Source organism: Bos indicus, chromosome 15, assembly GCF_029378745.1.
Source record: "Bos indicus isolate NIAB-ARS_2022 breed Sahiwal x Tharparkar chromosome 15, NIAB-ARS_B.indTharparkar_mat_pri_1.0, whole genome shotgun sequence".
Classification (NCBI taxonomy): domain Eukaryota; kingdom Metazoa; phylum Chordata; class Mammalia; order Artiodactyla; family Bovidae; genus Bos; species Bos indicus.
The window spans coordinates 48,106,758-48,178,846 of NC_091774.1; the positions used below are offsets into that span (position 1 = coordinate 48,106,758).

The 72,089-nt window shown below is 36.0% G+C and overlaps 5 protein-coding genes across 5 annotated transcripts in view; all 5 read right to left on the bottom strand.

Moving 5' to 3' along the window:
- Positions 1-1,037, bottom strand: part of LOC109568884 (putative olfactory receptor 56B2) — a 9,320-nt gene extending 8,283 nt beyond the window's left edge. Inside the window, exon 1 of the mRNA XM_070803234.1 lies at positions 1,008-1,037. Within this exon, the coding sequence (XP_070659335.1) occupies positions 1,008-1,037 (30 nt within the window). The remainder of the gene's footprint in view (positions 1-1,007) is intronic.
- A 4,118-nt stretch (positions 1,038-5,155) lies between these two features.
- LOC109569394 (olfactory receptor 52N4-like) lies at positions 5,156-6,146 on the bottom strand. Its single transcript, XM_019974741.2, has one exon. The coding sequence runs from the start codon at positions 6,144-6,146 to the stop codon at positions 5,181-5,183; it is 966 nt and encodes a 321-aa protein (XP_019830300.2). The 3' UTR covers positions 5,156-5,180.
- Positions 6,147-16,571: 10,425 nt separating this feature from the next.
- On the bottom strand, positions 16,572-44,332 carry LOC109568885 (putative olfactory receptor 56B2). The gene is made up of 4 exons (XM_019974252.2): positions 44,249-44,332; positions 36,077-36,264; positions 19,849-19,864; positions 16,572-17,525 (listed from the first exon to the last, which is right to left on the bottom strand). The coding sequence occupies exons 1-4, from the start codon at positions 44,330-44,332 to the stop codon at positions 16,572-16,574; spliced, it is 1,242 nt and encodes a 413-aa protein (XP_019829811.2).
- A 4,097-nt stretch (positions 44,333-48,429) lies between these two features.
- On the bottom strand, positions 48,430-49,413 carry LOC109568886 (olfactory receptor 52N4-like). Its single transcript, XM_019974253.2, has one exon. It carries the CDS (start codon positions 49,411-49,413, stop codon positions 48,430-48,432), a length of 984 nt encoding a protein of 327 aa, XP_019829812.2.
- A 14,653-nt stretch (positions 49,414-64,066) lies between these two features.
- LOC109569342 (olfactory receptor 52N4) lies at positions 64,067-65,032 on the bottom strand. The gene has a single exon (XM_019974679.2). The coding sequence runs from the start codon at positions 65,030-65,032 to the stop codon at positions 64,067-64,069; it is 966 nt and encodes a 321-aa protein (XP_019830238.1).
- Positions 65,033-72,089: the final 7,057 nt, after the last annotated feature.

Here is a 72,089-nt window from a genome sequence, read left to right on the forward strand (position 1 = left end):
AAGTCAAAAAGGTAAGAAAAACAAGTGCATGATTATCCACAGAAACTCAGTGGAATTGGAGCATGATGGCTTCAGATACAGCCAGCTAAAATGTGGGCTTGGAAATTTCATGAAATATTTTACAGATAAAAAGTAATAAAATTAAGAAAACACCAGATATGACTCTAAAGAATATTGATATTAATACACTTTACCATAATTTTTTTATATATCAGGACATAGTGATTATGGAAAATTCTAATATTTTGATATGTCAAGGTCAATAACATATTTCAATATTTAGGTTAATTTCACACAGAGTGCACCTCATAATTTCTATAGAGACATTGAAGGATTATTATGCAGCTACTCCCATCACAAATGAATCCTTCTATAAGACAACCCCAAATTGCTGCAAAAGATGAAAAGACTGGCTCTGGCCCCAACAATGTACTTACAGTGGGGGTACTGTACTTGACTCATCTTAAGTAGAGAGTATTGTACTCAACTTGTATCGGGTATAGTCGAATTTCAGTATACTAGCAACTGGCTTACAACTAATGCAGATGGATTCTAGATTTTAAGACAGATGGAGATAAACTCAAGGGGCCTACTGTAATGGAAAGAAAGCCAATTCCCTGGAGTTGTAAACGCCAAGTCAGACTGACATAGTCAAATCCAGGTGAATGTGGTAATTAGGGATAAGTATTAATGTCTTGCCATTTAGCTAACTTCCTAATTTGAGTTTGATGCACTTTTATTAAAACAAGCACAAATGTGTTGAAATATCTATGTTTTAGAATAGCTTTCTTTTTATAGAAAGCCTTTTGGAAAAAAATTTTGAAGGAAAAGTGGAATGTGACATCTCTTCCTCCTTGTGTATGTACTTTAAGTTTTATATATACAGAAATTGCAGAGGGATTCTCTCTCAATTTGTCTCTCTAGAACTGGTCCAATTTTAAATGAAAGAAGAGCATTCAAAAGTAATTGGCTTGGTGAGCTCTCAGTATAAGTAAATGAGAAACTACCTGAAAACAGACTTGACATTCTTGCACCATGTTGCACGTAACTCAGATTGTCTGATCTCCATTGAGTAATGAGAAAAAAGAGTGTACCCTAACTCTCTGATAGGCTGCAGAGTAGCTTGTTTCTCTCTGGGTAACTCTAGGAATAGTCTTCAAGAAGAGTTCAATCATTCACCTCAGTCCTACCCCAACCAGCCCTACACAAACATACACAAATCAGCAAAGCCTGACGTCACTCAGTATGAGGTAGAACTGAACTTGGAATTCATGTGTTTATCATTTTCCATTCATCTTATCTCTGCAAAGGACAATGCCAAGACTAGATCAGAATCACTATTAATCAAACATAATCCTATTTTGAGGCCTATTCCAAATTCCTACATAAACTGACCCAGTAGTTACTCTGAACAAGAAGGAAACATTTTCTGCTCTGAGGAACACTCATTACATTTTGCTCACACTTTGTCCGAGCAAAGAGTCAGACATGTCTGACTCTTGCTACGCCATGGACTGTAGCCCACCAGGCTCCTCCATCCATGGTATTTCCCAAGCAAGAATTCTGGAATGGATTGCCATTTTCTTCTTCAGGGGATCTTCCCGATCCAGGAATTAAACCCAGGTCTCCTACATTGCAAGTGGCCTCCTGCACTACAGGCAGATTCTTTACCAACTGAGTCACCAGGGAAGCCCTACATGTTAGTTGGAGAGAAAAACATATAATTAAAAATGCTTAAAGAAATAATGATTTTAATGATATAGTAATTGGAGAAACTTTTTACAGAATTTAGAACTTAGACTTGAAAGATTCAAATAAAAAAAAGCCACGAATAACATGATTAGCAAGTATAAACAGTGAACAGATATGAAATCCCACAGCAAGCAAAGAGAAAACATACATCTATTAACAAGATCGGAAGATGTGTAATAAATGTGTAATTTACAAGTAAATGTATATTGGGTTCCAAATAACGTCTGAATCCCTCAAAAAACCTTCCCAATAAAATATATTATCTAACTATAATAAAGCTGAAACTTAATAACAAAGGAAGAATTAGAGGAGAGTCTAAAATATAATGCAACTAACTAACTTTTGAGAAAAAAATTTATAAAAATTAATAATATTTAAAGAACTTCATGATAAAATATCATGATATGTCTAAAGCATATATCCAAAGAAGTTTTTTCTATTTTTAGCTTTATAACCTCTATCAAAAGAGAAGACAAATTAGCAATAATAAAGAAAATATTTGATCCAAAAGTCCAGACAAAGAGCAAGTGAGTAAATTCAAAACAAGAAAATAAACAAGAGCAGAAATTCATGCAATTAAAATAAGAAAAACTATGAAATATACATTAAGGAAAACAAAAAATTACTTAAAATATGCAAATAGATATATTTCTTGTAAAAAAATCGATCAAGGGAAATTAGAAATGAGATACAATTAAACCAAATTCAGACCTTCAAAGATTATTAGAAATGAGTAGCATGCACTCAACCTAAAATAATGTTTACATTACAAATACTATATGCTAATGAATTTGAAAACAAAAAATAACACAAAAGGATTAAAACATAAGCAAGGAAAACTTATTAAAGAAATCAACCTCCTATTCAAATCTCTCCAATCCACTGCATTCCCCTAACAAGCAAGTATGCTGTCAAAAACAATGGATCTATATTGTTTCTCTGTACTGAAGAACAAGTTTCTTTATTCTTGAATTATACAAAGTATGACCAGATATATTAAAATAGGAAAGACATACAATTTATTTGCAAGGCACTTATAAGGTCAAAAGTGCAGACTGTACAAGTAACATATATCAATAGAAACAAGTTATAGATGTAGTTTCTTCATAAATTTATATTAAAATTTATAAATAAAAGTTAACCAGTAATAGTGCTCTAAAACCAAATAAATAATCAAAGAATGTTTATTCCAATGATATACTTTTGATTTAATTTAGCAAAGTTATATATTTCTTTTCAGTATTTAAAAAGGATCAAAATCATATAATTATCCAATATTTGTAGAAATTATGGAAAATCATTTTATAAATTTCTATGTCAATTTATAATAAAAACAAATTTAAAGAGAGGAAAACTTTTTGATTAAATAAAAGTTATGTACTGAAAAGCCCAAGTTGTATCATACTTAACAAGGAGTTTCAGACTTCAGCTTATTAACATCAAAAGCAAGGCAAAGAGGGACTTCCCTGACAGCCAGTGGTTAAGACTTTACCTTCCAGCATGGAGGGGGGTGGGGGGGGCGGTGCAGATTCGATCCCTAATCAGGAAGCTATGATTCCACATACATTGGAGACAAGAAAAAAAAATAAAAGATAAATAAATAGTGTAACACATTCAATGAAGACTTTAAAATGGTCCACATTAAAAAAACAAACAAACAAAAAAAGACCCATGAGAAAAAAGAGCAAGGCCAAGATATCCAAAGCTACTCTGTATACTGGTGATTGTGAAAGTTGAAGAAAACAATAAATTTGTAATGTTTCTGAAGTAAAAAAATGTATTTGTAGGCATCAGGAATGAATGAATTATGTTCAATATTTCTGAGAGGTAATATTGGATGAGAATGGAGAATAACCTGTTCAATTCAAGCTGGAAGGCAATGGTGAAGTCACTAAAGTAATTCCAGGTGATGGGTAGGAAAGAAGATACCTAAGCTGGCTTTGTTTTGAAAGAGGAAAAAGTGAATGTTGACAATTCATTACAGAAGTCTTATTCTTAAAAGTGGAAAAGATTCTATTTTAGGACTTGGGGTGGTTTTTTGGCATAATTTTAAAATGGAAGTAGCAGGGGAAAACTGGGCAAAATTAAATAAAATGTAATGAGTTCACATAAATTGAATCAAAGGAAGAAATGTGTTTTCTTGTTAGTTGGTTAGAGAGGGATCAGAGTAAAAATTGAATTTCTCTTTATTCTATTTAATTTATATTACTTCTGTAATATTAATGTAAATTAATATTTTATTTTGTCTCTCCTCTAATTATTAATTTGTGAAAAATTTAAAGTGAATGTAGATTTCATTCTCAGATGGAAATAAGACTGTAAATAAGTACTTTTCCCCTCTTTTATCCTGTGCTTATAAAATAACATTTATCATTGCTGTTGCTGCTAAGTCGCTTCAGTCGTATCTGACTCTGTGCCACCCCATAGACGGCAGCCCACCAGGCTCCCCCGTCCCTGGGATTCTCAAGGCAAGAACACTGGAGTGGGCTGCCATTTCCTTCTCCAATGCATGAAAGTGAAAAGTCAAAGTGAAGTAGCTCAGTCGTGTCTGACTCCTAGCGACCCCATGGACTGCAGCCTACCAGACTCCTCCGTCCATAGGATTTTCCAGGCAAGAGTACTGGAGTGGGGTGTCATTGCTTTCTCCGACATTTATCATTATGTTTCTTAACTTGCTTAACAGATTATATTGTCTCTCCAGACTATGTAGTTTTGAAGGCCATCTTGAATAGACCTGCAGATCCCACCAGTCTGTGGGGAAGCAGTTTTATTTGAGATCCACAGAAGAAGAATGCTGTCAGGTGAATAATGTATTTCTAAATTAGAAATCCAGAGACTTTGACCTCATTAAATTAACAACCTCATGTATACTTCCTAGTTCTTCCTCAGAAAGACAACTTTGAAAATAGAGGAATTTTGATAATGATGAGCAAAATACAGAATTTATTTTCCAGAGGAAAATAACAATAGCCTTCAAATTGGAAATTCCAGTCCCTATTTGGATATAGGATAAAGTGGCTTCTGGCTGCAGATGATCTCTTTCCATCAGACAATCACTGATGCTGATTTTCTATCCCTCAATTGTCTCAACATTCTTTGATGTTTTTGTTCATGGAGATATTGGTTAATGATGAGACGAGCCCTTCCCAGGGTGAGGAGATGAAAACATTTAGAAAGTATGGTGGCCATGCCAGTAATGTTGAGATTCTGGAGACACTGGGAATGCAGTAGTCAACACTCTTCTTCTATGTCATGGCCAAAATGGTGCTCTCAGGAAGGGATTATTAGACCCTGACTATATTGCCAACAGAAGTATCCCTTTCCTTCTATTTTGTCCCCTGCATTCTCTTCCCTCTCCTCCTCCTTTCTCTTTCCCTTGCTCCTCTTTCCCTTCATTTTTCTTCCCTTAGCTGATATATATAGCCCTTTCATATGCTGTGGGATTTAGTATCCTTAGAACCTAAAAGGATCCTTATGACACAGTCTCGTATCTGCTTGGTTTTCACTCCATAGATGATAGGGTTCATAGTGGGAGGCAAGAGCAAATAAATATTGGCCACAATGATGTGGCATGATGGAGGAATTCTGTGACCCCGAAAGCGGTGGGAAAAGAAACAAAAGAAGGCTGGGCTGTAGGAGAAAACTATAGCACAGATGTGGGCAGTGCAGGTACTGAAGGCCTTCCACTGAGCTTCTGCTGAGGAGAGGCTGACCACCGCCCAGAGGATCATTGTGTAGGAGACTGAGATGCACAAGATGTCAAAACCCCCAATCAGGAGGGCAACCATCTGACCATAGTTGACATTGATCTTGATATTTCCACAAGATAACTTGGCTACAGCCATGTGGTCACAGTAGGTATGGTGTATTATATTGCCTCTGCAATAGGGTAGTCTTTTGATGATGAAAGTCAAGGGAATGACAAGCAACACACCTCTCAGGAAAGTGATGAGCCCTGCCTTTGCAATAATAGTATTGGTGAGGATAGTTGAGTAACGCAGAGGGTAGCAGATGGCCACATAGCGGTCGAAGGCCATAAGCATAAGCACCCCAGACTCCATCCCTGTGAAGGCATAGATGAAGAACATCTGGACCAGGCATTCATCAAAGCTGATTTCCTTCAGGTGGAACCAGAAGATGCAGAGGGCTTTAGGAATTGTAGTAGTGCACATGACAAGGTCAGTTAGAGAAAGCATGGCCAAAAAGTAATACATGGACCTGTGCAAGGAATCCTCATATCGAATGAGGTAGAGGAGTCCACAATTACCAACCACAGCCACAACATACATTGTGCAGAATGGCAAAGAAATCCAGAAATGCCTGTCCTCCAGTCCTGGGATTCCAGTAAGAACGAATGAAGCTGGTGTCAAGTCTGTTTGGTTCAGAATTATCATGATCAAGTTGGTATAATCATTAAACAGCTAGTAGGATTTTCGTGGGTTTCTTTGTTTTCTGTTTTCCATCCTTCAGGGTTAGAGGTGGAAAAGGAGAAAAATCTTAGTTGTACTCTCTCTTTCACTCTTGACTTCTTTCAGCGAAATGTGCATTTTAATATCAAATGATCAAATTTTTAAATGCAGTAGAATACTTAAATAAGTTAAAACCAAGTATGTGTTCTATGTTAGTTCAGTATATCAATTCATCCAACAAACAGTTATTTAGCAGTCACTATGTCCCAAGTTCTGTCACATATATTGTTTCCACATTATTTTGAAACAAAAAATGACATAGATTAAATCCTCATAAATTTATAATTAAAAGCAATTGGATTGAGATCTTTCTAATGATCTTTTGTTAGAATATCTTATTTAAATGTTAATTGTGATACACATATTCTGATGAGTGTTTTCTTAAGGCAAACTTTGTTGATCACTTCTCGCATGACCTGACACAAGATAAGGTTGTTTTTATTGTTATTGATTCTAAAGGGTTATATTTCTGCTGTACTAAACTTTACAAATAGTAACTCAATCCTCACAAGTCCAGGAAGTATTTTTAAATTAATCTGCACTTTATAATTGATTAAGTGGAGGCACTATGTAGATGAGACTCCTACATGTCTGAGTTGCTGTATGTTCAATTCCAAAACTGAGCCCTCTCTGACCTTGACAGAGAAAAGTGTGTTAGAAAAAATAGTGCCATATAATAATAATGAAAATAAAAATATTCAGCTCCATCATTTTGATTGCTGAAGTTCACTTTCCTATATTTCAAACCTCCACAGAATTGACTTTTGCATTTCTAAATAGTTTGTTCAGCTTGCTTTTTCTTCCTTTTTCCTTTATGATTATTGCTGTTGAAGTTATTCATTTTTATAGGATTATTGTTAATTAAGTCTCATCATATGATAATTATATTTTCTTCCTCTGTTCACTATTTTTCCTTTTGATGACAATTTTCTCTATTGGGCTTAGTATTTGGTATAGATATCTCAGACATTTAAACTCATTTTTAGAACTGTAGAACATTTTTACTGTTATTGTTGACAATTAAACACAATCTATCAGAGATAATTCTTTATAATTTTTCTATTTCTAGAAAGTCTCTGTACTTCTGCTTCTCTTAAATACAGCCTTTGCTAGTTTTGACGCATGATTCTCATCCAGAAATCCCCCTTCATCTCCTGTTTGTGTCATATCATTATTTGTGGACCTCATTATTCTTATTTCTATATTTCTGACTGCATGGAAAACATGTTTCTGAGAATATCCATGTCTGAATATAGCTTGTTATATTTATAATTTTGCTGGATTAAAAATTCTAGCTTTATTTTCCTTCAAGACATTTCTCTATTGTCTCCTAGCTTGCAATGTTGATTTTAAAGGAACATTCTGATTCTTGATCCTTTATATGTTAATTATTTTTCCTTTGTATTTCTTCATATGTTTTTTGGCTCTACATTAATTGAAAACATTTTACATTTTTTGAGCTTTGTAGCTTAATGGTGATAATAAGGGTGTAAGTGTGCTTGTGTATGTCTTATTGCAAAGGCACTTAATGAGTTTTTGAGAGTAGAACTCTATGACCTATTCTTTTGGAAATTTTTTTTTCACTGAATTTTATTAATTTCTTCTTAACTTATTGTTTGTTTGTATCTTTTTACAACTTCTGTTAGATATTGGTTCTTCTGAATTTATTCTCACTTTTTGCTAATTTTTTTTTTAGGTTCTATGTATTTGCTACAGTTTCCATAAAAGCTCCTTCATTATATCTTCCAAATATCTTCACATATTTTGTTGTCTAATATTATGAATTTCTATGATCTTACTTTTATCTCCTTATTGTCAATATACTATACATATGTATTTATATTTATGTGTGTGTGTGTGTGTGTGCGTGCACGGCTCAGTCGCTCAGTCATGTCTGATTCTTTGCAGCCCCATAGACTGTAGCCCACCAGGCTTTTCTGTTTGGGGATTTTCCAGACAAGAATACTGGAGTGGGTTGCCGTTTTCTCCTCCAGGGGATCTTCCTAACCCAGAGATCAAACTCATGCCCCTTGTGTTCCTCGCGTTGCCACAACTGGCAGGCAGATTCTTTAGCATAAGCACTATGCATTTATAACTTGTATTTATATGCCTGCATGCTAAGTCACTTCAGTCATGTCCGACTCATAGATATATATACAACCCTGGGTCGGGAAGATCCCCTGGAGAAGGAAATGGCAACCCAGTCCAGTACTCCTGCCTAGAAAATTCTACAGATGGAGGAGCCTGGTGGGCTACAGTCCATGGGGTCACGAAGAGTCGGCAGGACTGAGCGACTTCACTTTCTATGTATGAGTCTTCACTGATAATTCGGTAAAGAATCTGCCTGCAATGCAGCAGACCCCAGTTCAAGTCCTAGGGTGGGAAAATCTACTGGGAAGGGATAGTCTACCTACTACAGTACTCTTGGGCTTCCCCTGTGGTTCAGCTGGTAAAGAATCCGCCCACAATGGGAGGAAACATGAGTTCAATCCCTGGGTTGGGAAGGTACTATATTGCTCCCTGAATGTTATTTCAAACTTCACAGTTTTAATGATTTATTTTTATAGCTTGCTTTGTTTTTTTTTATCTTATATTTTGGAAATGTTTCTTAATTGTCAATTTTAACTACCAATTCACATTTAATAAAGAATCTTTAGAAAGGTGATTTGAAACTCCAGGTTATGAGTGAGTCTCATCAATTGATAGCACTTACTGAGTATTCTTCTAGAGACCTCTTCATTGCATCCTTAGTTATCAGTGTGTACCATATCTCAGCTTATTAGTTGATTCTTCATCTCCTAGGTATCATCACTGGTGTTGACATAAGCTAATAACTGCAAAGCTAACAGATACCTTGTAATCTGCGTTATAGACAAAAGAACAATGTATGTTGATAATAAAAGAATATGTTTCCTTGATTACCAATATTGTCAGCAATTTTTTTTTTTCTGTCAGGTGTGTGAAATTCTACTTTGTGTAAGTTATATTTTTCAGATAACTTTTACAGGCATTATGAAAAGTGGCAAAACTAACAATTCACATATACATGTACATATACATTTATATGCATAAAACACATGCCCACAAACACCATAGATATATGCATGTTTGTATGAGTGGAAAAAATTTAGACTTTGAAATACACTTTTAAAAAATATTTAGCCAGCAAAAATGAAATTGTCATAAGTGATGAAAAACAAGATTGCTGCTCATTTGTCCCTTTCAATATATTCGATCAACCAACTCAATTCTAGGAATTCATATAATATTGATAGAAGTAGAAAAGCTAGGGAAAACATAGATACACAGAAATTGAGGATATAAATATTCCAAAATTACCTGTGCCCTATTTTTAAGAATATAATTCTTAAATATGAGATGGAATATCCTATTTATGTCTCTTGTGTTTTTCTTTTTATGGTTCTAGTGTCCATTAATGAAACTAACTTTATTGTTACGTGAGAATATCTTATTTTCTATAAATTTATTAAACTCTTAAAGATGGAAGCTTATATCAAGTAATAAAATATTAACCACAAATTAGACCTTTTCCGGGATGGGGGAGCCTGGTGGGCTGCTGTCTCTGGGGTTGCACAGAGTTGGACACGACTGAAATGACATGGCAGCAGACCTTTGCCAAATTAAATTCACATTGATTTTGAATGTAAGCTAAATTGTTCTCCAAGGAAAATGGATTCATACTGTGCTGTCAGTGGGCAAGTATAATCAATATACAAGAATTAATAAATAGTAACATCAATACATGAATACCAGAACTTATCAAATATAATATTTTATAGTCTGTCAGTTATTTCACTCTCAATTTCCATAGATAATCAATTTATTTCCTTACTAGACTGTCCTCAATTTTATAACTGTTTGTTCTCTCAATATGACAGTGGATTCCTCCAACTAAATTTGCCATCTAAAATAGATTTAAAAAAAACAGTCACAAATAGTGTCTCTAGAATGTAAATCAGATTCTCATTTGAGAATAGGAGGGCAGTTAAAAGAGTTTTGTGACCATGATGAAGAATGTGACCATTGTGTAGCTATTCTCCCATTCTTCTTGTTATGGGAGTGATTTAGACTTGACTTTCACTACAACAGAACCAAAGATGCCTATTTGTTTAGGAAAATAACTAGATATTCATAGTTATGATGGAAAGTTACACTGGATTGCAGTCTGTGAGGAAATAAACATTTCCAGGAAAGCTCAGTCTTTTACAACACTTCTGCCTTCAACTGGGTAGATGGAATCAAACCCCAAGTTGTGAGAATCTAACAGTCAATTCATATACATCCCAAAACTCTCCACTTCTTTATACTGCCTACTAAGTAAAAGAATCCTGTCTGCACTCTCACTTTTATATGCCCTTTAATACCTTGTTTTCTGGTGAGGAAACAATAAGCTGAATGCAATCTGTTTCAGATGGTCAGGAGTCTGGTCAAAAAACATCACAATTCTACAAATATACATACACATGTATGCACACAATTCTCAACTTTTTAATCCTTTGTTATCTGTACTATGGAAATGAGCATTTAAGAAAAAATACGTGTTGCAAATCCCAAGGGGAGATTTCAAAATATTGGAGGCACAGGTGCTCTTGTGGGAATCAAGCTTGCTCCTATGGGAAAATTAAAAAGTAATCAAAGTTTTCGGTTCTTACTACCCATACAGTGGTATGTAAATAAGTGAATAGTTCCATGTGTGTGTATTTGTGCATTGTGTGAAAGCATGTATAAATAGAAAGGAATGAAAATAAAGAAAATAAATGCAAAATTTTAAATTAAAAATTATGACTTTAATATTTATTGCAGAGTACAGAACTTTTGCCTGGAAAATCCCATGGACGGAGAAGCCTGGTAGGCTGCAGTCCATGGGGTCGCTAGAGTCGGACACGACTGAGCAACTTCACTTTCACTTTTCACTTTCCTGCACTGGAGAAGGAAATGGCAACCCACTCCAGTGTTCTTGCCTGGAGAATCCCAGGGACGGCGGAGCCTGGTGGGCTGCCGTCTCTGGGGTCGCACAGATCGGACACGACTGAAGCGACTGAAGCGAAGTGATTGTTTCTTTCTGCGGAAGACATTATGGGAGACAAACTGAAAGCACTTGAGTTACAGAATGTTTCAATCATTCACACACCCATCTATTTTCCTTTTATTTGTTTATTTTTTCATCTCTCTAAATAACATCACTGAGGATTTGGTACTCCCAGAACCTTCACGTATAAGAAGAGGAAAATTGTGAACAAATTTTTAAATATATATTATGAACTTTTTCAATCATAGTAATGCTGAATAATCCTTGTTAGAATGGGTTAATTGCATGTCAATTGAAAATCAATCAAATCACAAAATAATGAGTGTAATATTTATTTATACTATATCTAAGATACACTTAATTTAATCATCTATCAGTATTCTAATTTGAAAACTTAAAGCATAGTTTTTATGATCTGTTTCTAACCAAAGTATGCTATTTGTTATCTTTTCTCCAAAATGTGTAGATGGAATCAAAGCTGAAGTTGTGCAAACATAATAATCAATTAATATGCATCCAAAAACCCTCTCCACCTTTTTTTATTACTTAAAGAATAAATAAAAAATTCTGCTTCTACTCCCTCTTTCGTATGTCTTTAGTACCTTAGTTTCTGGATAGCAAAGCAGAGAACTGAATGCAACTGGTTCAGGTGTGTAGGGTATTAGTCATAAGATATCACGATTCTGCAATATATGTACATGCACAATCCTCAATTCCTTAGTCTTTTGTTATTTATCCTATTGAATGTGGGATTTAAAGAAAAACGTGTGCAATTTAGCCCAAGAACATATGCACAGCGTTAAAGATACACAGGCTGTTCATGGGAATTAAACTAACTTCTATCTGAGGAGGAAAATGGAAGGTTTACATTCTTATCACCTATGAAAAGTGAAAGTGAAGTCGCTCAGTCGCCTCCGACTCTCTGCGAACCCATGGACTGTGGCCTACGAGACTCCTCCATCCATGGGATTTTCCAGGCAAGAGCACTAGAGTGGGTTGCCATTTCCTTCTCCAGGGGATCTTCCTGACCCAGGGATCGAACCCCGGTCTCCCGTGTTGTAAGCAGCTGTTTTACCATCTGAGCCACCAGGGAAGTTCTTTTCTTTAAATTCCACATTCAATAGTATAAATAACAAAAGACTAAGGAATTGAAGATTGTGCATGTACATATATTGCCTAATCACGATATCTTTTGACTAATACCCTAAACACCTGAACCAGATTGCATTCAGCTCTCTGCTTATCATCTATAAGGTAAGACATAAACAAGAGAACAATTTCATATACATGCATCTATATGCATCTGTTTGCTTTGTGTGAAAAAGCATATATAGGGGCTGTAGAATGAACACTGTAGTGTTTAATGAATATTACTAATTTTAACATTTACAGAATTATCTACTTTCTGTGTCAGGACCTTAAGGACACAAGCTGAAGATATTTACAATGTTTTGAAAGCTTTTAATTTACTCTCAAACGCATATATTCTCATGTCCCTTTATTTGTTTATTTTTCTTTCAAGTGACATTGAAGATGAATTTATGACATTGAGGAACTTCATTAGAAGATCAGACTTATTAAACATATATATTAAGTGAGGAATATTTAGATGCCCAAAGTTTGAGATTAATAATCATGATGATATAATGGCAATAACTAATAATAAAACATAACAACTGCTTCTAGTTTTATACCCTTTGCTAAGTCACTTCAGTCGTGTCCGACTCTGTGCGATCCCATAGACGGCAGCCCACCAGGCTCCCCAGTCCCTGGGATTCTCCAGGCAAGAACACTGGAGTGGGTTGCCATTTCCTTCTCCAGTGCAGGAAAGTGAAAAGTGAAAGAAGTCGCTCAGTCGTGTCCGACTTAGCGACTCCATGGACTGCAGCCTACCAGGCTCCTCCGTCCATGGGATTTTCCAAGCAAGAGTACTGGAGTGGGGTGCCATTTTAGTTGGATGATAAAATCAATGCTGCATATTTTTATTAACTGGAAAAATAAAACAAGTTTGGAAAGAGATAATTTCAACACTTAAATTTCAGAAATTACATTTACCAAATAAACTTTTTTTTTCTTTTTTTTATTCAAGGATAATTGCTTTACAATGTTGTGGTTGTCTCTGGCATACACCAATGTGAATTAATTATTATTTTATATATATAAAACATTATATTTTAATATATTATTATATTATATAATTATATATTATTTATATATTCACTATTCTTTATATATATTATATATATTATATATGTATTCTTTATATATATTTATTATCATATATATATATATACACACTTCCTCTCAAGCCTCCCTCCTCTCTATCCATTTCACCCCTGGTGGTTGTCACAGAGGGCAGGGCTGGGCTCCTTATGTTATATAGCAGTTTCCAGCTAGTTATCTATTTCACACATGATAAGGTATATATATCAAAATTTTTAATAAACATTTGTTATATGTATTTTTGAAAAAAGTTTTGACAATGTCATATTAAAACAAAAGTTCTTCAAGTTTAAATGGATATTCACAGCAGGGCTATTCAGAAAAATTATAACTAAGTGAAAGTCCATCATACATATTTATACAATTTATTTAATGATTTCCCATTCTTAGATTTATATGTTATTTTGCAGAAATATGATACAAGTTTATATGTAGAAGAAAACTTTTAGCACAGTGTTTTTTTATTTAATAAATTTTTATTGAGGTGAAATTCACATACCATTAAATTAATTATTTTACTCTTTGAAAAGTAAATTCAGGGCTGTGCAAATATCAGCACTATATAGTTCCAAAACATTTTTGTTACCTCAAAAGGAAATCAGTCACTCATTGCCCTGGTTTTCTAGCTGCTGTCAATAAATAATTTGCATTCTGATTTAATGAGCTTACCTATTCTGATTATCTTATATGAAAGAAATCATAGAATTCATAACCATTTATGTTGCGCTTTTTCACTTAAGATGATGCTTTCAAATTTCATCTCCATAACAGCATATAATTTTAATTTATTTTGATTGAAGTATAGTTGATTTATAAAGCTGTATTGATTACTGCTATATGGAAAAGGAATTCAGTTATATGTATGTATACATTTCAAAATATTCATTCCCATTATTATTTATCATAGGATACTTCATGTAATTCTCTGTGCTATACAGCAGGACCTTGTTGCTTATTCATTCCATATATAACAGTTTACATCTGCTAAACCCAGCTAAACCCAATCTCCACTCCATCTTTTCCCCCATTTGCTCTCTCCAGAAAACCATACATTTGTATTCTGTATCTATGAATCTATTTCTCTTTTGTAAATAAGTTCATTTTAACCACTTTTTTAGATTCCACATGTAAGTGATATTGTATGATTTGTCTTTCTCTGTCTGACTGACTTCACTCAGTATGACCATCTCTGGGTCCACCTGTGTTGCTGTAAGTGATATTGTTTTGCTCTTTTTATGGCTGAAGATTACTCCACTATATATATGTACCACATCTCCTTTATCCATACATCTGTTGATGGACATTTAGATTGGTTCTCTTTTGGGTGTTTCCCAGAAGTATGTAAAATAGTCTTGGCTATTGTGAATAGTGCTGCTAAGAACACATTGGTGCCTGTATCTTCTTGGATGTGAGTTTTATGTGGATATATGACCAGGCATTGGATTGCTGGATAATATGGTAATTTTATTTCTAGTTTTCTGAAGAGCATCCATACTGTTTCTCATGATGGCTGTACCAGTTTATATTCCCACCAACAATGCAGGGGAGTTCTCTTTTTCCACATCCTCTACAGCATTTACATAACCATATATATTAGTACTTCATTTTATATGAATGATTAATAACTCCTTGTATACATATATATATATATATATATATATATATATATAGTTTTAACATTCAATAGATGAAGTGTTCTTTCTAGCTTTTTTCTAGTAGTGCTGCTATGAATATGAATGTACAAGTTCTTTTTTCATACAAGCTTTCCAATATTTTAGGTAGACACTTCAGTGTTGAATTCTTGAGTTACACAGCAAATGTGTCTTTCTAATTGCCAGAACTGTTTTCCATAGCTCTTGCATGATTTTATATTTCTAATGCAATGTACTAGGATCCCGATACATTAAAATCACCAACACTTGCTAATTTCATTTTACCAAAAAACGAAAAAATCCTTTTAGGGGAAATAGTGGTCTCTTTTGCAGTTTTGATTTGAATTTGTTTAATGAAAAACAATGTTGAGCATCTTTTCATATGCTTGTAGGCCTTGTACATCTTCTTTAGAGAAATACCTATTCAAGTTATTTGTCCACTGAAGAGGATATAAAATGCATTAGGACGCAAATGCACAAATGGCTGAAGTAAATCCTGTGCTATCAGAAGCTATATAAATTGTACCTGGATTCAATTCCCTAATTAAATAGAAAGGATTGTCAGATATTTGATTTAATTGTGTCTATTCATCTTTGTCTGGAAAAATAATGCATATTCCACTTGCACATCTCTTGAATTTCTTGAAGTAATGAGAATCAATGTGTTATTCTGCTTTAAATGAAGATCTTTCTTGACAACTAAGATTACAAGTATTAGCTTTAGTACTTTTTTTGAAGTTTCATTTTTCACCACAAATTCCTTATGCTAACTGAAAAACTGCCAGTATCAGTGTCCTTATCTCTTTTGCCATTTCAAAATCTTAGAGAATAGGATGGATATATATTTGGAAAATGAGCACCTTTTCCATATTAATTGCTCTTGTTGTCCAGCTTAAGAAACTTATATAAGCCCTGACTGACCTTGTTCTTGAGTGCATATACTGAGCACTTTTCACGTGCTTGTTGGCAATAGTACATCTTCTTGAGAGAAATGTCGTTTTAAGTCCTTGATCTTTTAAAAAAATATAATGACACACCATAAATCCAATAGACAAATGGTAGGAGGAAGTGCTACCTTATCAGTAATTATATGAAATGTACATGGTTTTAAGGCTCTAATTAAAAAGAATAGAATGGTAGATATATGATTTAACCACATCGTCTGGAAGTTTTAGCCAGGGCAACTAGGTAAGAAAATAAAATATTTACTCTGCTTCTCTTTCCTTTGGATTTTTGAATCATCATCATTTTGGATAACAAAGAAATTTCTTGAAAAACATGGTTCTGAATATTAGTTTTACTGCTTTTTTGGAAGCATCATTAGTTGCAATAGACTACTTAAATCAACCAAAAAATATCAATGTTTCTTAGTTCTTCTTACATCTACAACCCTAGGAGGATATAATGGATATATATGTGGGGATATTACAAAGGTGAGCATCCTCTCAGCTTAAGGAACTTATATAAGCCATGTCTCAGGTCCTTGTTCTTGAGTGCATAGACCATGGGGTTGAGGGCAGGAGGAATGACATTTTCAAGTACACTGAGTAGAACTGGGATGAGGGGAACTGTCTTTGTTGCACCATGGGTGACAGAAAGGACAATAAGAATTGTATAGAAAAAAAGGATTAGGATAAAGTGGGAAGTGTGAGTGCTTAAGGCCTTGGATGCAGCTTCTGCTGAGTTCAGTTTCAGCACAGAGTGAAGAATTAGAACACAGGATATAATAATCAAACCCAAGTCACTTCCCATGAGTGTCCAGGCCAGAAGTAACTGATAGACACTGTTGATTCTCTTGTCATCACAGGATAGGCTAGCGACTCCAAGAGTAGAACACAGACAGTGCTTGATTTGGTTTTTTGAGCAGTAGTGTCTTTGAGCAGCCAACACAGGCACAGGGATAGAAGACAGACTGTTTCTGAGTGTCATGAACACAGTGGCTTTGACCACAAAAGATTCGTTGATTATTGATGGATAGCGTAGTGGTCGACGAATGGCTACATATCTATCTATAGCCATGCAGACAAAGATGCCTGATTCCATAAGCATAAATGTATGTATGACATACATTTGCAGAAAGCACTCAGGGAGACTGATAGACTTAGCATTGAACCACAAGATCGCCAAAATCTTGGGCATGATGTTGGTAGCCATGCCCATATCTACCACGGCCAGGATGCCTAGGAAATGGTACATGGGCTGGTGCAGTGTTGCCTCCTTGCTGATGATGATCAGGATAAGGATGTTGGCACTGAGAGCTAAGAGGTAGAGCAGAGCCAGGGGCAGGGATAGCCAGTGTTGCCAGCTGTGAATGCCTGGGAATCCCAACAGAATGAACTCAGAGACCTGGAACTTTGAGCTGTTGGAATCTCTGAGATCCTAGAACATCTACACTAAGAGGAAAAATATGCAAGGTTACAATTCTTAATAATTTCCCTGACAGTGTTTGAAAAGGAGTTACTCAGGTTCATGATATTCTTGGTGGTAGTGGTGGTACAGAGTCATTGTCTTTACTGTTCTCATCCCAGCACTAATATGTATTGGATATTTCTAGTTAAACAGGAACTTTTGTAACACTAGTTAATCAAAACACAAACTTCATACCATAAGGCAGTTCATATTGGTTTGTCCTTCTCAAGACTGAGGGGAAAAAATTAGTGAAAATTGGAACTTCGGTCACTATCTTCAGCCTGGAGACTATGGAATTTGGACAAAATGAAAGCCCTCTAATTTCACAGCCTGGCATCTTAAAGTTGGTTTTACTAAAGTGTTGGATTATTAGAGACTTAATATTAATATATAGTATGAGTATAAAGATTTTTGAGTACAGAGATATTTAGGTAACATTACATTATATGATATTGATAATAACTTTTTTCTAGGTCATGAGATTTTGTGAAATAATCATGAGTATTATTCACTTTAATTAAAATATATGAAGTAATTTATCATATACTTGTTTTAGTGAGTAAACTGATATCAATATTGCTAATGACCTATATGAAATCATGTAACAAAAGGAGAGAAAAATAATTGAGGTATCTCAGCATAATGTAAAAGCAACTGTTTCTGGTTTTCAGTAATTTTCCTCTACTTGACATAGTTTCGGTTTTTGGAGCACTCCAGATAGTCATACTATAAACAGTAAAACAGATAATTAAAACTTAGCTTCAGAAAAATTGTTTGAAATGAATTACTCGATTAAATTACTTTGTATCTATCAAATATTTTTGTTTAATCATTTGTTCATTTTAATCTAAAAACTGAGATTTGCATAATCTGTTTCTCCTAAATATTTGCTACTTATTTGTTTCCTTTCAATAGTTTAAATATTTAGCATGTATTATTAGGATATATAATTTTGAAAAACTCTGTGGTTGGTAATTGTAGTATCTACAGAAAAACAATAAGGATACACACACCTGATGAATATACTCATCTCAAAAGAAGTGATGATATTCAATTATACTTATAACAAAATAAAAAATGGTAGACTACAGAAGATACATATGTATGCAAATATACTTATTCTGCTTCATATATGTTATTTTAATAACCTCTAAATTTCAATATTTTATTTTATAGTTTTCATTGTTTTTATTATTAACATTGGAACTATTTATCAAATGTCATACATTCTTTGACTATTAATTCACACTTAATAAAGAGTCTTTGGAAAACTGATTTGAAACTGCAGATGATGAGTGGATATCATTACATGGTAGGATCTACTTTGTGTGCTCCTGTACGGTCCTCTTTGCTTCACTGTTGACCTTCCTGGTTCATAGGTCCCCCTCGTCCACCCAGGGACTTCCACATTTTTGAGAAAAGAGAGGTACAGATATAAGTAGAAATGAAACTAAGTAAAAGTTTGGAAGAGATCCAGAGAATTCTCAAAGAGGAATAGACAAATGATGTTACATCTAATGCATGGTTAGAATTCTGCTATATCAGTGTCTTTCTTTCTTCTGTAGTCCTTTGCTTTTCTACTCACTTTCACCAATATTTTTAGCTTTGTAATTTTGCAATATTATATTCTATTTTGTGCCCAACCACAACCAAATCCAACTTCAAACATCACATTCTTTAAGAATAGTCAGCTGTGAACTTTCATGGTGGCTCAGTGGTAGAGAAACCACCTGCCAATGCAGGGGACACGGGTTCAATCCCTGATCCGGGAAGATCCCCCATGCTGTGGAGCAGCTAAGCCTCTGTGCCACAACTGCTGAGCCTGTGCTCTAGAGCCCATGCTCTAAGACAACAAGAGGCAATGAGAAACCGGAGCACTGCATCTAGAGAGCAGCCCTGCTCATCGCAACTAGAGAAAAACCCTTGTAGCAATGAAGATCCAGTAGACCCAAAAATAAATAAAAATTAGAAAAAAGAATACTCAGCTCTCTGTCAGAGGAGACAGGGAGCCATCCTTTGAATTTTCTTAATATAACTGCAAAAGATGTAGGCATTGTAGGTATGGTGTATATCTGGCAGTAGATTGAAATACATTTCTCATTTCACATCATAATATTATAACTGTATCAATAACATGAATTCACCAGATTTTAGCCAATCTGAGTGCGTAGACATATGTATTTATGTTAATATTTGCATTGTCTGTGAAGACAATGTGCACATATTTGATATCAATAAATATTTTTGAGTGAATGAAGACGTTAATGAATAAATGATTCAGATTTTTTAAGACTTTAAGAACTATTACACTGTATTTTAAACATTATTTTTGGAAGGTATAAGAGGAAACATCAGAAGAAAGAACTATACTATTTCATAATTCAACAGAAAACTTAAATTCCTAAAATAAAAAAATATTCCCCACTGCAAAAGTGAAAGTGAAGTCACTCAGTCATGCCCAACTCTTTGCAACCCCATGGACAGTAGCCTGCACCAAGCTCCTCCGTCCATGGGATTTTCAAGGCAAGAATACTGGAGTGGGTTGCCATTTCCTTCTCTAGGGAATCTTCCCAACCCAGGGATTGAACCCAGGTCTCTTGCAGTGTAGACAGACTCTTTACCTTCTGAACCACCAGGGAAGTCCCCACTGCAAAGTAGATTAAAAAAAAAAAAAATCAAAGGAGCATGGAACAAAATAAGTCAACAGTCAAAACAAGTATGTTAGATTTGGAAATTAAGTTCAGTCAGTTAGACAATGCTACATGTTGACCATATTTTACATTGATTATATGCAAGTGTTTATGTAATAAAATATATATATATAAATATATATATATATATATATATATATATATATATGTATGTATATGTATGAACCTCCATGATTAGCCCCGGTGACTCAGTGATAAAGGGCCTGCCTGCTAATGCAGGAGATGTGGGTTCCATTCCTGAGTTGGGAAAAAACCTGGAGAAGGAAATGACAACCACTTCAGTATTCTGGGAGATCCTATGGGCAGAGGAGCCTGGAAGGCTAGGTCCATGAGGTCACCAAGAAGTTGGACATGACTTATGCAATAAAATATATAAATATGAATCACCAAAAGAGACTGCAAAGAAAACAGTAAACGAAAATGCACAAAATATTTGGAAGGAAAAGTTATACTAATACACCAAATGCATACTCCCAAATAAGGAAGATATAAAAGCCAAATTAGAAACTCAAACAAGTATATGGATTAAGATCACCTTCATAAAAGGAAATGGCAACCCATTGCAGTATCCTTGTCTGGAAAATTCCATGGACAGAGGAGCTTGGCAGGCTACAGTCCATGGAATCACAAGAGTCAGACATGACTGAGTGACTAACACTTTAACTTTCATAAAATAATAGATGACACATTTTACACACAGTAATTAAATCTTAGTGCACAAAATTGTTTCATTCCCATGTTCCTTGTGATTGGCCACAGGCAAAATAATAGAATATACTGAAATTATCACGTTCACTCGATCAATGTAAAAGTTGGGAATTTAAAGCAATCACAAATTATTAACTGATCGTCAATATCCTGTTTAACAGCACTCGTCTGGACTTAAGCTAACAGTTGCAAGGCTAACAAGTCTTGGAATTTTCATTATTGACAAAGATTAACATGAGTTTACCGTATAAGAATGTGTTTCCATACACACCGAAATTGTCATCAGGTTTCTTTCTCATAAGGCTTGTAAATCTGTTCCTAATTTTGTATACCATTATACTTTCCACATTTCTTTTAAATTTTTCAATAAGAAACAAAACTAATAACTCATATGTGTATAATTATATATATTTAACTAATTACTTTATAACAAGATAAACTTTGAAATGTAGTCATAAATAATTCACTTGTGTATACAGATTTTCAAAATTGCTGAAAAAATAGGATCTTTATGCATTTCTTCCTCTCAAAACATTTAAACGATTACTGTTAACTCTATGTGTAAGTGTAACAAAAGCAGGTTGAGAAATTAGCATAGAAACTGATAAATTGAGAATAGCAACTATATCTCTGAGGTTGCTTATGATCTATTCTTAAGGATATAGGTTCTAAATATGAAATAAGTATCCTATTTATATCCTTCATGGTTTTTTGTTAGGTCTAAGCTTGATTACTAAAACTGGTTTTATTTTACATTAAAGTTTAGGTACCATTTGCAATATATTTGTAAAACTCCCTAGTTAATGATCCAAGCTCACATCAAATATTGTACATCAAATATTGTAATATCAACCATACTTATATTAGATGTTTTCCAAACAAAATTTGAATTATTTCCATACATTATAGCTTAATTTTCTGCAAGTAAAATGGGCTTATATTATTCTATGGGAGACTAGTGTATCAAAGTTGTTAAATTAACACAAGAATATGACTACTTATTTATACGTACAATTATCATAGTCCTCGTGCATGCTAAGTCACTTCAGTGGTGTCCAACTCCTTGCAGCCCCATTATAGCCTGCCAGGCTCCTTTGTCTATGGGATTCTCCAAGAATGCTGAAGTGGGTTGCCAGGCCCTCCTCCAGGGGATCCTCCCCACCCAGGGATCCCCACCCACTTCAGGGTCTCCTGTGGCTCCTGAATTGAAGGTGGATTCTTTACCACTGAGCCACCCAGGAAGCTCAATTATCATAGTACATGTTGAGAATTCCCATTTCTAAACTCCATAGAAAATGTTTGTTTCTTCACTGCTGCTGCTGCTGCTGCTTCTGCTGCTGCTTCTGCTGCTGCTAAGTCGCTTCAGTCGTGTTCGACTCTGTGCGACCCCATAGACGGCAGCCCAACAGGCTCCCCTGTCCCTGGGATTCTTCAGGCAAGAACACTGGAATGGGTTGCCATTTCCTTCTCCAATGAATGAAAGTGAAAAGTGAAAAGTGAAAGTGAAGTCGCTCTGTTGTGTTCGACTCTTTGTGACCCCATGGGCTGTAGCCTACTAGGCTCCTCAGTCCATGGAATTTTTCAGGCAAGAGTACTGGAGTGGGGTGCCATTTCTTTCTCCAGGGGATATTCCCAACCCAAGGATCGAACCCTGGTCTCCTGCATTGCAGGCAGACGCTTTACTGTCTGAGCCACCAGGAAAGTGGATTGCCAGTTCCTTCTCCCCGGGATCTTCCTGACCCAGGGATCAAACTCATGTCTCTTGTTGTACTGTAGTCAGATTCTTTACCTACTGAGCTTTGGGAGAAGCCCCAGTCTGGACGAAATGCAGTCACAAATAAATGTCTCTAGAAATAAAGAAAATAAATCAGATACTTACTCTGAGAGCAGAGGGGGGATAGGTGAAGAGCAGATACGTTGTGACCATGATCAAGAACTATTCTCTTGCTATTTCCCTATCTCTTCTAGTCATGTGGATGATTAATATCTAACATCCACCACAATCGAATCAAAGGATACTATTTGCTTAGAATAAGTATTCATAATAATCATGGAAAGTTACACTGTATTGCAACCTGAGAATTGGAGAAATAAATATTTTGCCATGAAAATCCAGCATTTCATAATATTCTTCTCTTCAAATGAGTAGGTGGAATCACACCTGAAGTTATGTAGATATGATAATCAATTCGTATACATTCAAAAGCTCTTTCCACATTTTTCACTGCCTCTGTGTGTGTGTGTGTGTGTGTGTGTGTGCTCTCTGTGTGTGTGTGTGTGTGTGTGTGCTCAGTCATGTCTGACTCGTGGCAACCTGATGGACTGTAGCCCTCCAGGCTCCTCTGTCCATGGAATTTTCCAAGCAAGAAATACTGGAGTGGGTTGCCATTTCCTTCTCCAGGGGATCTTCCGTACCCAGGAGTCCAATCTGCAACTCTTGAGTCTCCTGCATTAGCAGGCAGATTCTTTACCACTTGTACCACCTGGAAAGACACTTTCACTACCTGCACAGTTTAAAAAAAAAAATCTGCCTCCACTCTCACTTTTCCATGTCCTTTATTACCTTAGCTTCTGGATAGCAAAATGATGAGCTGAATGCAATCTGGTCCAAGTGTTCAGGATTCTGCACCCCCCACCAAAAGAAATCATGGATCTACCATATATGTACATTCACAGTCCTCAAATTCTAAATCCCGTGATATTTGTACTGTTGAACTGAATATATTTAGAATGTGATATATATCCCAAGAGGGTATTGCAAAGCACTTGAAATACAGGTGCTGGTATGGGAATTCTATTGGAGAAGGAAGAGTGGGAGTTTCCACCCACAGTCTATGAGATAACGCATGAAGAACAAATTTATCTGAACATGTCTAATCTGTGTGCTTGAATGTGAGGAATGTATACAGGAGAATGAGAATGAATGTAACCTAATTTTAATAAATATTAAAGATTTACTATTTATTAAAGAGTTCTGCTTGTTTCCTTGTGTGAATGTTCAGAAGGTTTTAATCACACACACACTCCTATCCTTTTATCCTTTCAGTTTTCTTTCAAGTGAGGAAGATGATGAATATTGAAGAACTTCAATCAATAGTTCAGACTAATTATACTAGTAATATTTTGATGCCCACGTTTTGGGATAATAATGACGATGGTGATACTATAAAACATAATAATGATACACAACTGATTCTGGTTGTTTTCATTAATTAGATATTAAAATTGATTCTTATATTTCTTATTAATTGGAAAAAATGATTTTAGAAGTAGATAAATCAAACCCTTTAATTTCTATAATCTAGAGGTAACGGTTGATAGATTGTCTAATATACATTTTATATATACATATTTAATTAAAATTTGAATAATACCATACTGAAACATAAATTCTACAATTTTAAATTGCTGCTATGTGATAAATAATTTAAATGATTTTAACTATACATATATAGATATATATATAGAGAGATATATTTAGAGAGAAAGACAGAGATGGAGTAATGCTTTTATACTAAAATATAAAAATGTTAAATCATTTTTGATTGAAGTGAAATTCACATGCTATAAAATAACTACTTAAATCACTTAAAAATATGCAATTGATTACCTTTTAGTACATTTAAAATGTTGATCAAACATCAGTACTATATAATTTCAGAACATTTCCATTGTTACAAAGGAACAATGTATATCTGTAGCCATTTATCAGTCACTTCTTGGCCTGTCCATCTGGTTCTTGCCAAAACAAATTTGCCTTTTGGTTTAATGATTACCTATTTTGGAGATTTCATGTAATTTAAGTCAGACAACATGTAGCCATTTTTGTCTTACTTTTTAAATTTAGCATAGTGTTTTCAAATTTCATATATGTAATAGCATGTACCAGCATTTCATCATTTTATGAGTGCATAAAAATGCCTGATTCTGTTTATTCTGTTTATTCATTCTACTGATATTCATTGATACTTAGCTTCTTTCTACTTTTTAAATTTAATACCGACAGGATAAATGTTTGTGTATAAGTTGTTTTTACATTTGTGTCCAATTGTCTGGTTATAACCTTAAGGGTTGATTTTCTGAATCATATAGTAACTGTGTTCAAAACAAGTAACTGCTAAACTGTTTTCCACAGCTCCTGTGTGATTTTTTACATACCCTGCAGCAATGTACAATAACTCTAATGTTTCCACGCTCCTATGGACGGAGGAGCCTGGTAGGCTGAGGTCCATGGGGTTGCAGGGAATCGGACACGACTGAGCGACTTCTTTCACTTTTTACTTTCATGCATTGGAGAAGGAAATGATAACCCACTCCAGTGTTCTTGTCTGGAGAATCCCAGGGACGGGGGAGCCTGGTGGGTTGCTGTCTATGGGGTCGCACAGAGTCGGACACAACTGAAGCGACTTAGCAGCAGCATCAGCAACCAGTATCTGCACTATTTATGAAAAGAGCTTTTTAGGTTATACATTATTATCTTTGTGGTTTTGATGTGAATTTAGTTATATTGAAATCTTTTCATGTATTTGTTGGCCATCCCACATCTTCTTTAGAGAAATCTCTGTTTGAGGTCTTTTTCTATTTATAAAGATATAAAACACATTATTAAACACACAAAGGCCTGGAATAACATTTTAAGTAACACGTACCTATATATTAAAAAAAAAACACCTTTTTTGTCAAATACATGAACATTTGTGAAATACTCATGAATATCATTTAATTTTTGTTAAAATATGTGAGGTAGGTTAGTATATAATTTTTTTGTGAGAAAGCTGACTTCTGCAAATACTGATAAGCTATTTAATGCCAAGTGACAGCAGCAGCAGCAACTATGAAAGATACAAATATGGTTGGGAAATTTGTATTTTTGAATCCAGTTGATTCTGGTTTTAAGCAACTTTCCCTTATTTGGACAGAGTTTTTCTTTTTGGAGGAGCCCAGACAGTCACACTATACTCAATAAAGCAGACATCAAAATATAAAACAAGGAAGCTGAGATAAATGTTTTGACAGATGACTTGCTAAAATCACTGACACCATATCGAAGGCATACTTGATTTCATCTTTTATTAATATTTTAACTTAAAAACTGAACAAAGAATATTTTTTTATCTTTTTTCTAGCTGTTTGTTATCTTTTCTTTGAATTTTTAAAATATTAAATACAAAATAAACTCAAAATGGATTAAAGATCTAAACATAAGACCAGAAACTATAAAACTCCTAGAGGAGAACATAGGCAAAACACTCTCCGACATACATCACAGCAGGATCCTCTATGACCCACCTCCCAGAATATCAGAAATAAAAGCAAAAATAAACAAATGGGACCTAATTAACCTTAAAAGCTTCTGCACATCAAAGGAAACTATCAGCAAGGTGAAAAGACAGCCTTCAGACTGGGAGAAAATAATAGCAAATGAAGCAACTGACAAACAACTAATCTCAAAAATACACAAGCAACTCCTACAGCTCAAATCCAGAAAAATAAATGACCCAATCAAAAAATGGGCCAAAGAACTAAATAGACATTTCTCCAAAGAAGACATACAGATGGCTAACAAACACATGAAAAGATGCTCAACATCACTCATTATCAGAGAAATGCAAATCAAGACCACTATGAGGTACCATTTCACACCAGTCAGAATGGCTGCGATCCAAAAGTCTACAAATAATAAATGTTGGAGAGAGTGTGGAGAAAAGGGAACCCTCTTACACTGTTGGTGGGAATGCAAACTAGTATGGCCACTATGGAGAACAGTGTGGAGATTCCTTAAAAAATTGGAAATAGAACTGCCTTATGATCCAGCAACCCACTGCTGGGCATACACACTGAGGAAACCAGAAGGGAAAGAGACACGTGTACCCCAATGTTCATCGCAGCACTGTTTATAATAGCCAGGACATGGAAGCAACCTAGATGTCCATCAGCAGATGAATGGATAAGAAAGCAGTGGTACATATACACAATGGAGTATTACTCAGCCATTAAAAAGAATTCATTTGAATCAGTTCTAATGAGGTGGATGAAACTGGAGCCTATTACACAGAGTGAAGTAAGCCAGAAGGAAAAACACCAATACAGTATACTAACGCATATATATGGAATTTAGAAAGATGATAACAATAACCCTGTGTACGAGACAGCAAAAGAGACACTGATGTATGGAACAGTCTTATGGACTCTGTGGGAGAGGGAGAGGGTGGGAAGATTTGGGAGAATGGCATTGAAACATGTAAAATATCATGTATGAAACGAGATGCCAGTCCAGGTTCAATGCACGATACTGGATGCTTGCGGTTAGTGCGCTGGGACGACCCAGAAGGATGGTATGGGGAGGGAGGAGGGAGGAGGGTTCAGGATGGGGAGCACATGTATACCTGTGATGGATTCATTTTGATATTTGGCAAAACTAATATAATTATATAAAGTTTAAAAATAAAATAAAATTAAAAAAATATTAAATACATAATATAAAGGCATGCTATTTTAATACTAGGCAGTTCAAAATTATACTATCTACAAGAAAAAATATTAATATGGACTTGGTGGACTTAATCTTAAACCATGTAATAATATTTCATTTACTTTTAACATAACCAAGAAAGGTAAATAAAAGTTATATATTTATATACATATGTATGTTGCATCATATATTTTTATAACTTCTAAGTTTCAATCATTTATTTTAGTAGCTTGCTTTGTTTTTTAAATTTGGAACTCTTTCTTAAATGTCTTGCAATAGTTTACTATTACCTGACACTAATCAAAAGCCTTTAGAAAGCGGATTTGAAGCTATGTAATTACTGAGACTCATCTACTGGTAGTATTTACTTGGAGTGCTCTTTTCTTTATTGTGGAAATCCTTAGTTAGAAGTGATCTCTCAGGGACTTTCAGTTTTTCCTGAATATAATCCACCAATTTATTCCTGTAAGAATATGTGACTGGTTGTCAGCATTCTTGACAGTGAATGGTAGAAGGACAGTGGAAATCATACCATAATGTAAATGATGGATTAAGCCTTCTCATTTTTATGATGGCTCATATTTGGCATTATATTTACACTCTTTTGTTAAATATTCTTCCCACAGGAAACTTGTAGTCGTCATAAGATTACATTAACATTTAGCATTGTTTAAAATGATGAATAAATCTAAGATTTCAACTGTTCCTTATTGTATTTTCTAACTACATCCCATTTTACCTTTATGTTTTCACATCAAATACATGGACAGAGGAGCATGGCAGGCTACAGTCCACAGGATCTTTCAGAATTGGACACAAGTGAAGCAACTTGGCATGCACACCTTCACATCAAAGGAAGACAGTTTAGATATTGTAAAAAGTGACTTGTTTTGAAAATAGCAAAGTAATGCATGGCAAACTACTTCATAAGAGTGCTTTTCAAAGACTTATATTGTGTTACTATAAACTCAGAGTAATAAAGAAGTAGTCAGGAAATGGCAACTAAGCAAAATTCTGGAGGAGATTAGGATATTTTACAAAAAGGAAAGATGAATGGTCTTTGACCTAAAGCTTGATTTGTTTGTTGCTGTTGTTTAGTTGCTAAGTTGTGTCTGACTGTTAGAGATCCCATGGACTATACCCCGCCAGGCTCCTTCGTCCACAGGATTTCCCAGCCAAAAATATTGGAGCAGATGCACCTACGGACATCTTATCTTTGACAAAGGAGGCAAGTATATAGAATGGAGAAAAGACAACCTCTTCAATAAGTAGTGCTGGGGAAACTGGATAGTGACATGTAGTAGAATGAAAATAGAACACTTTCTAACATCATACACAAAAATAAACTCAAAATGCATTAAAGATTTAAACATAAGGCCAGAAAGTATAAAGATCTTGGAAGAAAACATAGGCAGTGCACTCTTTAACATAATCACAGCAAGATACTCTATGACCCACATCCTAGAATAATGGAAATAAAAATGAAAATATACAAAAGGGTTTAATTAAACTTAAAAGCTTCTGCATAGCAATGGAAACAATAAACCAGATTAAAAGGCAACCCTCAGAAAGTGAGAAAATAATTGCAAAAGAAACAACAGGCAAATGATTACTCTCCAGAATATATAAGCATTCCATATAGTTCAACATCAGGAAAACAAATAGCCCAACCAAAAATAGGCAGAAGACCTAAACAGACCTTTCTCCAAAGGAGACATAGATGGCTATAAACATATGAAGAGATGCTAAATATCACTCATTATTAGAGAAATGCAAATCAAAACTACAATAAGGTATCACCTCACAACAGTCAGAATGGCCATCGTAAAAAAATCTACAAATAATAAATGCTGGAGAGGGTTTAGAGAAAAGGGAACTCTCTTGCACTGTTGGTGGGAAAGTAAATTGGTACAGACACTATGGAGAATAGTATGACAATTCCTTAAAAAAAAAAAAACTAGGAATAAAACTTTAGAGCTTAAAACTTAAGACCCTAAAACACTTTAAGACCATAAAACACCTTAAGACCCACAATCCCACTGCTGGGCATATATCTTGAGGAAATGATAATTGAAATAAACACAGGCACTCCGATGTTCGTTGCAGCACTATTTACAATATCTAGGACATGGAACCCTCCAGTGTTCTTGCCTGGAGAATCCCAGGGACAGGGGAGCCTGGTGGGCTGCTGTCTATGGGGTTGCACAGAGTCGGACACAACTGAAGCGACTTAGCAGCAGTAGCAGCAGCAGGACATGGAAGCAACTTAGATGTCCATTGACAGATGAATGGATAAAGTAGTTGTGACACATAGATACAATGGAATATTACTCAACCATAAAAAGAACACGTTTGAGTCAGTTCTAATGAAGTGGATAAACTTAGACCCTATTAAACAGAGTGAAGTAAGTCAGAAAGAGCAAAACAAATATACACTAAAGAATATATATGGAATCTGGAAAGATGGTAATGATGACATTTACTCAGGGCAGCAGGGGAGATGCAGACATAGTGAACAGACTTGTGGACACAGTGTGGAAGAAGAGTATGGGATGAATTGGGAGAGTGGTATTGAAAAATATATGTTACCATATGTAAAATAGTTAGCCAGTGGGAATTTGATCTGTGATGCAGGGAGCTCAAACCTGATGCTCTGTGACAACCTAGAGAGGTAGGATTGAGTGGACGGTGGGAGGAGGTTCAAGAGGCAGGGGACATATGTATACCTATGGCTGACTCATGTGGATGTATGGCAGAAACCAGCAAAATATTGTAAAGCAGTTATTCTCCAGTCAAAAATAAATTTAAAAAAGATGACTGAAATGGGTTGACATTTCCTTCTCCAGGGGATCTTTCCAACCCAAGGATTGAACCAGCATCTTCTGCATTGGCAGGCAGATTCTTTACCACTGAGCCACCAGGGAAGTCCAAAGCTTGATTAGGAATGTGCTAGATTAGTGTTTCATTCTGATCTGTTTGCTCTTTCCAATTTATATCAGATTAATAGTTTTAACCTTGTGATTTACCAATCAACCCTCTATTCTGTCTTATGCCCTTCCACCAACAAATCTAACTTCCATCTGTGCTTCTTTAGAACAACTTATTTTCATAGAGGACAGAAACCCACTTCTTGAATCTTTTAAGCATGATACCATTGGAACTGTGGCAGGCTTTGTAGGGAGGGAATAAATTTATTGATGCCGCTTATATATATCTGTGTGTGTGTATTTTAGTTTTAATGTCATGGTAATATAAAAACCCTTTGTATTTTTTAATCAACCACAGTTTATCCAAACCCTTAATATTTGGATGTATTGTATTTATATTTACAATATCTAGCAAGACATCATGGATATATTAGAATACAGTCCTTGTAAGAGAATAAATAGCATTCTTAAATTTTATAATATCAATGTAACAATACATTTCATATATATGTGCCTATATATTGTGTTTTGACAAAAACTTTAATCATATGATATTAAAACATAAATTTGGCTATTTTCAAATGACATATAATTAGCCCATTCTAGCAAGGATTATTTAGCATTCAGTTCAGTTCAGTTCAGTACCTCAGTCGTGTCTGACTCTTTGCGACCCCATGAATTGCAGCACGCCAGGCCTTCCTGTCCACCAACTCCCAGTGTTCACTCAAACTCATGTCCATCAAGTCAGTGATGCCATCCAGCCATCTCATCCTCTGTCATCCCCTTCTCCTCCTGCCCCAATCCCTCCCAGCAACAGAGTCTTTTCAAATGAGTCAGCTCTTTGCATCAGGTGGCCAAAGTATTGGAGTTTCAGCTTTAGCATCAGTCCCTCCAATGAACACCCAGGACTGATCTCCTTTAGGATGGACTGGTTGGACCTCCTGGTTGAATAAAAGTTCATAATATGTATTTAACAAGTTTTTCACAATTTTCTTCTTCTGTGAAGTTACTTTTATTTCACAGGGAATGAAAGAATAAATATATGTTTAAAGAATATTTTAGCAATCAACTTTTGAACGTCTTTTTAAAATTAAATTCACACAACATAAAATTAATAATTTTAACCATTTAAGTTGTACAACTGAGTGGTTTAAAGTACATTCACAATGCAATTCAAACATCATTGCTATATAATTTCAGAACATTTTCACTATCTCAGAAAGAAATACTACTAAACATTAAACAGTCGCTTATGATTGCCCCATTCCTCAGCTCCTAGCAACAGCTATTTTCTTTATATTTCTATGGATTCACCTATTATAGACATTTCATAGAAATGAAATGATATAATACATATCCTTTGTGTCTGGATTTTTTCCCTAGCATAATTATTTCGAAATACATTTATGCTGCAGCATGTATCAGTATTTCTTTTCTTTTCCTGGCTGAATAATGATCCATCTTATGGATATGCTTCATTTTCTTTATCCATTCAGCAGCTGATGAACATGTAGTTTCTTTGTACTTTTGGGCAAATGATGCTACAAGTGATCCTATAAATTATCATATAAATGATTAAATATGTACCAAAACAATATTTGTTATAACACCTGTTTTCAATTATTCTGATTCAATACTTAAACACTAGGTGGCTACACCACTCAGTAATTTTATATGCAACTTCTGAAAAACTGCCACATTATTTTCCACACTGGTTGCAGCATTCTACATTCTCACCAGCAATGTATGAGAGTTTCAGTGTATCTACATCCTTGCTAACTCTTGCCATTTTATATTTTTTTAAGTTATTGTATCCATTCTAGTGGTGTATTGTTATCTTATTTTGGTTTTGGTTGACATTTGCTAAATGATTAACAATATTAGTCATTTTATGATTTATTGGCTATTTGTATTATTATTCTTTGAAGCATACCTACAAAAGTTATTTGCTCATTTAAAAAGATAAGAAACATACTAGCCAAGCAAACAGCAAAATGACAGAAGTCAGTCCTTCCAGAGAGTAATCACAATGTATGTAAATGGGGTAATGTTTATATGTTTATATGTAAAAGGGGTAATGTAATGGGGTAATGTCTTATATTAAGGAAGTATAAAATTTGTGCACTGATGACCAAAAAATTATGAAAAGAATTTAAAAAACCTAACTAAATGGAAAGACTTCCCATGTTTATGAATTATAAGACTTAATATTATTAAAATGACAATATTATCCAAAATATCTATAGATTCAATGCAATTCCTACAGTTTCAAGAAAATGTAAATTGCCAAAACAATCTGAATACAGAATAAAATTGGATGACTCAAACTTCCTAATTCTAAAACTTAGTACAAAGCCATGATAAGAGGGATGGTACAGGGAGAGAGGAGGGAGGAGGGTTCAGGATGGGGAACACATGTATACCTGTAGTGGATTCATGTTGATATATGGCAAAACCAATATAATATTGTAAAGTTAAATAATAAAATAAAATTTAAAAAAAGAAAAAAGAAAAAAAAAGATGCAATATTGGCATGAGGATAGGCACTTATGGTGTAGAATTAAAAGCATAGAAATAAACTCATACATCTAAGGTATATTTATTAGACTCTAGCCCCTAGACCTTTTGATGAGGCAAGTATTGTCTCCAACAGAAATGCTGGGGTGGCAGGATCCCCAAATGCAAAAGAATGAATTTGGACCTTGATTTCACACCACATACAAAAATTTACACTAGATCAAATACTTAAATACAAGCTAAAATTATAAACCAATTACACACAAAAAAGAGAGGTAAAATGTCATGACCTTAGATTTGGCAGTAGCTTATTAGATTCATATCATATTGCTTGAGGACCAAAAGAAAAAAAATAAATTGAACTTTATCAAAATTAAAAAAGCAAACAGTTTTTTTTATATCAAAGAATACTAGCAAGAAAAAGACAAATCACAGAATAGAAGAAAATACATGCAAATTACAGATCTGAAAAGGATCTAGCATTCAGAACATGTATGAGTTCAGTTCAGTTCAGTCACTCATTCATGTCTAACTCTTTGCGACCCCATGAATTGCAGCACGCCAGGCCTCCCTGTCCATCACCAACTCCTGGAGTTCACCCAGACTCATGTCCATCGAGTCATTGATGCCATCCAGCCATCTCATCCTCTGTCGTCCCCTTCTCCTCCTGCCCCCAATCCCTCCCAGCATCAGAATCTTTTCCAATGAATCAACTCTTCGCATGAGGTGGCCAAAGTACTGGAGTTTCAGCTTTAGCATCAATCTTTCCAAAGAGCACCCAGGACTGATCTCCTTTAGAATGGACTGGTTGGCTCTCCTTGCAGTTCAAGGGACTCTCAAGAGTCTTCTCCAACACCACAGTTCAAAAGCATCAATTCTTCGGCACTCAGCCTTCTTCACAGTCCAACTCTCACATCCATACATGACCACAGGAAAAACCATAGCCTTGACTAGATGGACCTTTGTTGGCAAAGTAATGTCTCTGCTTTTGAATATGCTATCTAGGTTGGACATAACTGCATCTTTTAATTTCATGGCTGTAGTCACCATCTGCAGTGATTTTGGAGCCAAAAAAAGTAAAGTCTGACACTGTTTCCACTGTTTCCCCATCTATTTCCCATGAAAAGATAAGACCAGATGCCATGATCTTTGCTTTCTGAATGTTGAGCTTTAAGCCAACTTTTTCACTCTCCTCTTTCCCATTCATCGACAGGCTCTTTAGTTTTTCTTTGCTTTCTGCAATATGGGTGGTGTCATCTGCGTATCTGAGGTTATTGATATTTCTCCCAGCAATCTTGATTCCAGCTTGTGCTTCCTCCAGCCCAGTGTTTCTCATGATGTACTCTGCATATAAGTTAAATAAGCAGAGTGACAATATACAGCCTTGATGTACTCCTTTTCCTATTTGGAACCAGTCTGTTGTTCCATGTCCATTTCTAACTGTTGCTTCCTGACCTGCATATGATTTTCCAAGAGGCAGGTCAGGTGGTCTGGTATTCCCACCTCTTTCAGAATTTTCCACAGTTTATTGTGATCCACACAGTCAAAGTCTTTGGCATAGTCAATGAAGCAGAAATAGATGTTTTTCTGGAACTCTTTTGCTTTTTCCATGATCCAATGGATGTTGGCAATTTGATCTCTGGTTCCTCTGCCTTATCTAAAATCTGCTTGAACATCTGGAAGGTCAGAAGCCTGGCTTGGAGAATTTTGAGCATTACTTTACTAGAGTGTGAGAGGAATGCAACTGTGCAGTAGTTTGAGCATTCTTTGGCATCGCCTTTGTTTGGGATTGAAATGAAAACTGAGCATTTCCAGTCCCGTGGCCACTGCTGTGTTTTCCAAATTTGCTGGCATATTGAGTGCAGCACTTTCACAGCATCATCTTCTGGAATTTTAAATAGCTCAACTGGAATTCTATCACCTCCACTAGCTTTGCTGATAGTGATGCTTCCTAAGGCCCATTTGACTTCACATCCAAGATGTCTGGCTCTAGGTGAGTGATCACACCATCGTGGTTATCTGGGGTCGTGAAGATCTTTTTTGTATAGTTCTTCTGAGTATTCTTGCCACCTCTTCTTAATATCTTCTGCTCTTGTTAGGTCCATTCCATTTATGTCCTTCATTGAGCCCATCTTTGCATGAAATGTTCCCTTGGTATCTCTAATTTTCTTGAAGAGATCTCTAGTCTTTCCCATTCTGTTGTTTTCCTCTATTTCTTTGCATTGATCGCTGAGGAAGGCTTTCTTATCTCTCCTTGCTATTCTTTCGAACTCTGCATTCAAATGGATTCTACTTTGTTTTTTGCTTCTCTTTTTTCTCAGCTATTTGTAAGGTTTCCTCAGACATCCATTTTTGCTTTTTTGCAGTTTTTTTCCCCTTGGGAATGTTCTTGCTCCCTGTCTCTTGTAAAATGTCAGGAACCTCCATCCATAGTTCTTCAGGCACTCTGTCTATCAGATCTAGTCCCTTAAATCTATTTATCACTTCCACTGTATAATTGTATGGGATTTGACTTAGGTCATACCTGAATGGTCTGGTGGTTTTCCCTACTTTCTTCAATTTAAGTCTGACAGCTCCTGGTCTTGTTTTTGCTGACTGTATAGAGCTTCTCCACTTTTGTCTGCAAAGAATATAATCATTCTGATTTCGGTGTTGACCATCTAGTGATTTCCATATGAAGAGTCCTCTTGTATTGTTGAGGGCAACATAACCAGGAGGGGAAGAAAAAACAAAAACAAAAAACCACAGAATACTTGCCTAACTACACTCACAGCAGAGAAGTAGCACAGATGCTCACATCCACCACTAGCTAGAGGGGGCTGGACAGGGAGGCGCGAGTTGCATGTTTAGGGTAAGAACCGGGCCTGAATGCCCTTAGGACAATCTGAGGGAGCTAGCATGAGTTAGCAACCCAAACTGTGGGATAGCCAGAGATAGAAAAAATAAAATAAAAAAGAGAGACAGAGAACTTTCCCACGGAAAGTTCTAACCTAGGGTGCATCCTGGCATGCTCACAGAACAAAGGATTGAATGAATAGCAAAGGAGAGCTAGCCAGCTGTGGACTGGACCCTCCCCCTACCGGATGCAGAGAAGCAGGCATGCGACAGCTCAGAAGGTAAGGGGCAATCCCGGCCCCAGAGACCAGCATCCTCCACCAAACTGTGAGAAGGCTCCCAGTTGCTAACCATCTTTCTGGGATCCTGGATGGTTGACATCTGCCAGGAGGGTCACAGCCAGAGATCAGTTCCCCAGAGGAGACACAAGGCACACCTGAGATGGCGCTCTCATGGTGCACCCTGAAAACAAAGCAGCTGGGACTAGCATGATAAATGCCCACCAAACCAAACAAAAGAGGGGGAGATAAGGAGTCTACCTGAAAAAAAATTCAGGATAATGGGATAATGATAGCAAAGATGATCCAAAATTACAGGTTACAGGTAAGTAGACTAGAGACAAGATTGAGAAGATGCAAAAAATGTTTAACAAGGACTTAGAGGAAATAAAAAAAAAGTCAATCAGTAATTAATAATGCAATAACTGAGTTTAAAAGCAGTCTGGAGGGAAGCAACAGTAGAGTAACTGAAGTAGAAGATAAGATAAGCAAGGTGGAAGATAGAACGATGCAAATAAATGAAGGAGAAAAGAAAAAAGAATTAAAAGAAATGCAGACAACCTCCAAGACCTCTGGGACAATGTTAAACTCCTCAACATTGGAATCATAGGAGTCCCAGAAGAAGAAGACAAAAAGAAAAGGCATGAGAAAACACTTGAGGAGATAATAGTTGAAAACTTCCCTAAAATGGGGAAGGAAATAGCCACCCAAATCCAAGAAACCCAGAGAGTCCCAAAAAGGATAAACCCAAGGCAAAACACCCCAAGACACATATTAATCAAGTTAATGAAGATCAAACTCAAAAAAGCATAGATTAAAAGCAGCAAGGGAAAGCAACAAAAAACCCACAAGGTGATCCCCACAAGGATAACAGCTGATCTTTCAATAGAAACCCTTTAAGCCAGAAGGGTACTGCAGGACATATTTAAAGTGATGAAAGAGAAGAACCTACAACCCAGATTACTATACCCAGCAAAGATCTCATTCAAATATGAAGGAGAAATCAAAAGTTTTACAGACAACCAAAAGCTGAGAGAATTCATCACCACCAAACCAACTCTTCAACAAATGCTAAAGGATCTTCTCTAGACAGGAAACACAGAAAAGGTTTATAAACTCGAACCTAAATCAACAAATTAAATGGCAATGGGATCACACTTATCAATAATTACCTTAAATGTAAATGGCTTGAATGCCCCAACCAAGAGACAAAGATTGGCTAGATTGAACAAATACAAGACCCCTATATATGCTGTGTATAAGTACCCACCTCAAGCCAAGGGACACATACAGACTGAAAGTGAAGGGCTGGAAAAAGATATTTCATGCAAATGCAACCCAAAAGAAAGCAGGAGTAGCAATACGCATATCAGATAAAATAGACTTTGAAATAAAGGCCGTGAAAAGAGACAAAGAAGGACACTACATAATGATCAAAGGCTCAACCCAAGAAGAAGATAAAACAATTATAAATATATATGCACCCAACATAGGAACACCACAACATGTAAGGCAAATGCTGACAAGTATGAAAGGGGAAATTAACAGTAACACAATAATAGTGGGAGACTTTAATACCCCACTCACACCTCTGGATAGATCAACCAAAGAGAAAATTAGCAAGGAAACACAAACTTTAAATGATACAATAGACCAGTTAGGCCTATTGATATCTAGACATTTAACCTAAAAACAATGAATTTCAGCTTTTTCTCAAGTGCACACGGAACATTCTCCAGGATAGATCACATCCTGGGCCATAAATCTAGCTTGGGTAAATTTTAAAAAATTGAAACCATTTCAAGCATCTTTTCTGAGCACAATGCAGTAAGATTAGATGTCAGTTACAGGAAAAAAGCTTTTAAAAATACAAACATATGTGGCCAAACAACATGCTTCTGAATAACCAACAAATCACAGAAGAAATCAAAAAAGAAATCAAAATATGCAAAGAAACAAGGAAAATGAAAACACTACAACCCCAAACCTATGGGATTCAGTAAGAACAGAGCTAAGGGAAAAGTTCATAGCAATACAAGCCTACCTCAAGAAACAAAAGAAAAATCAAATAAATGGCCGAACTTTACACCTAAAGCAACTAGGGGGGGGGGGAAAAAAAAGAAATGAAGAACCCCAGGGTTAGTAGCAGGAAAGAAATCATAAAAATTAGGGCAGAAATAAATGAAGAAGAAAACAAATGAGACTATAGCAAAAATCAACAAAACTAAAAGCTGGTTCTTTGAGAAGATAAATGAAATAGACAAACCATTAGCCAGATTAGTCAAGGAAAACAAAGATGAGAATCAAATCTACAAAATTAGAAATGAAAATGGAGAAATCATAACAGACAACATGGTAATACAAAGGATCATAAGAGACTACTATCAGCAATTATATGACAATAAAATGGACAACTTGGAAGAAATGGACAAATTATTAGAAAAGTATAACCTTCCAAAACTGAACCAAGAAGAAATAGAAAATCTTAACAGACTTACCACAAGCACGGAAATCAAAACTATAATCAAAAATCTTTCAACAAACAAAAGTCCAGGACCAGATGGCTTCACAGCTGAATTCTACCAAAAATTTATAGAAGAGCTAATACCTATCCTACTCAAACTCTTCCAGAAAACTGCAGAGGAAGGTAAACTGCCTAACTCATTCTCTGAGGCCACCATCACCCTAATACCAAAACCTGACAAAGATGCCACAAAAAAAGAAAACTATAGGCCAATATCACTGATGAACATAGATGTAAAATTCCTCAACAAAATTCTAGCAAACAGAATCCACAACATATTTAAAAGACCATACATCATGACTGAGTGGGCTTTATTCCAGGGATGCAAGATTCTTCAGTATTCACAAATCAATCAGTGTGATACACCCCATTAACAAATTGAAAGATGAAAACCATATGTTTATCTCAATAGATTCAGAGAAAGCCTTTGACAAAATTCAACATTCATTTATGATAAAAAAAAAAAAACCCTCCAGAAAGCAGGCATAGAAGGAATATACCTCAACATAATAAAAGCCATATATGACAAACCCACAGCAAGCATTATCCTCAATGGTGAAAAATGGAAAGCATTTCCCCTAAAGTCAGGAACAAGACAAGGGTGCCCACTCTCACCACTACTATTCATCATAGTTTTGGAATTTTTAGCCACAGCAATCAGAGAAGAAAAAGAAATAAAAACAATCCAGATTGGAAAAGAAGAAGTAAAACTCTCATTGTTTGCAGATGGCATGATCCTCTACATAGATAACCCTAAAGACTCCACCAGAAAATTACTAGAGCTAATCAATGAATATAGTAAAGTTGCAGGATATAAAATTAACACACAGAAATCCCTTGCATTCCTATACACAAACAATGAGAAAACAGAAAGAGAAATTAAGAAAACAATTATATTTACCATTGTGATGAAAATAAAATCAGATCAGATCAGATCAGTCGTGTCCGACTCTTTGTGACCCCATGAATCAAAGCACCCCAGGCCTCCCTGTCCATGACCAGCTCCTGGAGTTCACTCAGACTCACGTCCATCGAGTCAGTGATGCCATCCAGCCATCTCATCCTCTGTCGTCCCCTTCTCCTCTTGCCCCCAATCCCTCCTAGCATCAGAGTCTTTTCCAATGAGTCAACTCTTCACATGAGGTGGCCAAAGTACTGGAGTTTCAGCTTTAACATCATTCCTTCCAAAGAAATCCCAGGGCTGATCTCCTTCAGAATGGACTCGTTGGATTTCCTTGAAAATAAAATACTTAGGAATAAATCTACCTAAAGAATCAAAAGACCTACATATAGAAAACTATAAAACACTGGTGAAAGAAAGCAAAGATGACACAAATAGATGGAGAAATATACCATGTTCATGGATCGGAAGAATCAGTATAGTGAAAATGAGTATACTACTCAAAGCAATGTATAGATTCAATGCATACCTATCAAGCTACCAACGGTATTTTTCACAGAGCTAGAACAAATAATCTCACAATTTGTATGAAAATACAAAAAACCTCAAACAGCCAAAGCAATCTTAAGAAAGAAGAATGGAACTGGAGGAATCAACCTGCCTGACTTCAGGCTATATTACAAAGCTACAGTAATCAATACAGTATGGTACTGGAACAAAGACAGAAATATAGATCAATGGAACAAAACAGAAAGCCCAGAGATAAATCCATGCACCTATGGACACCTCACCTTTGACAAAGGAGGCAAGAATATACAATGGAGAAAAGAGGATCTCTTTAACAAGTAGCGCTGAGAAAAGAGGTCAACCACTTGTAAAAGAATGAAACTAGAACACTTTCTAACACCATACACAAAAATAAACTCAAAATGGATTAAAGATCTAAATTTAAGACCAGAAACTATAAAACTCCTAGAGGAAAACATAGGCAAAACACTCTCTGACATAAATCACAGCAAGATCCTCTCTGACCCACCTCCCAGAGTAATGGAAACAAAAGCAAAAATAAACAAATGGGACCTAGTTAAACTTAAAAGCTTTTGCACAACTAAGAAAACTGTAAGCAAGGTGAAAAGACAGACTTCAGAATTGGGGAAAATAATAGCAAATGAAGCAACTGACAAAGTAATAGTGAAGTCACTCAGTCATGTCCAACTCTTTGCAACCCATGGACTGTAGCCTATCATGCTCCTCCCTCCATGGGATTTTCAAGGCAAGAGTACTAGAGTTGGCTGCCATTACCTTTTCCAGAGTATCTTCCCAACCGAGGTGTTGAACCCAGGTCTCCTGCATTGTAGGCAGATGCTTTACCATTTGAGCCACCAGGGAAGTAAGTGACAAAGAATTAATCTCAAAAATATACAAGCAGCTCATGCAGCTCAATTCCAGAAAAATAAACCACTCAATTAAAAAATGGGCCAAAGAACTAAACAGACATTTCTCCAAAGAAGACATACAGATAGCTAACAAACACATGAAAAAATGCTCAACATCACTCATCATCAGAGAAATGAAAATCAAAACCACAATGAGGTACCATCTCACGCCGGTCAGAATGACTGCTATCAAAAGTCTACAAATAATAAATGCTGGAGAGGGTGTGGAGAAAAGGGAACCCTCTTACAGTGTTGATGGGAATTCAAACTAGTACACCACTATGGAAAACAGTGTGGAAATTCCTTAAAAAACTGGAAATAGAACTGCCATACAACCCAGCAATCCCACTGCTGGGCATACACATGGAGGAAACCAGAACTGAAAGAGACACGAGTATCCTAATGCTCATTGCAACACTGTTTACAATAGCTAGGACATGGGAGCAACCTAGATGTCCATTGGCAGATGGATGGATAAGGAAGTATTGGTACATATACACAATGGAATATTACTCAGCTATAAAAAAGAACACATTTGAGTAAGTTCTAATGAGATGGGTAAAACTGGAGCCTATTATACAGAGTGAAGTAAGTCAGAAAGAAAAACACTAATACAGTATATTAATGCATATATTTGGAATTTAGAAAGATGATAATGATGACCCTACATGCGAGACAGCAAAAGTGACACAGATGTAAAGAACAGAGTTTTGGACCCTGTGGGAAAAGGCAAGGGTGGGATGATTTGAGAGAATAGCATTGAAACATGTATATTACCATATGTGTAATAGATTGCCAGTCCAGGTTTGAAGCATGAGACAGGGCGCTCAGGGCCGGTGCACTGGATGACCCTGAGGGATGGGATATGGAAAGAGGTGGGAGGGAATTTCAGGATGGGAGACAAATGTACACCCAAGGCTGATTCATGTTAATGTATGGCAAAAACCACTACAATATTGTAAACTAATTCGACTATAATTAAATAAATTAATTTAAAAAATTTAAACACAGAATTACCATCAGTTCAGTTCAGTTCAGTCACTCAGTTGTGTCCGGCTCTTTGCAACACCATGAATCGCAGCACACTAGGCATCCCTGTCCATCACCAACTCCTGGAGTTCACTCAGACTCACGTCCATTGAGTCAGGGATGCCATCCAGCCATCCAATCCTCTGTCGTCCCCTTCTCCTCCTGTCCCCAATCCCTCCCAGCATCAGAGTCTTTTCCAATGAGTCAACCCTTCCCATGAGGTGGTCAAAGTACTGCAGTTTCAGCTTTAGCATCATTCCTTCCCAAGAAAATCTAGGCCTGATCTCCTTCAGAATGGACTGGTTGGATCTCCTTGCAGTCCAAGGGACTCTCAAGAGTCTTCTCCAACACCACAGTTCAAAGGCAGCAGTTCTTCGGTGCTCAGCCTTCTTCACAGTCCAACTCTCACATCCATACATGACCACAGGAAAAACCATAGCCTTGACTAGATGGACCTTTGTTGGCAAAGTAATGTCTCTGCTTTTGAATATGCTCTCTAGGTTGGACATAACTTTCCTTCCAAGGAGTAAGCGTCTTTTAATTTCATGGCTGCAGTCACCATCTGCAGTGATTTTGGAGCCCAGAAAAATAAAGTCTGACACTGTTTCCCCATCTATTTCCCATGAAGTGATGGGACCAGATGCCATGATCTTCATTTTCTGAATGTTGAGCTTTAAGCCAACTTTTTCATTCTCCACTTTCACTTTCATCAAGAGGCTTTTTAGTTCCTCCTCACTTTCTGCCATAAGGGTGGTGTCATCTGAATATATGTGGTTATTGATATTTCTCCCAGCAGTCTTGATTCCAGTTTGTGTTTCTTCCAGTCCAGCATTTCTCATGATGTACTCTGCATCTAAGTTAAATAAGCAGGGTGACAATATACAGCCTTGACGTAACTCCTTTTCCTATTTGGAACCAGTCTGTTGTTCCATGTCCAGTTCTAACTGTTGCTTCTTGACCTGCATACAGATTTCTCAAGAGGCAGGTCAGGTGGTCTGGTATTCCCATCTCTTTCAGAATTTTCCACAGTTGATTGTGATCCACACAGTCAAAGGCTTTGGCATAGTCAATAAAGCAGAAATAGATGTTTTTCCAGAACTCTTGCTTTTTCCATGATCCAGTGGATGTTGGCAATTTGATCTCTGGTTCCTCTGCCTTTTCTAAAACCAGCCTGAACATCAGGAAGTTCACAGTTCACATATTGCTGAAGCCTGGCTTGGAGAATTTTGAGCATTACTTTACTAGCATGTGAGATGAGTACAATTGTGCAGTAGTTTGAGCATTCTTTGGCATTGCCTTTCTTTGGGATTGGAATGAAAACTGACTTTTCCAGTCCTGTGGCCACTGCTGAGTTTTCCAAATTTGCTGGCATATTGAGTGCAGCACTTTCACAGCATCATCTTTCAGGATTTGAAATAGCTCAACTGGAATTCCATCACCTCCACTAGCTTTGTTCGTAGTGATGCTTTCTAAGGTCCACTTGACTTCACATTCCAGGATGTCTGGCTCTAGGTCAGTGATCATACCATCGTGATTATCTGGGTCGTGAAGATCTTTTTTGTACAGTTCTTCTGTGTATTCTTGCCACCTCTTCTTAATATCTTCTGCTTCTCTTAGGTCCATACCATTTTTGTCCTTTATCGAGCCCATCTTTGCATGAAATGTTCCCTTGGTATCTCTAATTTTCTTGAAGAGATCTCTAGTCTTTCCCATTCTGTTGTTTTCCTTTATTTCTTTGCATTGATTGCTGAGGAAGGCTTTCTTATCTCTTGCTATCCTTTGAAACTCTGCATTCAGATGCTTATATCTTTCCTTTTCTCCTTTGCTTTTCGCTTATCTTCTTTTCATAGCTATTTGTAAGGCCTCCCCAGAATTACCATATGATTTAACAATTCCGCTGTGAGATATTGTTTTATTGTTCAGTCGCTCAGTCATGTCTGACTCTTTGCAACATGATGGACTGTAGCATGCCAGGCTTTCCTGTCCTTCACCATCTCCTGGAGCTTGCTCAAACTCATGTCCATTGAGTCAGTGATACCATCCAATCATCTCATCTTCTGTTGTCACCTTCTCCTCCTGCTTGAAAACAAATATTCCCAAAAAATGTATATAAATTTTTATAGCAGAACTTCTCAAAGAGATGCAGTTTGTCTCTCACATCTAACCACTGTCCCCAGCTTCTGTGTCTGCTTCTACCCTATGGGATGACTCTTCAGGGCAGGCTGGACCCTTGTGGTTTTTCTGCCTATATGGGGGCACAGATGTGAGTTGTTGTAGAGTGGCTATTGTAGGAAGTCTTGGCTACTTCTGGGGTCCCACTTGGGTAAGTGTCAGCAATGGCCAACACCACCTCACCCAGACTCCGCCCCAGGAATGAGTTGCATCTGCAGCCTGGTCCAATCTTTTCTCTGGTTCTGGCCACCTCAGATTCAGCACCATGTTGCAGCTCAAAATGAGTCAGTCCAGACAGTTCACCAGGCCTGGGACTGGAGAACATGACAAGGCAGTTGCAAAAATCCCAATGGCTGCTAGGACAGACTTTTTCTGCCCTTCCTGGGGACAAACGTGTAGGCACATGCTTTTCAGGAGCAGAGTCCAGGCTTCTCCAGCCTTTCTACCTATTTCAGTCATTCTCTTATCCAGCCAAGAGGGTTTGTCTCCTCAGCATAGGACCCCAACAAATGACACTGGGAAAACTGGATATTCTCATTTACAAAAAATAAAATTGGACCATTACCTTATTCCATATACAAAAATTACTTTAAAATTAGTTAAATACTGAAACATAAGAACTGAAAAATAAGACATAGGGAACACTCTTCATGATAATTATGTTTGAAAATGGTTTCTTAAATATTACAACAAATAAAATTAAAAAAAAATTACAACAAAAACACAGACAACAAAGCAAAATCTAGAAAAATGGACTATATTAAATCTAAAAACTTGTCTGCAACAAAGAAAACAATAGAGTAAAAAGGAAATCCATGGAATGTGATAAGTTCTGTTATTTGCAAAGCATATATTGATAGGGGATTAATATCAGAATATATAAAGAACACTTTCATCTCAACAAAAAAAGACAATCTAATTTTAAAATTGTTAAAAAAAAAACCTTGAAAAACGTTTCTCCAGAGAAGATACACAAATAAACAGCAAGCACACAAAAATATGCTCAACATCATTGATTGTTGTTGTTCAGTCGCCAAGTCACGTCCAACTCTCTGCAACCCCATGTACTGCAGCAGGCCAGGTTTCCCTGTCCTTCAATATCTCCCTGAGTTTTCTCAAACTCATGTCCATTGAGTCAGTGGTGCCATCCAACCATCTCATCTTCTGTTCCTTCCTTCTCCTCTTGCCCTCAATTTCCCCCAGCAACAGAGTCTTTTGGAGTAAATTGGCTCTTTGCATCAGGTGGCCAAAATATTGGAACTTCAGCTTCATTATCAATCCTTCCAATGAATATTTAAGGCTGATTTCCTTTAGAATTGACTGATTTGATCTCCTTTCTGTCCAAGGGACGCTCAAGAGTCTTCCCCAGCACTGGAGTTTGAAAGCATCAGTTCTTGATTAGGAAAATACAAATCCAAACCACAATATGATATCACTTCACACATGGTATAGTGGCCAATATAAAAAACTAACAAACGTAAAATAGCTAGTGCTGGTGAAGATGTGGAGAAATTGATACCCTCATGTATTCTTGTTGAAATGTAAAAGGGTGTGGCATCCATGGCAAGAGAAGAGATTTCCTCCAAAAGTTAACAATAGGATTAATATGTAATTCAGTAATCACAGTTCTGGATGTATATCCAAAAGAAGTAAAAACAAGATCTTGAAGAGATATTTGCACAGCAATGTTCATTTCATCACTATTAACATTAGCCAAAAAGTGGAAGCAAGCTAAATGTGAGTAGACCACTGAAAGAATAAATAAAATATGGTATATACATACAATAGGATGTTATTCAATCTTAAAAAAGGAAGAAATCATATCATATGTCACAACATGAATGAACCATGAGGACATTATGCTGTGTGAAAAAAGATAGTCATAAAAAGACACACAAGAATTATACATATATGAGGCATCTATAATGATGAGACTCATAGAAACAGAAAGTAGAATGTTGGTAAAAAGAGATGAGAAGAGAAAGAAATGGAAAAACTGCTGTTCACTCTGTAAAGAGTTTCTTCTTTGTAAGAAGAACAAGTACTAGAGTTCTGCTGTACAGCATTGTAAATACATTCAACTCTGCTTAAATGTACCCGTAAAAATGGTTTATATGGTAAATCTTATGTTGTGTGTATTTACTACCCTTAAAATAATTTGTTTAACAACCAAACTCTTAGAAAGGGAAAATAGAATGGTGGTTACCAGAGATGTGGAGAAGGAAAAAAAGGGAATAGTTCAATAGGTATATAGTGTTGGTGTTGCAAGATAAAAGAAAGTTCTAGAGATCTGTATACAGCAATGTGCATATAGTCAATACTACTGTGTGTGTACGTGTGTGTGTGTGATCAGTTGTGTCCAACTCTTTGCAACCTCATGGACTGTAGCCTGCCAGGCTCATCTATCTATGGTATTTTTCGGGCAAGAATAGTGGAGTGGGTTGTCATTTCTTCCTCCAGTGGATTTTCCTGACCTAGGGTTCCAAACCACGTCTTCTGGGTCTGCAAATTTAAAAATCCTTTAAATGATCATTTTTATGTTATCTTTCTTTACCACATAAATATAAAAGAATGGGTTTAAATTTTGTCATCCTTTTCCCTTAACAATTGTATGATAACATGATGGTTATTATTTAACCTGTTAATGTGGTTGATTGTTGAATACTGAAACAATCTTGAATGCTGAGAATAAAATCCACTGGACTAATTATTTAATAATGGTATATAATTTTTGTGCATTTTTGAATTTTATTTGTTGGGTATTTTTTAGGAATTTTTCCATCTAGAGTCATGAGAGATATTGTTTTATAGATTTTGTTGCTGTTGTTCTGTCTTTCTCCAGTTTGGGTATCAGAATAACACTAACTTAATAGAAAGAATTGTGAAGTATTCCCTTCTTTTCTATTTTCTAGAAGATATTGCATAGAATTGGTGTTAATACTTCAAGAATTCTCCAATGAAAATACAAGGCTCTGGAGATTACTTTTTTAATAAAAATTCAATGGCATTAATGGTAACAGAGCTATTGAAATTGTATTTTTCATATTGAGTATATTTTGGTGTGTTTTCTGAGCAATTGTCAAGATTTTGTGTAGTGTAGTATTTCCACGTTACCCTTTCATTTTTTCAGAGTCCAACATGATATTCTGTTTCATTCCTGGCATTGTGTATTTGTTTCTTCTCTTTTTCTCCCTATTAATATTGATAGAAGTTAGTCAGTTTAATAGTCAAGTTAGTTAATGATATTTTCAAGTAGCAAACTATATGCTTCATTGATTTTAACTTTATTTTTCTGATTTTAATTTCATTATCTTCTCCTCTTTATCATTCCCTTTCTTCTACTAATGAAATAGTAGTCATTGTAGGAGTTATCAGTTCAGTTCAGTTCAGTTTCTCAGTCATGTCCAACTCTTTGCAACCCCATGGACTGCAATACACCTAGCTTCCCTGTCTATCACCAACTCCTGGAGCTTACTGTCATTCTTTTTCTAGATTTGGAATATTGCTTGGATATTTTTTCTCTTTTCTAATGTATGTATTGAGTGCTCTAAGTTACCCTTTCAACAATACTTCAGTGTGTTCCAGAAATTATGATACATTGAATTCTATTTTTAGTCAATGTATTTTTTTAATTTTCCTTTAGACTTCCTCTCTGACTCATGGATTATTTACAAGTGTCTTGCTTACTTTCCAAATGTTTGTAGGTTTTCCTGTCCTTTTAAAATTTTTTATTTATTGTCAGATTCTGTTGTAGTTGGAAAATACACAGTATATGCTTTGGATCTTTTTGAAATATTTAGGTTTTTTTTATGGCTCAGGATAATTCTTGTTATAGGTATATGTTTCATGTACACATGAAAAAAAGAATGAGTATTCTAGTATTGTTGGGGAAATTGTTTTATAAAGATCTATTAGATACTGTTGATTGAACTTCTGTTGGGTTTTATATTCTTGTTGGTTTTCTGTATAGTTGTTCTATCCATTGTTGAGAGAGGTATGTTAAGGTTTCCAACTGAAATTTTCAATCACTATTTGAAAAGAAGACCAGTATCTATGGCAGATATCTGTTCCTTATTCATTTTTTTAATAATTATTCTGATTTCCACTATGTTTTTTTTTTTTTTCATTGTAACTTGGGCTAATGTGGAGACTAGTCTTTCACAGAGGTGAGGAGATAAAAAATTCGTAAGACAGTGTGTGTGCACATGGGGCAGGGGTGTGTCAAGGCTTTGGGCATTCTGAAAACATTGCCTCAATCAGCACCTTCACTTGTTGTGACCCAAATGTTACATTTAAAAAGATAGTTTTAGATCCTGACCAAACATCCAACAGAAGTATCACTTTGTTTCTTTCCCTTTGGCCTTTCATCTTTTCCCTGAAAGATATGGGATATAGGATTTTGTATTCTTAGAGCCTGAAAGGATCCTTAGGACACAATCTCGTATCTGCTTGGTTTTCACCCCGTAGACAATAGGGTTCATAGTGGGAGGTAGGAGCAGGTAAATATTGGCCACAATGATGTGACAAGATGAAGGAATTGTATGGCTCCCAAAGCGATTAAAAAAGAAACAGAAGAAGGCTGGGCTGTAGGAGAAAACTATAGCACAGATGTGGGCAGTGCAGGTGCTGAAGGCCTTCCGCCGAGCTTCTGTTGATGATAGACTGACCACTGCCCAGAGGATCATGGTGTAGGAAATGGCGATGCACAGAATGTCAAAGCCTCCAATTAGGAAGGCAGCCATCAGACCATAGACAACATTGATCTTGATATTTCCACAAGATAGCTTGGCCACAGATAGCTGGTCACAGTAGGTATGGTGTATTAGGTTGCCTCTGCAGTAGGGTAGTTGCTTGGTGAAGAAAACCAAGGGAATGATAAGAAATACTGCTCTCAGGAAAGTGGCAACCCCAACTCTTGCAATGACAGGATTGGTGAGGATAGTTGAATAGCGCAGGGGGTAGCAGATGGCCACATAGCGGTCCAGGGCCATAAGCATGAGCACCCCAGATTCCATCCCTGTGAAGGTGTGAATAAAGAACATCTGGACCAAACAGTCTTCAAAGCTGATTTCCTTGAGTTGAAACCAGAAGATGCAAAGAGCTTTAGGGGTGGTACTAGAGCACATGACAAGGTCAGTTAGGGAAAGCATGGCCAAGAAGTAATACATGGGTCTGTGTAGTGAGTCCTCATAGCGAATGAGGTAGAGGAGTCCACAGTTCCCTACCATAGCTACAACATACATGGAGCAGAATGGGAAGGAAATCCACATGTGCATGTCCTCCAGTCCTGGGATCCCATTAAGAATAAAACAGGATGGTGTCACATCTGTTTGGTTCAGCATTATCATGATCAGGCTGGTATAGTCACTAAGAAGCTTATATGGTTTCACTTTTATTTTTTGTTTTGCTTTGCTTTTTGACCCTCCTAGATTTGGAAAAAAGAAAAAGAAATCTCAGTTGCGGTTCCTCTATCTGTCTGTGTTAAGTTTGCATTTTAAATCAAAGAATCAAACATTTTAATGCCAGGAAATATTTATTTACACATAGCTTAAGCCAGGTATATAGTCTTTGTTAATTTATAAATGATCAATTCATTCAACAAATATATATGTATCGCCTATTATATGCCAGGCACTATCACATATATTGCAACAACATTATTTTAAACAAAAGAAAAAATTCCTATAATTGATAAATAAGAATCTCAAAATAGATAAATCTTCATAAATTTTTAATTAATTGGTTGCAGTCTTTCTAATTAATTTTTGTTTAATCCTACATAAATGTTAATTATTATACACATCTCCTTTTGGGTGTTTTCTTAAGGAAAATCTCATTAATTACTTATCAGTGACACAATAGATGTGGTTAGGATGCATTTAATATTGCTCTTATTTCTAATAGAGTTCATAAATATGCTTACTGTAAACCAGGCACAGTTCTAGGATTTTATAAAAATTAACTCATTTAGTCTTCACTACAAGCTCAGAAAGTAATCTTTTATTAATCTGTACTTTGCTGCTGCTGTTGTTCAGACTCTAAGTCATGTCGCTTTGTGACCTGATGAACTGCAGCACGCCAGGCTTCCCTGTCTGTCACTAAACCCTGAGTTTGATCAAACTCACATCCATTGAGTTGATGATACCATCCAATCATCTCATTCTCTGTCAACCCCTTCTCCTCCTGCCCTCAATCTTTCCTAGCGTCAGGGTCTTTCCCAATGAGTGGGCTCTTTGCATCAGGTGGTCAAGGTTTTGGAGCTTCAACTTCAGCATCAGTCCTTCCTATGAATATTCAGGGTTGATTTCTTTTACGATTGACTGGTTTGATCCCCTTGCTGTCCAAGGGACACTCAAGAGTCTTCTCCAGCACCAAAATTCAAAAGCATCAATTCTTTCGCTCTTAGTCTTTTTAATGGTCTGCACTTTATAAATGAGTAAATGGAAACCCTTGGTAGAAATTTTCTTCATACATAAATGTCATAGGTTTTTCCAAATTCTAGCCTCAGGTATAGATATTAAGAAGATTTTGATCCTTTTGACACTACCTCTCCTTCCTTTGGTTTTCTTCATTTATTTGCTTTCTGGCTTTGAAATAGTTAAGAAAATTTTATAGTGTCTGTGCTTTCAAGTTTAATGCTGATAATGGTGATGATAGATGAATAAAGGGAATATTTCATACAAAGATGAGCAGAATAAAGAAGAGAAATGGTATGGACCTAACAGAAGCAGAAGATATTAAGAACAGTTGGCAAGAATACAGAAGAATTATACAAAAGAGATCTTCATGACCCAGATAACCACGATGGTGTGATCTCTCAACTAGAGCCAGACATCCTGGAATGCAAAGTCAAGGGGGCCTCAGAAAGCATCACTATGAACAAAGCTAGTGGAGGTGATGGAATTTCAGTTGAGCTATTTCAAATTCTAAAAGATGATGCTATTAAATTATGGCACTCAATATGCCAGCAAATTTGAAAAATGCAGCAGTGGCCACAGGACTGGAAAAGGTCAGTTTTCTTTCCAATCCCAAAGAAAGGCAAGGCCAAAGAATGCTCAAACTACTGCACAGTTGCACTCATCTCACACACTAGCAAATTTATACTCAAAATTTTCCAAGCCAGGCTTCAGCAATACATGAACTGTGAACTTCCAGATGTTCAAGGTGGATTTAGAAAAAGCAGAGGAACCAGAAATCAAATTGCCAACATCCATTGGATCATCGAAAAAGTAAGAGAGTTCTAGAAAAACATCTACTTCTGCTTTATTGACTATGCCTAAGCCTTTGACAGTGTGAATCACAACAAACTGTGGAAAATTCTGAAAGAGATGGGAATACAAGACTACCTGAACTACCTCCTGAGAAACCTGTATGCAGGTCAGGAAGCAACAGTTAGAACTGGACATGGAACAACAGACTGGTTCCAAATTGGGAAAAAGTACGTCAAGGCTGTATATTGTCACCCTGCTTATTTAAATTCTATGTAGAGTACATCAGGCAAAATGCCAGGCTGGAAGAAGCACAAGCTGGAATCAAGATTGCCAGGAGAAATATCAATCACTTCAGATATGCAGATTACACCACCCTTATGGCAGAAAGCGAGGAAGAACTAAAGAGCCTCTTGATGAAAGTGAAAGTGGGGAGTGAAAAAGTTGGCTTAAAGCTCAACATTCAGAAAATGAAGATCATGGCAATCGGTCCCATCACTTCATGGCAAATAGATGGTGAAACAGATGAAACAGTGGCAGACTTTATTTTTGGGGGGGTCCAAAATCACTTCAGATGGTGACTGCAGCCATGAAATTAAAAGATGCTTGCTCCTTGGAAGAAAAGCTATGACCAACCTAGACAGCACATTAAAAAGCAAAGACATTACTTTACTGACAAAGGTCCATCTAGTCAAAGCTATGGTTTTTCCAGTAGTCATGTATGGATGTGAGAGTTGGACTATAAAGAAAGCTGAGAGCCAAAGAGTTGATGTTTCTGAACTGTGGTGTTGGAGAAGACTCTTGAGAGTCCCTTAGACTTCAAGGAGATCCAACCAGTCCCTCCTAAAGGAAAATAATCCTGAATATTTATTGGAGGGACTGATGCTGAAGCTGAAACTCCAATACTTTGGCCACCTGATGGGAAGAACTGGCTCATTTGAAAATATCCTGATGCTGGAAAGATTGAAGGCAGGAGGAGAAGGGGTTGACAGAGGATGAGATGGTTGGATGGCATCATCAACTCAATGGACATGAGTTTGAGTAGGCTCCAGGAGTTGGTCGTGGACAGGGAATCCTGGAATGCTATAATCCATGGGGTCCTAAAGGGTCAGACATGACTGAGCTACTGAACTGAACTGACTGATATCTTGTTTTGTGAAGTCATTTACTGGGCATTGTGAATATGGAAATCTATGGCCATGAATTTTCATTTTGGAAATTTTCTTCTATTAACTTTTGATCATTTCTTCCCATCCATGGTCCTTGTTATTTTACTACAATTACTTTTTGCCAGATATTGAATCTTCTGGGCTTTTTCTTCTCTTTGTGCTTAAAATTTTTCTCATCTTGAATCAATTCATTTTTTGGATTCATTTTCTAGAAAATTCAACTATGTTTTCCTAAATCACACTAACACTACACCCCTGTGTAGCACTGTTGTTGATGGATTTTACAAGATCTTACTTTCTCTGAATTTTGTGACTCTGAGAACAATATTTTTATATATACTTAATACACATATGTTATATATGTGTATATTATATATATATGCTTCAAATGTATTATTTCAATAATGCCTGTCTCAATTTTTATTTATTTTTATTTTTTAAATTTTATTTTATTTTTAAACTTTACAATATTGTGTTAGTTTTGCCAAATATCTAAATGAATCCAATTTTTATTTTTAAAGATTTTTTGCCTTTCATTTGAAAGTGTTACTGAAATATATGATAACCATTGACTATTAATTTATGCTTAAGAAAGAGGTTATAGAAAGTTTCTGATTCTAAATACCAGTGATTGGTGAGTCTCATCAACTGGTAGCATTTATTTTGAGTCCTCAGGTTGGAACCTCTGCTTCGTTGGAGACAGTTATCAGGTTCATAGCTTTTTTCCTGAGGAGCTTTCATGTTTTGCTGAAAAAAATCCAGTAATCTACATCCTGGAGGGTTACATAACAGGCTGCCAGTGATCTTGGAGTGACACAGTGGAAAGACTGAGGCTCTCACACTTCAATGTGAATATGAGATTCAACCTTCCCATATTAAATGATGCTTCATTCTTGACCTTTGTCACACCTGAAATATATGCATTTATATTACCTGTTAAACTTTCTTCCCAGAATAAACTTCCAGTCACCATAAAATAAAAGTACCATTGTTTAAAATGGTAGATGTATTAGAGCTATCGGATTGTTCCTTAGTCAGTTTTTCTACCTATATTCTGGTTGTATCTTCATGTATTTATACCGAGGATGACAGGTTAAACCACTGCAAAAGGAAAGTTTTTGGAAATAGTAAAGCAATATAGGATAATCATGTTTCTTAAAGCACTCTTTAAATTACTCTTTCTATGCCATTGTGAAAACCTTCAGTTCAGTTCAGTCTCTCAGTTGTGTCCAAATCTTTGCAACCCCGAGGAGGACTGCAGCACGCCAGGCCTCCCTGTCCATTGCCAACTCCTGGAGTTCACTCAAACATGAAAACCTTACGCTAATATAAGAACACATAGAAATGAAAACTAAGTGAACTTAGAGTTACATCAAGAAAACTTTCTAGGAGAAATGGACAATTCATCTCAGACCTGAAGCAAGCTTATATTTCTGGCAGATCAAACAGGTAGAGCAATATTTTCTCTTTTTTGCTTTTGCTTTTTCCTATTCAAATCATACTGACATTTTTAGCTTTGTGAATTTACAGTCTTCTCTCCTTTTTTCCACTCCCCCATCCTTTCCAAAATAACCTCTATATTACATTTTTCACGAAAATTCAACTCTTGGACAGGTTAGAGTGCCAATCTCTAAAGCTTCTTAATAAGATATAATACCAAAATACTTGGCTTATAGTCACAGAATAAATTTGTAGATGAAATCATTTTTTCCACTAGCTTAATATCATGATATTATAAAATCTTATTATATTCTTGAATCATACACAATATAATAAAATCCTTAATACTAAGATTTTACTTCATACTTGCATTGTATAGCAAGACACTTAGTACATACTAGATGTCAATAAATATTTTTAATGAATTAACAGATTATGAATTATACTTTTATACTTGAGTTTAAACATTGTTAAACTAAATGCTGTAGTCGAAACATTATTATTTGGAAGATATAAAGCAACCACCAGAAGAAACAAAATATAATATGTATCTAATGTGAGTAAGGTCGATCAGTCGTGTCCGACTCTTTGTGATCCCATGGACTGTAGTCTATCAGGCTTCTCTGTCCATGGGATTTTCCAGACAAGAGTACTGGAGTGGGTTGCCATTTCCTTCTCCAATATGATCTAATAAATCACCAGAAATTGTACATGCCCCAAAAGTACATAATAAAGTGGAGAAAACAAAAGAAATCTCAAGAAAGCAAGAAAAATAATGTGATAGACAAAATAAACATATTTGTTTGCAAATAGGATCAATCGTTTAAACTAAAGCTTTATTTTTTAAGAGATATATATTAAAAAAGAAGTATGTCAGAAAGAAAATCATGCTGAAAGTATGCACAAAAGTTTTATGGGAAATAGAAAACACCAAAATAATATAAACATATCAAGAAATTTGGGAGGAAATACTGATTTCAGGCAATGCCAAAATGTAAGCAAGAAAATGTTGGATTAAGAGCACTTTTGAGGAAAATAGACAAAGGCTTGATATGCAGCAGTTAATGTATCAAACTGTTCCCTCTTTAGGTACTAAAATAAATTCTCCTGCTCAGTTTGTTGAGCCACAGGTGAAGTTTCAAACTTGGGCATCATTTAAATCATGTCACAGCTTATTAGCTGATCCTCCATTTCTTATTTTAGTGCCATTGGTGTTGCTTTAAATTATTAAGACCAAGAGTAGCAAAAGCTTTACATGTCACACTTTGGAAATAAAGAATACTGTGGATTTACAATATAAGAGTTGTGTTTCCATGAATACCAAAATTGCAATCAACTTTCTTTCTGTCAGGCTTGTAAAAGTACATTTTATGTTTGAATATGGTATTATATATTTTCAGATTACTTTCACAGATGTTACTAAAAGAAATAAAAATGCTATAAAAATCACAGGTATGTATATATGTCCATATGTTTATGCATATATATAATAAGCATTGAAATAAAATAGACATTGAAATTTGTTTTTGATAAATATTTAGCTGCTGCTGCTGCTGCTAAGTCGCTTGAGTCCTGTCCAACTCTGTGCGACCCCATAGACGGCAGCCCAACAGGCTCCCCCATCCCTGGGATTCTCCAGGCAAGAACACTGGAGTGAGTTGCCATTTCCTTCTCCAATGCATGAAAGTGAAAAGTGAAAGTGAAGTCGCTCAGTCGTGCCCCCGACTCTTAGCGACCTCATGGACTGTGGTCCACCAGGCACCTCCATCCATGGGATTTTCCAGTGCTGGAGTGAGGTGCCATTGCTAGTGTGTACTAAATTGCCATAAATTGTTGGAAAAATAGTATCAACATTCATTTCTGTTTCTTAACACATTTGAACAGTAGAGACATCAGGAAAAGTATAAATATTCATAACTGAAAAATAAACAGTCTATTACTGATGCTGTATTCTGAAGAATATTTTTCCTAAATATCAGGTAAATATCCCATTTTAACTTTTGTGTGTTCTTTATAAAGATATGTGTTTTTAATTACTAAAACTTTCTTGTTACAATTAAAAATTGAATCCCGTCTTCAATACATTTGAAACACTGTCAGATTCATACTTATATCAAAGTAATATAATATTAGCCACAAACTAAATAAGACATTTTCCAAAACAAATATTAAATTATTTCAAGCATCATAATTTATTTTTCCTCACAAGGAAAATTAACTAATATTACGCTGTGAATGTAGACAGATTATTGATAGTAACTTAGCACATGAATACCTGTTGTTTCTTCTCTATCCCAAACCCTGTAGATAGTTAGATTGCTTTCTCACTAGCTAGTCCTCAATCTTTAAAACCCTTGTTTTCTCTTCCTATGACAGTGGACTCTTCCAGGCAAATGTTGTTATCCAAAATGGTTGAAATATAGTCATAACTAAGTCTTTCTAAAAATGAACCAAGAAAAATTAGATGTTCATTTGAGAACAAGGGAAGAGAAGATAAAAAGCTAGACTGTTCTGACCATGACTGAGTAATACTCTCAACCTATTTCCCTATTTCTTCTTGTTGTGAGGGTGATTTATACCTGATTTCTAGTGCAACTGAACACATCATTCCTATAGATTAGCTATTCATAAACATGATGGAAATTTACATTGAAGTGCAATCTGAGAATTGGAAAAATAAACATTTTCCAACCTCCCAACTTTCAATGTAATTCTGCCTTCAAATATTGTTATCTGCATTTCTAAAAGTATCATAAACCATTTATATGCATTCAAAACTCTCTCCACTTTATCTTATTATCCTAATAATATCCTATCACTACTCCCACTGTTTATTTCCTTAAATACCTTAGCTCTGGATAGCAGAACAGTGAACTGAATATGAACTAGTCCAGGTGTTCAGAATCCTGGTTAAAAAATATCATGACTGTACAATATATGTACATGCATAGTCTTCAACTTCTAAATCCCTTGATATCTATACTATTGAACTGGACGTTTAAGAAAAATATGTGTTATATGTCTCAAGGGGATATTTCAGAACATTGAAGGCACAGATGCTTGTACAGCAATCAAGCTAACCTAATGGGAGGAGGAAAAGAGTAAAAGTTTTCCACTCTTACAGCTACATGATAATAAATAAAAGATTTATTCCATAGATTTGTATCTATGCGTGTGTTTATGTATAAGAACGTATTCAATGGAGAGGAATTACAATGAACATAAATCAGTTTTAGTAAAAGTGAATGATTTCAGTATTGTTTCTTTCCCTGGAAGTCATTCTAAGACACAGGTCGAAAGCTCTTCAATACAGAATGTTTCAACCACTCACATATTCATTAATTTATTCTTTTATTTGTTTTATTTTGTCATGTCTAAACCATCATGAGCATCTAGTACTCCCCAAATCATACTGGGAACTCTGCAAAAATCAGAGAACATGCACCCTAATTTTCAAGAAGTTTACTTGCAACTGAATTTGTTGTCCAGTTGCTAAGTCATGTCTGATCCTCTGTGACCTCATGGACTACAGTATACCAGGCTTCCCTGTCATTCATCATCTCTCAGAGTTTGCTCAAACTCATGTCCATTGAGTTGGTGATACTGAAATTGATGAATATTATGGCTTTCTAAAATGACATCAAAAGTTCTGGCTTGTTATGCATATGTGTTAGGTTAGGAATAATTAAGTATAAAAATGATGATGATTTTGGACTCTGTGGGAGAGGGAGAGGGTGAGATGATTGGGAGAATGGCATTGAAATATGTATAATATTATATATGAAACGAGTCGCCAGTCCAGGTTCGATGCACGATGCTGGATGCTTGGGGCTGGTGCACTGGGACCACCCGGAGGGATGGTATGGGGAGGGAGGAGGGAGGAGGAGTCGGGATGGGGAACACATGTATGCCTGTGGTGGATTCATTTAGATATATGGCAGAACCAGTACAATATTGTAAATTTTAAAAATAAAATAAAATTAAAAACAATGATGATTAAGATAGTAGCAATAATAAAATACAACAATTGATTCTAGATTTACATTCCTTCAGTTAGACAATAAAGGTAATATCCATACATTTTGATTAATATGTAAAAATAAAATGACTTTGGAAGGAGATTAAAAACACCATTAAATTCTGTAAAGTGAAGGTAACATATTACTCTTCTGATAAATATTTCTCTATGAAACTTCTTAATATACATTAGTCTATGTGTTTTTAACAAAAACTTGGATGACAGCATATTAAATATAAACACTGCTATTTTCTTGGGAAACTAAGATTTTTTTATACAAGAAATGATAATATTAAATATACATAGAAAAAATATTTTGCTTAATGTTTTTACTTTTATTTTTTGAGATGAAACACATAAAATGAATTATTTTGGCAATTTAAAAATGGACAATTCAGCATTTGTTAGTACGTTCACAATGATGTGTAACCGCTATCTCTCTACCTAATTGTAGAATATTTCCATTACATTAAAAGCAAGGCCTATACTCTTTAAGTATCATTTTCTATTGCCTCTTCCCTTCAGAATAGGACAAACACTAATAGGCATTCATTTCTATGACTTTTATTCTAGCCATTTCATGTACATGGAATGATAAAATATGAACTATTTTTATCTGACTTTTTTCACTTAGGATGTTTCAAAATTCATATTTTGCATGTGTTAATTCCTTTCATTGCGGCATTTCTTTTTATGTGTCAAAATGACTGCCATGGTGTGCCTAGATTAAACGTTGCTTCTGGGTGTGTTTGGAGATTGCACTAAGTGGTTAGCTAAGCTGCCTCATAGTATCTCTGCCTCTGCATCCATTTGTTTGGTTGTGGGGTCCTTACAGTAACACTACATCCCTGTGTGGTTGCATGCCCTAGATAACTGCTCACCAAGTCAAAAACAATTGTAAGTTTCTATTGTGATTTTTCCAAAAGCCCTGTGACCAAATCTCTCCCACTTCCCAGGACCTGCCACTGTTCACCCTTAGATAAGACCCCTGTAGAGCTACAAAACTTCTTCTTTATGGTAAAAATTGACTGATATATGCATCTGCATATTATTTTGGAAAGAATTGATATCTTCACATTCATGAGCACTGTATATTTTTTCATTTAAATATTTATAATTTATTTCATCAGTACCACATAGTTCTTTATATATTATAGTATACATATTACTATATGATAGCAATCATTGCAGATGGTGATTGCAGCTATGAAATTAAAAGACACTTGCTCCTTGGAAGAAAAACTATGACAAACCTAGTCCACTTAGTCCACCAGGCTCCTCTGTCCATGGGATTTCCCAGGCAAGAATACTGGAGTGGGTTGCCATTTCCTTCTCCAGGGGATCTTCCTGACCCAGGAATTGAACCAGGGTTTCCTGCATTGCCAAAGTAGATAGCATATTAAAAATCAGAGACATTACTTTGCCAACAAAGGTCTGTCTAGTCAAGGCTATGGTTTTTCCAGTAGTCATGTATGGATGTGAGAGTTGGACTGTGAAGAAAGCTGAGTGCAGAAGAATTGATGCTTTTGAACTGTGGTGTTGGAGAAGACTCTTGAGAGTCCCTTGGATTGCAAGGAGATTCAACCAGTACATTCTGAAGGAGATCAGTCCTGGGTGTTCTTTGGAAGGAATGATGCTAAAGCTGAAACTCCAGTACTTTGGCCACCTAATGCAAAGAGTTGACTCACTGGAAAAGACTCTGATGCTGGGAGGGATTGGGGTCAGGAAGAGAAGGGGATGACAGAGGATGAGATGGCTGGATGGCATCACGGACTCGATGGACATGAGTTTGAATGGACAGGGAGGCCTGGTGTGCTGCAATTCATGGGGTCGCAAAGAGTTGGACACAACTGAGCGACTTAACTGAACTGAACTCCTGCATTGCAGGCAGATTCTTTACCAACTGAGCCACCAGGGAAGCCCATGACAAACCTAAACAGCATATTAAAAGCAAAAAAAACAGAGACATCACATTGCCAACAAAGGGCCATAGAGTCAAAGCTATAGCTTTTCCAGTAGTCATGTACAGATGTGAGAGTTGGAGCCTAAAGAAAGTTGAGCACCAAAGAATTGATGCTTTCGAACTGTGGTGCTGGAGAAGACTCTTGAGAGTTCCTTGTACAGATCAAACTAGTCAATCCTAAAGGAAATCAATCCTGAATATTCACTGGAAGGATTGATTCTGAAGCTGAAGCTCCAATACTTTGACCACCTGATGAGAAGAGCTGACTCATTGGTAAAGACACCTGATGCTAGGAAAGACTGAAGGCAGGAGGAGAAGGGGATGACAGGGGATGAGATGGTTGGATGGCATCATCACTTCAATGGACATGAATTTGAGCAAACTCCAGGAAATGGTGAAGGACAGGAAAGCCTGGCATGCTGCAATCCATAGGGTCTTGAAGAGTCAGTCATGACTTAGTGACTGACTCTTGATCATATGATCATAACATATAAGCATAACCACCATTCTACTTTCAGATTCTATGGGAAGTACATTAGGTACTTCATATAGTGGAATCATGGTTTCCCTGGTGGCTCAGATGATAAAGAATCTGCCTACAACACAGGACACCTGGGTTTGACTCCTGGGTCGATATATCCCCTGGAGAAAGGAAGATTCCCTGGAGAAGAAAATGGCTACCCACTCCAGTATTCCTGCCTGGAGAATTCCATGGATAGAGGAGCCTGGTGGGCTACAATCTATGGAGTCACAAAGAGTTAGACACAACTAACAAGGGCTTCCCTAGTGATTCAGATGGTAAAGAAATGGCCTGAAATACAGGAGACCTGGGTTCAATCCCTGGGTTGAGAAGATCCCTTGGAGAAGGGAATAAATACCCACTCCAGTATTCTGGCCTGGAGAATTCTATGGACAGAGGAGCCTGGCAGGCTATAGTTCATGGGGTTGCAACGAGTTGGACATAACTGAGGTACTAACACATTTTTTAACATAGTAGAATCATATTTGTCCTTCTGTGACTGGCTTGCATTTATGCCTGATTATTTCATCATGTATATAAACTACATTGTTTGTTTGTGTTTTTGTTTGTTTGTATTTAAATTTTTATTTAAGTATAGTTGGTTTACTTAATGTTGGTTTACTTAACGTTTACTTAATGTTGTGCTAGTTTCAAGTGTACAGGAAAGTGAATCAGTTATATATATGTGTGTGTGTATGTGTGTATATGTATATATATATATATGTATGTATATATATGTGTGTGTATGTATGTATATATATAGGCTTCCCCTGGGGCTCAGCTGGTAAAGAATCTGCCTGCAATGCAGGAGACCTGGGTTGGGAGGATCCCCTGGAAAAGGGAAAAGCTACCTACTCCAGTCTGACCTGGAGAATTACATGGATTGTATAGTCCATGGGGCCACAAACAGTCAGACATGACTGAGTTAATTTCACTTTCATATATTTATATATATATACATATATATGTCAATTCTTTTTCAGATTCTTTTCCCATGTAGATTTTTTATAGAATATTGAGTATAATCATGAGTAGAGTTCTCTGTGCTATACATAAGTCCTTGTTATATCTATTTTATACATATTGAAATGAAGTCGCTCAGTCTTGTCCAACTCTTTGCAACCCTATGGACTGTGTAGCCCACCAGGGTCCTCCGTCCACGCAATTTTCCAGGCAACAATACTGGAGTGGGTTGCCATTTCCTTCTCCAGGGGATCTTCCCAACCCAGGGATTGAACCCAGGTCTCCCACATTGCAGGCAAACACTTTACCATCTGAACCACCAGGGAAGCCCATTTTATATACATAGTAGTGTGTATATGTTAATTCCAATCTCCTAATTTATCACTTCCCCCTACATTTCCCCTTTGGTAACCAGAAGTTTGGTTTTGAGATACGTGAGTCTGTTTTTATTTTGTAAATAAGTTCATTTGTACAGTTTTTATTAGATTCCACATGCAAGTGATATCATATGATATTTTACTTTCTCAGTCTGACTTACATAACTTAGCATGATAGTCTCTAAGACCATGCATATTGCCACAAATACCATTTTGTTCTTTTCTTTATGGCTGAGGCATTTCATATAGTGAAATCATATTTTCCCTTCTGACTATCTTTTTTCACTTAACATAATTTGTTAAGGTCTGTCTATGATGCAATCTCTGACAGGATGTCTTCTTTTCATGTATACAAACCATATTTCCTTACTTAGGCATACATCCATGTACATTTAGCTTTTTATTCACATCTTAGATACTGTGAATATTCAGTGATGAACATGAAAGTGTATATATCCCACTGAGATCCTATTGTCAGTTTTGGGGGGTAAATAACCAGAACTGGGATTGTTCTACCATTCAATAACTCTATTTTTAATTTTTTGAGGAACCTACTCTTTCCATAGTGGCTACACAATTTTATATTCTCACAGATGAGTTTACAAGAGTTCCAATTTCTTGACATCCTCACCAACAAATGTTTGCTAATTTTTATGATTGCCATCCTAACAGGATGTGAAAAGATATCTCATTGTGATTTTGATCTGTCTTTTCTGATAATTAGTGACATTGAGCAATTTCTTATATATCTGTTGACCATTTTTATGTCTTCCTTCCCAGGAGTGAAGAAAATCATAACATGTATTGTGCATTTGTAGTTTTAAAATGGCAGTTTTTTAAATTAATTTATTTATTTTAATTGGAGTCTAATTGCTTTACAATATTGTAGTGGTTTTCACCATACCTCAACATGAATCAGGGTGTACAGGGTGTGGTGTTTCAAGATACTGGAAATGCAGAATTGCATTCTTTATTCCTGAGAGGTAGCATTAGATGAACCCATAAGGAACTTTATTTGTTATTGTGGAAGTCCTTAGTGAGGTTGACAGAAGCAATTTCAGTTAATGGAAGGGATGACAGAAAGAAAAGCTAGGGAAAGAGTGATTTCAAGTTGAGGGGGAAAAATGGAGAGAATGTTGAAAACTCGTTTTAGAAGTTTTGAGGTCAAGGCGAACAGAGAAATGAGATGATACAGGGAGTATAATTGCAGTTTAGCGGGTAGAGTTGTTCTGTAGGATTTTACAAGATAGTAAAGAAAAACAATTAAATAATTCAATGCAATTTTGTGTGTGTGGTTAACTGAATTGGGGAGAGTCAATGTATGCTTTTTTTAGTTGAAAAGAGAGATAAAAGTAAAAATTCAGTTTTCTCTAAAATTCTTATATATAGTTGACTAAGTTCTGAAGAAACTAATAAAAAGTACCATTTCCTTTAGTCCCTCACTTGCTTATTAATTTGGAATAATCTTAATGATTAGTCCCTCACTTGTTTATCAGAATTTTAATTATCTGAAAGATTTCATTTATTAGTTTAACAATTGGAGATAAGATGAAAAAAAGTCAATTTTGATCCAATCTCATGCCATACTTATAAAAATAAGTTATGCTCTTTTTGTAGATTTGCTTGACACTTATCTACCTCACCTTCCAGATTGTGTGCTTTCAGATACACTTTCAAAGGAAAATGAACACCAGATTAGTCTGTAGTACAATAGTGTATGTAGTCTGGCTAAGAGAGACCTATTCAGTGTAAGTGAAGTGAAGTGAAGTGAAGTCGCTCAGTCGTGTCTGACTCTGCGACCCAACGGACTGTAGCCTACCAGGCTCCTCCGTCCATGGGATTTTCCAGGCATTTTATTCAGTGTCAAGTAAGATTCTAATAAAATTCCCAGAACCTTAAAATTCATCATAGGATACTTTCTACCTGTTCCTTGGAAAGAAAGAGATATTTTGTTAGTGATTAAAAGTAGAGAGTATATATTTTCAGGGGAAAGTCACAACTGGCTATCTGATTATTAAATTCACTATTTAAAACAAAATCATGTCCTCCCATTTTATTCACCTTTTTATGAAAAATGGTCTAACTTGTTTGTGTTCAAGAAAACTTGGGTTAGGTATTAGATTAATCTTTCACAGCAATGAGAAATAAGAAATTCTTAGAAAGATTGGTGGGTGTGGAGGTGATACTGAGATTCTCATGACAGGACATGCATTTGGAGATGCACTTACTACTAGATAAGTCCCATTTTAGGGGCCAAAATAGAACTTGCAAAGATTTTGCCAACTCCCGCCTAAACAGGTAACTAAAAGTCATCTTTCTCTTTTCTTTCCTGGGAATGCCCACTCATATGTTTTGGGATTTGGTATTCTTAGAACCTGAAAGGATTCCTAAAACACAGTCTCTTATCTGCTTGGTTTTCACCCCATACACAATAGGATTCATAGTTGGAGGCAACAGTAGATAAATATTGGCCACAATGATGTGACAAGAGGGAGGGACTGTATGGGCCCCAAAGCGATGGGAAAAGAAGGAGAAGAAGGCTGGGCTGTAGGAGAAAACTATAGCACAGATGTGAGCAGTGCAGGTGCTGAAGGCCTTCCGCCGAGCTTCTGCTGAGGAGAGGCTGACCACTGCCCTCAGGATCATTGTGTAGGAGGCTGTGATGCACAGGATGTCAAAACCTCCAATCAGGAGGGCAACAATCAGACCATAGATGGCATTGACCTTGATATTTCCACAAGACAACTTGGCCACAGACATGTGGTCACAATAAGTGTGGGGGATTACATTGCCTCTGCAGTAGGGCAGGCGCTTGGTGAGGAAAGGGAAGGGAATAATGAGCAACATCCCTCTGAGAAAGGTGGAGAGACCCACCTTTGCAATGACAGGATTTGTGAGGATAGTTGAGTAGCGCAGAGGGTAGCAGATGGCCACGTAGCGGTCCAGGGCCATGAGCATGAGCACCCCAGACTCCATCCCTGTGAAGGTGTGCACAAAGAACATCTGGATCAGGCATCCATCAAAGCCAATTTTCTTGAGATGAAACCAGAAGATGAAGAGGGCTTTAGGGACTGTGCTAGAGCACATGACAAGATCAGTTAGGGAAAGCATGGCCAAGAAGTAATACATAGGTTTGTGCAAGGAGTCCTCACAGTAGATGAGGTAGAGGAGTCCACAATTCCCTGCCATAGCTACAACATACATGGAGCAGAATGGGAAGGAAATCCAAATATGCACATCTTCCAGTCCTGGGACTCCATTCAGAATGAATGAGGGTGGGACCCACTCCGTTTTATTCAGCATTAGCATGATCAAATAGACTTAAACTTTATGTGACTTTTCCTAGAGTAAGATAAAGATAAGAGAAAATATAGTTTATGGTTACTTTATCTTTTTCTATGTTTTAAAATTCTGTAGTTTATTTGATTAAACAGTCAACTTTACTGAGTGACAGTGAGTATATCTTCTGTTTGTTTACTGATTATTTCATTTATTCACTCAATAAATTTTTATTAAGCAATTTCAAGTTCACATCACAGACACTAATTCAAAATTGTTTTTTAAAACTAGTTTTTCACCTTCAGATTTATAATAAAAAGTAATTCTGTTATATCTTCTCTAAAGAGATTTTGGATAGAAAATTTCATTTGTTAATAAATATATAGATCTCCCTGTGGGTGTGATCTTAGCATCCTTTGGTCACTATACCCATGAACCAAAAGATATGAGGACTTTAAAAATTCTTATTCTTGCTTAATAGTTGATTGTTGATATTTAATTATTAAGGCACTGTATGAAACCTTTTGTAAATATTAAATTATGTATTTCTCAATGGAGATCGGGGTCTCACAAATCAGAAAAATTGTGTTTGGTCCTTTCACATTTAAACTGACTCATTTTTGCCTTTTCTTATTATGGTCTATGTGCATTTATTAGAATGCTTTTAATTTCTAATCAGAATAAGCTTTCAGTAATAGGTTGTAAGTGGCTAAAATTGTTTGGGATGCATAAATATATCAATGGTAATGAATTTTTTTTTTTAATTATGTTTCTACCAATCTTTCTACTTTACCTTTAAACATTGTCCTCTGAGATTATCTGGTGTTTATAGCAAAACCAAAACAAATTAGTTTTACATTATTATACTTCAGTAAAAGGATTTATGTTCTTTGCCTTGATTATGTTTGTTACTCTAGTAATATTTATCATTCAATAAATACACTGACATCTCTAATTTTTATTGTTTTCTCATTGGTTGTCTCTGATCTTTTGAATGTACATTTTCATATATTTCACAACGGAACCATGTTAGTCGAGTTCTAGTAGGAGACAATACAAATAAATTCAACTTTACATTTGATATTTCTTCAGTTCAGGTCAGTCACTCAGTTGTGTCCGACTCTTTGCGACCCCATGAATCGCAGCATGCCAGGCCTCCCTGTCCATCACCAACTCCTGGAATTCACTCAGACTCACATCCATCGACTTAGTGATGCCATCCAGCCATCTCATCCTCTGTCGTCCCCTTCTCCTCCTGCCCCCAGTCCCTCCCAGCATCAGAGTCTTTTCCAATGAGTCAACTCTTCGCATGAGGTGGCCAAAGTACTGGAGTTTCAGCTTTAGCATCATTCCTTCCAAAGAAATCCCAGGGCTGATCTCCTTCAGAATGGGCTGGTTGGATCTCCTCGCAGTCCAAGGGACTCTCAAGAGTCTTCTCCAACACCACAGTTCAAAAGCATCAATTCTTCGGCACTCAGCCTTCTTCACAGTCCAACTCTCACATCCATACATGACCACAGGAAAAACCATAGCCTTGACTAGATGGACCTTTGTTGGCAAAGTAATGTCTCTGCTTTTCAATATGCTGTCTAAGTTGGTCATAACTTTTCTTCCAAGGAGTAAGCATCTTTTAATTTCATGGCTGCAGTCACCATCTGCAGTGATTTTGGAGCCCCCCAAAAATAAAGTCTGACACTGTTTCCACTGTTTCCCCATCTATTTCCCATGAAGTAATGGGACCGGATGCCATGATCTTCGTTTGCTGAATGTTGAGCTTCAAGTCAACTTTTTCACTCTCCACTTTCACTTTCATCAAGAGGCTTTTTAGTTCTTCTTCACTTTCTTACCACACATAAAATTTATTTCTCATTTAAGAGCAAAATTAATTAATTCCAAATTCCATGCTTGTGGCTAAATCTCATTTTCAACTTAAGGATTTGGGATAAGTAAATGCTACCTCATGCTTTTATTAATCTTTTAATTTCTCATATATATGTATTGAACATCTAAAATTTGACAATGTTGGGAACAAGGGTTTCACTCATTAAGGACATCAGAGTTAGTGGACAAAGATGCAAATAATTTATCATAGTAAATGTAATAAGAATTAAAATAAAAGTATGTGCAACCTTCTAAATGAGCACTAGACTATTAAACTGGATGTTTATTGTTGTTGATGGGGTGTTGAAGGAGGAATTGGTGATTATAAAGAAAGACTATGTTGAAGAGAAGGTGTTTGATACCTATTCAGAAGGGAAAACATGCTGTAAAGGAGACACATTTATAAAAGGAATTCCAGAGAAAAGAATCAATAAGCAAAAGTATGGAAATCAAATGATCAAGTCTGTGAGAAGTCACTGGGGTTGAGGGGACAAGTGATAATTTAGATGCTTGGCCAGGAAGTAAACCACAAAGAATCTTGCAATTATCAGATAATAGGAACTTCACTGATGCTAAATAATAAGTGATAAATAATTCATAAATATCCAGAGAGCCATTAGTTAACTTCATGGTTCTTGGAAAGCGTTTGGCAGTGAAGAAGCTAGAATCCTCTCCTACCTCTCCCTTAAGAAATACGATCTGCAGTGTCTAGGAGTTAGGTCAGAAGAAGGAAGGAAAAAATTTAGTGCTATTGTGGTCTCTGCTAAACAGGTAAGAAAAATGAGCTGCATGCAAGCCTAAGGCTGATTGCAAACAACAGATAATAATTTAGCCAGTGGGCTCTAAATCACCAAAAATGGATGTAAGCTTTATAGTTAGAACGAAAATAATTCTGTGACCTATTTCCCAAGAAAAAAAAATTGGTTTTATTAAACACCTTCTTAATAACCCTATAATTACCAGAATATGAAAGTTTATCTGATTTTTCATAGAAACATGGTCAACTATCATAATGAAAATCCCACCAATTTATAGGATAGAAAATTGGATTCTATAATTGATTTTTGTAGTTCACTTAATCTCCTTGAGATTTTATTACATCTCAGTTTTTCCAAGATCAGGTAGTACAAGAAGAGCAGTATAGAAGAGAAATATATAGATTTTAACCTTATCTGTCTATTTCTTAAAGATATGCATGAGGATGATTTCTATAACTTCCTTAAAAAACAAATTACTCATCCCTTTAAATGTGATTAAAAATACTACATAAGAAGTACAGAATCCAGAAACCAAATTCTGAAATACATGTTCAGCCATTTAATTTATGACAAAGGAAACACTATAGCCCAGCTCTCACAACCGTACACGACCACTGGGAAGACCATAGCCTTGACTATACGGACCTTTGTTTGCAGAGTAATGCCTCTGCTTTTCAACACACTGACAAGAAGCAATCATCTTCTGATTTCATGGCTGCAGCCACCATCTACAGTGATTTTGGAGCCCAAAAAAGAGGAAATCTGTCAGTACTTCTGCCTTTTCCCCTTCTGTTTGCCATGCAGTAATGGGGCTGGATACCACGATCTTAGTTGTTTAATATTTAGCCTTAAGCTGGCTCTTTCACTCTCCTCCTTCACCCTCATAAAGAGGTTCCTTAGTTCCTCTTCACTTTCTGCCATTAGAGTGGTATCATCTGCATATCTGAGGTTGTTGATGTTTCTCCCTCCTGTCTTGATTCTAGCCTGTAACTCATCCAGCCCAGCATTTCTCATGATATCCTCAGCATATAGGTTAAACAAACAGGGTGACAGCAGTCAGTCCTGTCATACTCCTTTCTGGATCTTAAACCAATCTGTTGTTCTATACAGGGTTCTAACTCTTCCTTCTTGATCTGCATACAGGTTGATCAGGAGATAAGGAATATGGTCTGGTATTCCCATCTCTCTAAGAGCTTTCCACAGTTTGTCGTGATCCACACAGTCAAAGGCTTTAGCATAGTTGATGAAACAGAGAGATTTTTTTTTCCCTGAAATTCCATTGCTTTCTCTATAATCCAGCAAATGTTGACAATTTGGTCTCTAGTTTCTCTTCCTTTTCTAAACCCAGCTTGGACATCTGGAAATTCTTGGTTCGCATAACACTGAAGCCTAGCCTGCAAGATTTTATGCATCTCCTTATTAGCATGAGAGATGAGTGTGATAGTCCGATGGTGAGCACATTCTTTGGTACTACCCTTCTTGGGAATTGGGATGAGGACTGACCTTTTCCAGCTCTGTGGCCACTGCTAGGTCCTCCAGATTTGCTGACATAATAAATGAAAAACTTTGAACTGTATATTGCATTGTAAATAGTAGTGCATAATGCAACTTTGCAGCTTCTCTTGGCGTAAAAGGGTCTCTTGACAAGAATGAACAATGTCAATTCAGTGCCTTAATAAATTTCTCTGCAGAAAGAATAATTACCTGTGTTAAAGAAAATAGGGTACTGGGGTGTGGTCAGAGTTACTGGAGTAATAATACAAACACAGGACTATGGCCACTTATAAAATACATCTTTAATATATCTATTGCTTATATTCATCCTTAAACTTAATAGGTAATAGATGTACTTTCATTAGACCAGTTTAATCCTTGGATTCATATTTTTCTTTTCATTTGAGGGTTGTTTATTCCATGTAATTTTTTCTATCCAAAATCATTGAAACAAAAGTCATAGGTCTGTCTCTGTAGTACATAATCAAGGCAAATTACATTATGATTTTGAGGAATAAGAAAAGAATCAGGGAAAAACAAGAACATTTTTACCATCAGACTGAGATGGTAAAAATCAGACATTATGATTTTGAGGAATAAGAAAAGAATCAGGGAAAAACAAGAGCATTTTTACCATCAGATTAATTTTACCATCAGATTGAGAACCACTTTTCTAACTATTCCCCTATTTCTCTTTGTCATGGGAGTGATTTACTTCTAATTTCTCTTTGGATAGAGAAATAACAGAAATAATCATAACCACAATGTTACACTTGGGGAAATGCACATTTTTCATAAATGCCCAATATCATACAACACTTCTTCCTTAAAATTGTGTGACTAGAATCAAAGATTTATTTCTGGAAAAATAATAAGCAATTGCTATGTACCTATGGACCTTCTCCACTTTGTCTTACTGCTTACAAGAAAAAAAGAGAGAAAAGTAATCCTGTCATTATCCTTTCTTTTGTATATATTCATTACCTTATGCTTTCCTTTCACAGCAAAACAGTGAGATGAAGGCAATCTGGTCCAAGTATTCAGGGTCTTGGTTAAAAAAAGTTCAAATCTTAGAATAAATGTGTTTACATAGCAAGCAACCTCTTGCTTCCTTGCTATCTGTACTATCAAACTGAGTCTTTAAAGGAAAATGTGTGTTAAATGTCCCAAAGGGATATTTCAGAATATCAAGACACAAGCATTGATGTGAGAATCAAAACATCCTTTATAGAAGGAAGAAACAGAGTAAACACTTTCCACTTTCAGTGCTGAAATAATGATATACAAATATGTGAATACTCTCATATGTGTGTTTGTGCATTAGCATGTATATTTGTTAGGGGAGAGATTGAAAGTAAACACAAGTTATTTTAATGAAAACTAGGATTAAATATTTTCTTTTAAATATTTTATCTCAAATGTATATTTCCCTTTTGGGTTTTCCTGGTGACTCAGCAGTAAAGAAGAGCCTGCAATGCAGGAGACACAGGAGACATGGGTTCAATTCCTGGGCCAGGAGGATCCCCTGGGGGAAGAAATGGCAACCCACCCCAGTATTCTTGACTGTGAAGTTCTATGGACAGAGGACCGTGGTGGGCTACAGTCCCTGGGGTCACAAAAGAGTCTAACACAGCTTAGTAACTAAACAGCAAGCAATATTTCCCTTTTACCCACTGCCCTTTGAAAACATATCAAAAGCAATTGAGTATGGACTCTCTCTCATTCACACCTTGATTTATTTTTTAAAATTTCTTCTTTTATTCATGCATTAGTTCATCTCCCCATTTAATAACATTTATTGAGAATTTTCTACTCTCCAAACAAAGCTAGGAAGTATATGAACACGGCCCCTGGTTTATAAAGTTTACTTTCAAGTAAGGGAAGTGATAAACATTATGGTGGTCTAGAAAATAAAGTCTTCAACAGTTTAAGCTTATTATTCTTACATATTAAGTTAGGAAAAATTAGATTAATATATGTCCTTAGCGGAGAAGGCAATGGCACCCCAATCCAGTACTCCTGCCTGGAAAATCACATGGACGGAGGAGCCTGGTAGGCTGCAGTCCATGGGGTTGCTAAGAGTCGGACATGACTGAGCGACTTCAGTTTTCACTCTCATGCATTGGAGAAGGAAATGGCAACCCACTCCAGTGTTCTTGCTTTGAGAACCCCAGGGACGGGTGGGCTGCCGTCTCTGGGGTCGCACAGAGTCGGACACGACTGAAGTGACTTAGCAGCAGCAGCATGTCCTTAGAATAATAATCATGATAATAGCAGTAATTTTAAAGATAACTGATTCAATTTTTACCTACTTAAAATAGATAATAAAAGTAATGTCACCATATATTGAATAATTTGGAAAAACAGGAGGTATTTTAAAAAGATATTAAAAAGCACCCATAGTCTACAACTTAGAGGAAACTTCTTATGTATTTTATCCTGATTTTTAAAAAATGCATGCATAAAATATAATTATATATATATTTATTATCTATGTTTTAACAAAAAAATCATAATATGCTACAGTATACACTGGTATTTTTATTTAACATTTATGAGTCCATTTTCATCTGAATTATTATAATTGAATAAAAGTTCATAATTTACTTAAAGATACCATAATCTCATATTATAGATCCTTTTAAAAAACTCTATAGCAATTGACCCATATGTGAAACTTTTGCATTTCTGATCTGATTATTTCCTCAAGACAAATTCCGATTTTGTATTGGAGTTCTCCTCTTCCATTCCAAAAGTTATGTGCCAATTTGATAAGAAACTGCTGTCTTATTGTCGTTTAATTATACTCTTGGTTACTTATTAAAAATGCTATTTTAAAATTTTATATTACTAGTTTTGATTCACTGTGATGAGAGTTGCTTCTTTTATTTCTCTCTACAGGGCTTGCTGATGGGATTGTGTAATCTCCTTTACAAGAGCATGATATTTTGTTA

Coding starts and splice junctions, on each gene's coding strand:
- LOC109568886 (XM_019974253.2), bottom strand. CDS start 49,413: ATGATAATGCTGAACCAAACAGATGTGACACCATCCTGTTTTATTCTT.
- LOC109569394 (XM_019974741.2), bottom strand. CDS start 6,146: ATGATAATTCTGAACCAAACAGACTTGACACCAGCTTCATTCGTTCTT.
- LOC109568885 (XM_019974252.2), bottom strand. CDS start 44,332: ATGGTGCTGAATCTGAGGTGGCCAGAACCAGAGAAAAGATTGGACCAG. Junction 36,265..44,248: donor ATTCCTGGGGCGGAGTCTGG/GTGAGGTGGTGT, acceptor ATTTTTTTTCAG/GTAGACTCCTTATCTCCCCC.
- LOC109569342 (XM_019974679.2), bottom strand. CDS start 65,032: ATGCTAATGCTGAATAAAACGGAGTGGGTCCCACCCTCATTCATTCTG.